The following is a 70,194-nucleotide window of genomic DNA, read 5'->3' as shown; positions in this document are numbered from 1 at the left end:
GGGCCCTCAGAGTCACCGAGGACCGCCCTGCGGGAAAATAGCACTGCCACGAGAAGGATACATCAACAGGGACGCCAAATAAGCAAAAAGCCCAAGTGTAACAAATCCCTCACGTATGTTTCCACTCCTGCGAAATAGTCAATATAATGGGCAAGCAACTAACTTGAGCACCGAAGGGTCCCTAGTCACCGGGGACCGCCTTGTAGGAAAAGAGCACTAGCCACAATAAGGACGCGTCGATAGAAACGTTGAATAACCAAAAAGTGTGAGTATAACAAATCCCTCTGGTATGTTTCCACTCTTGCGAAACACTCAATATAACAAGCAAGCAACTAACTTGAGCATTCGAGAGACCCCAGAGTCGCCGGGGATAGTCTTGAAGAAAAATAGCATTGGCCAAGAGAAGGACATGTCGACAAGGACATCAAATAAACAAAAAGCCCGAGTATAACAAACCCCTCATGTATGTTTCCACTCTTGCAAAACACTCAATATAATGGACAACGTACCCTAGCGACATCTCCAAGGGACTGAGAACCGAATCCACACGAGGTTCTCAGGCCCACCAAGCTGATGCATCACCAGGGGACGAACCTATAACTCCAATAGCATCCCAGCCCATTGCCGCAAAGGGCTCGACTTGACAGGCCCCCAATTGATTAGATTTGACACTGGCATTCGCCAAATCCCTTCAAGTCCTAGGCCCGTGTCAAGCTTGCATCTCGATCCTTTTACCAAAAGTCCCCTCTCCTACTGAAAAACCTTGATTTCATGCATGTGGCACATTGCCCCCTACAAGCCTCTCGTGGACATCCTAGGGTGTGTTGAATGGTAATAAAAAGTAATTAATGTGATGTAAAAAATAAAAATGCTAGGGTTGACTTTGAGAAGAATAGTTGGGTCTTTTTTTGGAGACCTTTGGCAAACACAGCCCTAAGGACTCTGTCGACATCTCCGCCAGTGTCACCAAAGCAGGCCTAAGGCACTTACGCTCCTCATCTCTACAGCGGCACGGGATGGAGTCATCGTGCAACTCCCTAGGGACCAATTCAAAAAAGCAGGTGCCAACTTATGCCACGACTACTCTCTACTCCTTGGCCAAGCTTTCCCTTCACAGTGGGTCCAAAGGCGGACAATTCACCATTGGCAAAAAAATCTCCCCCACGAAATTGCCCACTTCACCAGACAAAGAGCCGCCGCAGCTCGCATCCCCTCTACGTCTTCAACGAATACAAACGGCCCTCTTTTCCCTCAAAAAACTCCCCACCCTAACTCACAAAGAAAAATCTCCACAACCACTCCTTAATCTTCAACACTTTGCTACGAATCTCCACCACCGCACGATCAGGCCTTGAATGGAACTTCTAGGCACCGTCGTCCATCTACACTGGTCTCGCGACTCTATCAAACCAAAAGCGCAAGAGCAAGCGGTATCCGCCGACGAGACCACACAAATTACTATTGGCGGCAAGGGCAGGTCACCCCTTGATCACGATCCTGATGCACTCAATGGTAACCCCATGCCTTAGGAGGTCGAAGATGAAGACCACGCAAAAAGGTGATGAAGGGGGGCATATGATTCCTCTACATCCACACGAGGTTCTCATGCCCGCCAGGCCGATGCATCACCAGGGGACAAACCTACAACTCCAATCGCATCCCAACGCATTTGATTAGATTTGACGTTGGCATTAGCCAAATCCCTTCAAGTCCTAGGCTCGTGCTTGCATCTCGATCCTTTTACCAAAAGTCCCCTATCCTATTGAAACACCCTGATTTCATGCATGCGGCACACTACCCCTAGAAGCCACCCATGGACATCCAAAGGACTCCGTCAACATCTCTGTCGGTGTCACAAAAGCAGGCCCAAGGCCCTTACGCTCCTCATCTCTACAGCAGCATGAGATGGAGTCATCGGGCAACTCCCTAGGGACCAACTCCGAAGAGCAAGTGCCAACTTAAGCCCCGACTACTCTCTACTCCGTGGCCAAGCTTTCCCTTCTGAAAGGTTGTTGTTCCATAGAGACTTCTCCAAGTGCTTCGCCCTAAGGAGTCAATCACAATGGGTCCAAAGCCGACTCTAAGTGTCAGAACAACTCCCCCGTGAAATTGCCCAATTCACTAGACGAATGGCCGCCACCAAGACTTGCGGCGGTTGGAGTGCAAAGGCAAGCAACACCCCCTTTGCGTCTTCAACGGATACAAACGGTCCTCTTCTCCCTCAAAAAAGGCCCCACCCTAACTCACAAAGAAAAATCACCACTCTGCTACGAATCTCCACCATCGAATGGCCAGGCCTTGAATGGAACTTCTAGGCACCATTGTCCATCTCCACTGGTCCCACGACTCTATCAAACCAAAAGTGCAAGAGCAAGCGGTATCCACCGACGAGACCACACAAATCACTATTGGCGGCAAGGGCAGGTCATCCGTTGATCACGGTCCCGACGCACCCATAGGTACCCCCACGCCTTCGAAGGTCAAAGATGAAGACAATGCAGAAGGTGATGAATGGGGGCATAGGATTCCTCCGAATCCACACAAGGTTCTCAGGCCCCCCAAGCTGATGCATCACCAAGGGAAAAACCTACAACTCCAATCGCGTCCCAGCCCATTGCTGCAGAGGGCTCTACTTGACGGGCCCTCGGTTGATTAGATTTGACGTTGACATTTGCCAAATCCCTTCAAGTCCTAGGCCCGTGTTGAGCTTGCATCTCGATCCTTTTACCAAAAGTCCCCCCTCCTACTAAAACACCCTGATTTCATGCATGTGGCACACTGCTCCTAGAAGCCTCCCGAGGACATCACCGATGTCACCAAAGCAGGCCTAAGGCGCTTACGCTCCTCATCTCTACAATGGCACAGGATGGAGTCATCGCGCAACTCCCCAGGGACCAACTCCAAAAAGCATGTGCCAACTTAAGCCCCGACTACTCTCTACTCCCTGACCAAGCTTTCCCTTCTAAAAGGTTGTTGTTCCCTAGAGACTTCTCCAAGTGCTTCGCCATGTGGAGTCAATCACAATGGGTCCAAAGCCGGCTCTAAGTGTCAGAACACCTCCCCCGCGAAATTGCTTGATTCACCTTACGAAGCCCCCCCAACCACAAAGAGCTGTGGAGGCTAGAGCGCAATGACAGGCAGCACCACGATTGGTGTCCACAACAAATATAGACAGTCCACTTACCCCTGAAAAACTCCCAACCCTGAGTCGAACAAAATTCTCCACCACCAATCGTTGATCTTAGACGCCCAACTAGGAATCTCCACCACCGCACAACCAAGCCTCAAATGGAACTTCTAGGCACGACCATCCATCTCAACTAGTCCCACGAGCTACTACTAGGTTCCACGACTCTATTGAACCAAATACACGAGCGCTCGTAGAATCCGCCAACGAGTCCACACTAATCACTACTGGTGGCGAGGGCGCGTCACCTGTCAATCATAGTCCTGACACACCCAAACCCCCACACCTTCGGAGGTCAAAGATGAAGACCTAGCAGAAGGTGACGCACGAGAAGCAAACGACTCCTTCGAATCCAAACGATATTCTCGAGCCTGCAAGGCGGCTGCATCACCAACAAACAAACCTGCAACAGCTCCAATCGCGTCCCCCTGACTGCCACAAAGGGCTCATCTTGACGGGCCCCCCGATGATTGATATTCTCCGAATCCCCTCCGAGTTGTAGGCCTACATGAAGCAAGCGTCTCGACCTGTTTACCAAACGCCCCTTTTCTCGCCGAACCACAACGCCTTTGGAAGCCTCTCGTGGACATCCCAAGGACCCCCTTGATGCCTCCACCAGTGTTGCTAAAGCAAGCATACGGCGCATACGCTCCTCATCGCTGCGACGGCACGAGATGGAGCCATCAGGCAACTTCGAGTCGTAGCCCACATGGAGCAAGCGTCTCAACCTGTTTACCAAACGCCCCTTTTCTTGCCGAACCACCCCGATCTCACCTAGGGCACAACGCCTTCGGAAGCCTCCCGTGGAAATACCAAGGACTCCCTTGATGCCTTCGCTAGTGTCCCCATAAGCGCCATACGGCGCTTATGCCCCTCATCTTTGCGACAGCACGGGATGGAGCCATCGGGCAACTCCCCTGGGACCAACTCCAGAAAGAACGTGCCAACTAAAGCCTCGAATGCTCTCAGCTCCCTAGCCAAGTGTTCCCCTTTTAAAGGCCGCTTAGGACGCTGTACTCTAGCGACTTCTCCAAGGGTCCAAAGCCAACTCCCGAGTGTCAGAAAGCCTCGCCCACCAAATTGCCTAATTCACCTGACAAAGAGCCACCACCTAGAGCTGCGAAGGTTGGAGAGCAATGACAAGCAACACCTCCCTCTACACCTTAAACGGATACAAGTGGTCCTCCTCACCCCTCAAAAAACCCCAAACTCGTCTCACAAAGGAAAATCTCCACCACCACTCTTTAATCTTCGATACTCTACTAGGACTCTCCACCACCACATGGCCAAGCCTCAAATGGAACTTCAAGGCGCTGCCATCGATCTCCACTGGCTGATAAAGATACAAAAATTCTTGTGTCATCAATTGGAGGTGCCCATTGAAAATTTCAGGCCATAGGACACATGGCCATCAGTATGCACCACCCATTTGGAGACACCTAAGACAGCGCTAAGTTCAAAATCGACAACATCTCCCGTGCAGGCTTGGGAATCAAGAAGCAAAGACCCGCTCTAAGAATGTGGAGGAATCGATGCATACCATGGCGCCCGCAACTCCAATAGCGCCCTCCTTGGTGAAAGGTACCCACAATTGCATGCCCTCAGGGAGGGAAAAAGCTTGCTTTTCCTTAACCAAATCAGTAGCCTCCACCAGACTCCAAAGACACACCACAGAACACCATTGCAAGAACCATGGGAACAAAGACTATAGAATATGTACTCACAAAACTTCGGTTTCAAAAGATGGGGTGAACAGGTCCCTCAACAACTTAAAAAAAAAACAAAACCAATTTAAATGCATACGGACTACCCCAACATGCCATGCGCCAATAAAGGAAACATCGCTGGCATAGGTGCCTCAAAAGACGAGCCCACCAAAATAAACCTGCCATCCTAGGCGATCTGCAACCCACATGTCCACCAGAATCTAGAATAGGCAATACCCAACCACAAACTCGTTCCCCACAATAAAGGAAAATTGGGCCCAACCATTGCAAGCCCCATTTTGCGTTCCAAATAGGGTGGCCCTCTCACAGTCCCAAGGAACGAAAGGCTGGGTAAGGCAACAAAGGAAAGTGACACCACTTAATTCCCATTGGGCCACACTAGTAACCCAAGGGAATGATGCTAGAATGGAGACCCGCAAGCCACCAAGGCCTAGCGAACCCGCAGAGTGGAGCTCAAGCAAAAGCCATTATAACCAAGAAAAGACCACCCAAACACATCCCCGCCCATGTAGGGAAAGAAGCTAGCCAGACAAGAAAACAATCACAAGATACGAACTTGATATGGGAGGAGCAATGTGAGAAAAAGCCTCGAAAGGAAAGAATCGACCCAAAACAAGAAGCACCAAGAAAATCCTCCCTCTGTCCAATCACAGCCAAGGATCAGGTGTTGACTTATCGCCCATGAAACTCCAAGGAACGGAGGACGACCATAAAACCAAGATGCAAGCACAACTTGAGGTATCCAATCTTTCTCACTTCCTCTGTTGCTTACCTTGCTTTTCATACATGTCACTTTCTGACTTAAGCGTCGAAGGTGGTGTTGTCCCCATCCCCCACCTGTGTGGCACTCCACCACTAATCATTTGCCTGTTTTTGAGGGTTCCAAGCTGCCAACCGCTAGGTGTGACAATTGCATTAATAGTTAAAAACATGGAAGAAGCTATCTCCAATGATTCTGTTATGAATCACTCTTTTACTCCCCCATTATAAATGGCCCAGCCTAAGGTCCACACTAACGCCGTCAACAAGCTCATGTCTCTCACGCACAACAAGATGATCATTGAGTAGGGAGAGAGTCAAGCTTCTCAAGGAGGGCCCCTTTGCCAAGGCCCAAATCGCCACCACCACTGCTCTCTACAACATTGCCATCAATCGGGAGAGGGTACACTTCGTCAAGGAGTCAGTCAAAGTTCCTATGAGTGTTAAGGTGCTCAAGGACTTGACGGTGAGGGTTCAAGCCTCAATAGCGAGCCTCATGGCACAAATGGCCAAGCTAAACCCCGATATGCAGGAGTGTGCGAGGGAATGCAACAAGGCCGCTCGTGTTGATGCTAATCATGGACATGATTTTGGACCATCCAAAGCTTCAGTTGGATAAGACCAACATTCATTCCCTTAACAAAGAGCTAGCTAAGAACGACAAAGTTCCACAAAACTATCCTAACAATAGTGTGTCATTGGGTCATTTGCATTCCAATGGGAGTAGCAAAGGTAACGATGTGTGTGTGTGTGTGTGTGTGTGTGTGTGAGAGAGAGAGAGAGAGAGAGAGAGAGAGAGAAAGAGAGAACTGAAAGATTGGAAGTGGCAAGAATAAAGTGGTTTTAGAAAATGTGGCATTCAGGTTTTTAAGGCTAAAAGTGTAATTTAATTATATAGCTTATGCAAGTTAAGCGGGTTGACACGAATTTGACCCATTTATTAATCATGTCTAAACGAGTTGACCCATTTTGACCCAAACCCTATTACACTAATCCTTAACCCTCTAATTTCATGTCAGTTTCATATCGGGTACATGGGTAATGTCAAACATTATCAATCTTATTAGCACATTAACATACCTTTCTCCACATTTACATCTGGTTCTTCAGCAGAACCTAAATTTCCCTCTATAGATTCCAAGCAAAGCTCATGCAGGCTCTTGATGGCAGCATCCAAATCATTACCACATTCTTGTAGTGCTCTCTCAAGAATCTGAAAGGTAAAATCATCACATGATCAGAAATAGGGAAAAATAATTTGGCTAAGAATGTTATACTTTCAATCGTGCAATCACTTACTATATAATTTCAACACAAAGATTAGGTAAGGTAATATGTACCATTTAAAAATGAACTTTAACAAGGATGCAACCTTTAACATATAGGAAAATTGTAATACTTCAAATTGTATTGATTAAATTACATGAAAATATGTTTACTCTCATATCAGTCAAGAAAATATGTTAATTTTGCTATATAAACGATTATAAGGAACCTCAATTGTGATTAATTCCTTTAAGGTGATGTAAATATGTTGCTTTGCAGTGTGCACCGCAAAGCAATGCAGGGCGTAACGAAGACCTCAAAAGATTTGAATGAGGAAGATTGCAATATCATGAAGTATGGATTGGATTGCCTGGGGACATTACACAGGATATATTGGGTCCCACTTGGGGAATATACAAGATTAATCTACCCTATACAAGTGATTTCAGAGAGCCCAAATTGTAACAGACCTTTCAAGGTATCACAAAAAATTGTAAACGCATCCCCAGGCCGTGATAGAAATTGTAACAAAAACTATTCTCTCAAAAGAAACTAATTTCAATAAAGCACTACATCTTGCGCCCACCCAGGAGGGATTTCTTGCTGTAACAATAATATTATAAAGCTAACGTAAGGACAAGACAAGTATGTCTTTAGCATTACACAGAAACACCTTGATGACAATGCCGAGATACACACAGTCAAATCAAATACATTTATGCAAACATCCCCTCAAGCTTCTTGCCCAAAAAAATTCAAAACCGATCCTGCAAACTTGATGTGAAAAACAAACCTTGAATGGAGAAACATTTTACTATATTCATAGAGAGCGAGATAGAAGAAGAAGAACTCTGACATGGCATGGCCATAGAGGATCATAACTCCCAAGTCACAAATTCTTACCAAGGATAAAAAATAAAAAAATAAAAAAATAAAAAATAAAAAATAAAAATTGTTTTTTGATAGTTGACCATTCATTTCATTGAAAATCCTTTTAACATAAAATAAAGATATTGAAATTTAAATAATCCTATTCGACATTAGCTTAGCCTGCCAAAAAAATCCTAGACAAAATCAAGTAGACGCATTAGAACCAACATAACGAATTCTCTATTTGGCAAAATCCAATAGACAAAATTCAAAAAAAATCCCACCAAACTCTTTGCTTGGCGAAGAAGAATTAAAAAAAAAAAAAGTTCAAATTAAAGCAGAATAAAAATTTGACCTTTCAAGTTGGAAATTTCCCAGTAAATTAAATCATAATTCCCATTCCACAGCAAACAAATCATCACAATAAATTACACAAAACTTAAAAGTTTCACAGCAACCAAACACATCACCACCACAACCCAAAACCACATCAGTTCAACATCTACAAAGTAAAAAATCGATTCAAGAGACTAGAGAGAGGGCGCTTACATGAAGTTCCATGTGAGGAAAGACGGAGCGGAGCTGATCGAGGAGAGAGGGCGCAGACAACCGAATCGGCGAAGAAGAAGAGGCGCAACGGAGCCTTTTGGCGACCGGAGGCGATGACGGTAGCTCTTCGAAGAAGGATCTCTTGCTCCCACACACAGCAGCAGACATCGTCTTCTTCTTCTTCTTCAACAACAACGGCAACAATAACAACGGCAACAACAGCAACAAAACAAGAAAGAACTGAAACCCAGGCTTGAGATAATTAGGGTTAGCGCAAGGGCTAGAGAGAAAATTTGTTGGCTTTCTTGGGGCTTGGGTTTGGAATTCCGGAAAGAGAGTTTTTATAATGGTTTGAAGAAACGGTGGAGGACGAAAAGCGTCTTGTTTCCGAAATTGGGAGGCTCCACGTCGAAGGCAAAGGGGTCTCGCTGTTATACGAATCCGTAACGTTTAGAAATAAATACAACGGTTATATTTTTTTTTTAAATCAAATTTTAAATTTGGAAAAGGATTTATTTGCATCATCAACCATTCTCTTTTTTTCATTTTTCTTTTTTAATTGGGTAATCCATCCTCAACTTCTCATTTGGTAATGTATTTAAGAAATATTTCTATTTTTAAAAAGGGTTCCCGAAAAAAGTGAAAATTGTAAGTGCTTTACAAGTATACCACTTTCCAAAAGTTGACTCTTCCAAGAATTGGAACTCAATCAAGAGAAGCAACCCTTTTTAAGAAGTGTTCTCCACATTTAAAAATTGAGAAGAATTTTTCAAAATTTTGCCAAACAAGCAATAAATTGTTGTCATGTGTTGGGAGAAATTTTTCTTCACACTTATTTATAATATGCCATTATCCACTCACCACGTGACACGTGTGCATACTATTTTTTGCACCTAGGAATAAAAGGAGAAAGATGAACCTTTTTTTTCCGATCCTTCTTCCTCCCCATAGACTTGATTCTCCAAAGGTCACTCACGTCTCTCTCTCTCACATCTCTCTCTCCCTTGTATATCTCACTTGACACACTGATCCATGGATATCATAGGCAAATTACCATTATATTTTTTATCCATATATAAAATGCTAATTAAAGCATTGGAGAGTCTTCGACCTCAACCGGAGATCCTTCGACCATGTCCTTGTTTTGCAGGAACACTATTGCCGTATAGAACACCCAGTCCTCTCATAGCTCAATTATGAAGAAAAATCGCTGACTAGCAAATTCTTGGACCAAAAAACACATCAACATCATGAAAGCACAAAATTGTTCATTATCTATACAATTTTCACAAACAGGAGTTTGTAACAACATATTATCCTGCGCCACCATTTCTTTGTTCTCAACCATGCCCCAAGGCCTTGACGGATAAAGTGGCTGGACCCATTCGGAGCCTTTGGGTTGATGCAAACTGGTGGATCACATCTTGAATTCCCTCAAAAGCGACCAAGAATTCAGCTGCATCATTTTGGCTCAACACCTTCTTTACCACCAACTCCAATGCCTTGAACCTGAGATTTTGGGCCTTGGTGATGACAAGCTCAATCTTCCTGAACTCGGACTGAATACATCCCAAGCCAAACCCACCTGAGCGATTTTTGATTGGAGTGAAGGGAAGATGTAGGATGCATGTAGCTTGAATCTCAGCCATTTCCTCATCCAGTATTGCCTCCTCAATACGCGTATCATGTCTAAGCTGAGAGAGGAGGTCTTCATTGCCCCCGGCCATTGAGTCTGATAATGATGAGCCAGAGAGGCCACGGACAAGGTCGAGCATGGCGGACGGCCGCCAGTCGCCGAGCCAGGTGAGGGAAGCCAGCTGCTGCGGTGGAGCCCAGTTGGGCATGAGGAGTTGGACCACATCCTTGGGGCGGGTAGGGACCATGGCTCGGTTGTAATGGGCACGGAACCTGTTCAGTTGTTCTTCAATTAGATCCTCAAGTTCCCACCTTGTCTTCAGCTGCTTCTCTAGCCTTGCTGCTCTGTTCTTCTGCTCTTGCCTCCACAGAATCTCTCTCTCACAGAACAACTCTTCACCTCATAAACATATATTAACTGCTTATACAATAAATCCCTTTCCTTGTAACTTTCTCACAAAAGATGAGGTAATTGTAAACAAGTAATGTTATTAAGTAGACTATACGGCTCTCATATAATTGAGAGTGAAAATTAATTTACGTCTTACTAATTGTATAGCAATCTACTAAATAACATTTTTCAATTTCAAATACCAAATGAAGCTAGTCCAATTCCCAAGTGTGAAATCCAATTATCAAGTTGGTTTTCTAAAAAATTTAGTATATCTTGTAAGAAATGATAATGCACTCAATTCTCCTGCTGTCTGCAAACATAAATCCTATAAATGTTCCCAGAAAGGAAATGAAGGAAATTGTATAGATTTTTATTTGTTTCTTTAAAGTAATCTTCAATAATTCCATCTAAGGAAAACCCAAAAAGAAAAATGAAAAAAAAAAAAAAAAAAAAAAAGGTTCAGGGAAAATTTGGGACATACCTCGTTTGGGTGTTTCACGCTTGTGGAGGACCAAGCACGGGAATTTCTCTGCCATGTCATCACCACATTCTTCTTGGATGACTAATTTCCTCGCCATCCCCTCATTCTTTTCTCCTCTTTCATATTCACTCTCACTACAACTATTCCTGCAAAGATTTCCTTTTGATTAGAAAAGAAAACAAACAGAAACATTATAAAAGAAAATTGGGGTTCTAAAACCACCATTTTTCTTTTCATCAGGAAAAGAAAAAGAAAATATGGAACCCCACACCTTCTTTTGTTTACATTACTTTCTTGGCAACAAAGCAGAGGCAAGCTAAGTGATTGCATAAGTCAACAAGAAAAGAAAAGATAGTCCAAAAACTTCCCATATATTCTATTTCCGTTGTTTCCCGAGAACCATACAGAAAAAGTCAAGTGCAGGCGTTTGATGTTCATAACCAATACACAGTAGCAGAAGAAACATAACCCAAAAAAAAAAAACGGAAAGAAAAAGACAGAAGAGCAATGGAGCTTACAAGAGGAGTTGGGGTGGTGCTCTTTTCATTGATTTTCCTTCTTTTCTCTCCCCTCTGATGGCTATTTCTTTTAGTTTTCGCTCTCTTCTCTCTGAGCTAAGATTGTGAAAACCCTGAGAATGAGAACGTCTCCAAGTGAAAAGAACCGGGAATTTATAGTTAGGAGGGGCCAAGGCCGTTGCATCTTTAAGTGGGCCTTTGTGCCGGGCTTATTAGCACCGAGTGATAAGCACCGTTGGATCTGCCACGTCCATCGAATTCGTGATGTTGATAATGGGAGTGTCTTGCCAGCTCACATGGAAGCCTATTTCCACTTGGTTCCAATGGGAATTTTTTTTTTTTTTTTGTATAAGTAATGGAATAATCTTATTAGTGATATTTGTGGTAGATCATGTAGAGACTTTGAAATAATGTAAGTGGAAACGAAGTTCCAAGTCAACAATCATGCCTCGGCAAGAACTTAAAAAGAAAAGAGTACCAAAATTCATGAATGAATGGATTTCTACAACAGTGTGAAGCTAGCAACTAATTTCTCATGAACATTGAATAAATCATCAACTTAAAAGGCATACAATGATAGTTAAACAAGTTTTCCTGTATATACATACACAAATTATGAACAGACTTAATTTTCTTCCCTAACAACATTGCATTAAGAAGTTGTAGTCCCGGCCACATCAATCTACAAGCAAGTCTCTGCTGTCTATAGGCTTTTAATAAACTTGCTTGTGGCCACACATCAATAAATTACCTAGCAGCAGGAGCAGTAACACCTTCCTTAAATAGAATATTTGCAACTGGAGGTGGAAGCCAACCTGCATTTCCACCAGACTGGCCATCCTGGCAATTCCCATCATGCCGCTTCAAATTTCTCCGGCCTTTCTTCAGCCTAGCACCAATGTTTTGTCCAACAAATAAGCCAAGCTTCATAGCTGTGAATAAAGTACATGCAATTGCAAGTGGCCTCACGGCCCAGTGAAAATCCTCAACGTGTTGATACTTTTTCACAACTCCTGGACAAGTATCAAAAGACACTGCCTCCACTTCAGCTGGATCTGCCAAGATAATATTAGATTCATCTCCAAGCACCAACCTCCCAGGGAAAGAAACAACAAGGCAGCCATTTGGAAGGACTTGTGAGATCCTCCCAGAGGCCCATGCTGGTCCATTTTTATGAGGCCACTCAAACCGGGGAGCGAAAACATTTGCTTTCAGCCTCACAAACTGTCCAACATAATAAGCTTCAGTCTTTTGAAGATCAGAAGCGCTCCCTCTCCAGAGAGTCTCTAACCCTATAAATCCAACTGCTGCATTCCCATCACGCCGTATCGAGTGCAAAATTCCCACAGAGGAGTGCTTGTTGTTTTCCTCTTTCAAACACACCCAATCACCCATTGCCAAATTAGATGTCACCCTCTCAACTGTCGAAACCTGAACTCTCAGAGGGTTGTGTACTCCAGGTATCTTCACTAGAGCAAAACTGTCTCTATCATCGCCACTCTCCAAATCAACCACCGTTCCTTCAGAAAAATCTGTGGTTTTTGGTTTGTGTGCATTTATTGGCTTTCTTGAACGAACTATGTCACCCACTTCAAGATGATCTTTTGAAAGATACCATGCAGTATAACCAGCATCACTTGATCTATTTGTAAGTGCACTGCTTCCTACTTCAAGTGACCTTCCATCACTGTCAACAGCATTCTGAGAGCTGGAAATGCAAATAATCAGTACATAAAAAAAAAAAAAAATTAGACATATGAGTTATATGTGAGAATCAAAAGCGGATACATCAATACGGTTAAGCAATTCTCAATAGTTAGCCAATTATTAACATTCAAAGATAAAGGAATTCCTGGTTCAACTGCAGTCTGGTTGTAATTTCTTTTTTCTTTTTCCTCTCTTTTCTTCTTCACTACGACTATAACTTATACATTCTGCCAAAGACAGTTCTATTTTAGTTGTTTATTGGATTAATCAATATGATCCCTAAACCAATGTATTAACATAATTAAAGAATGAGGTTCAAATGTATATGAAACAAATCATGCACTCCTAAACGGGGAAACCCACCCATTTTGTCAACTGAAACTAGCTTCCCACTAATCAGAAAAATACTACCATACTGAGGAAAGTTAGACGTCATTCTGGAAATTCTTTAGCCATAAATGGGGGCAAAATACATTTGATACTAAATACAATGCACGAGAAAGATTACTTCTAGGGAAAAGAAAAAGAACCCTAAAATAATAACTTTCTGCAAAATTACCCTGTATTTTATTAAGATCTAAAACCTCTAATATTTAACCAGAAGTCTCTCTCAAATGGCCTGTCTCACACACTCAAGTGAAAAGAATCTTAGCTAGAAGTGAGGGTACAAATTCACTGATATGTGTGCACTAACCAGATATAGAATTAACAGAAAAAAAAAAAAGACCTTATTGACAGCATTTTTTTTGTGCTTTTATTACTCCCAAAAAAGGCTTTACATCAAGCACACAATTTCAGAGTGCACCGATTTTTAAGAGCCAATAGATCGACTGGAACTAGGAAAGAGAAAAATGAATACCCCTCAAACACATTAAGGCTATGAGAATAGATTGCGTGCTGCCCAAAGTCGGCCCCAGCAGTCTGCTAAAAACAACACCTTCAATGAACAACAACTATATTCTCCACAGTGAATACCTTTTAAATGCATGTAAAATATCGGTCATTAAAGGCCGATTCCGGAAATCATACTCGAAGCAACCATTGATAACATTTTCAACCGCAGGAGGCAAGCCACTTGGAATATGTGGTCTTTCTTGTTTGATAACAACTGAATGGTATATTTCTTCAGCTGATTTGCCAGACCAGGGCTGAACACCAGTTAGCATCTCGATTATGCTACATCCAAAACCCCATGAATCTGTCTCAAATGATATAGGACCTCTAACTTCTGGTTCCCACTGTTCTGGGGCCATGTAGTTTGGAGTTCCAAGTCTTAGTGTCATATCTGAATTAGACAATGCAATCCCAAGAAGTAGATATGGGATCCCAAAATCTCCCAGAACCACATGGCCACGTTCGTTAAGCAGAAAGTTAGAAGGCTTAAGGTTCAGCACCAGGGCCCCAATTGAATGCAACTCCAGAATTCCTTTTGCCAACTCGATCCCATACCTGTAAGCATCAGCATTCTGTAAGACTATATCTAACCATCAAAACCAATTGTATACTTCACTAAATTCTGGTGAGTTTTAGACCATTCATAAAGTCTAATAAAGTTTGGTTAAATCATATACTAGAGCATCATTTCTAATTGAAAATTTTCACATTTCACATGCTAAATGGGACCAGCTAAACAGCAGAGACCACTCTCTGATTTAATTGTTGACATAGGAGAACCCAACAAATCTAAATTTATGAAATTATACCCAAGTCTAACCCTATCTCATAAGGAAAATGACATTATTTCATAACGAAATAAATAAATAAATTAAAACCCAAAAAAAAAACACCTTAAAACATCAGACAATTGGAGCTTGCCACCCTTGAGCTGAGCCATTCGATCACCCACTGATCCCTCATGAAATTTCACAGCGATGCAGATCTGCCAAGACATCAAAAGTGAACTAATACGGTGAGACATATAAAGATCTTTCAAGAGTTAAAAAGTATCTAAATTCATTTTTTGAGGAAGCCACCTTTCCATTAACTATTGATATACCGTACAACCAACAAACACGTTGGAGTTGTCGGCACTTAAAAAATAAATCTTCAAACTTATCCAAAAACTTTTGGGTATGGCCCTCCTTCAATGGATGTAACATCTTGACAGCCACTTCATGATACTCCTCAAAGTCATGACCCAATTGGTGATGAGTTGCCAACCAAACATCACCAAAGAGGCCCCTCCCAATCCTGTGCTTAAGTTTCAAAGAGGAAGGATCAATCCATGGACCCGTCTGATTTGGTGTGGCTTTAACAGTCCTAAGGTGGTCAGGGTCTCCTTCAAAGAGTTCATACTCAAAAAAAACTGCTGGCTTTGCTGCTTCGATCTGTTCGGTCATATTTCCTTCCTGCAGAAACGATATGGGTAAAAGAAGAGCACGTCCAATAATGTATTAAGACTGAAAAAGTAGAAAATCACATCATAATAGAAGCTCTAAATGTTAGAATATATGATTGTAATCAGATTTGATTACAATCATATATTCCAACTAATCATATATTTTAATTACTGATGTCTGTCACTACGAATTCTTATTGAACAGAAAACATTTGGAGAAAAAGCCTCGAGGCATAAAACTAAACCATCTCAATGAGCTTCTCTCTTCTCCTTTAAAATTCTTCAGATTAAATCCCACCCCATTCAAGGCATGGGCAAAAGAAACCCCACCCATGCGTTAGCAACCGAGTAAGCAAGCAATTGACAGATGAGATGACACAGCTTTGCTTACAGAAAGTTAAAACTTTACACTTGAAAACCAACAATCAAATTAATTGCTTGTTTGTTTAGTTGTTGAGAGTTTAGTCTTGGTGGGATTTTGTACTTTGTTAGAAAGTTCAGGTTTCTGCTTATTTTCTGCAGAAGTTGTAATTGTTTGGTTGTTGATATAAAACAATCTCCTAGAATCATTTGTTCATAGCATTAAGACACACCAATTAAAGCACCACCCATGAACAATTTTCTGCGTATATTTCAGCACGATTTACCCAGAAAACTAGTAGATATCTACTTCGATCCATATAGACAAGTGGGTCTGAAAGTTTTTAAGCCAATAGAGCTCCATAAATATCCCTTTATTTCCACTTGTTCATATTCTTAATAGATCCAAACTTAAACATTCATGGGTATCTAACATACATGCGTACATAACAGTCAAATTTGCAGTTAAATTCCGTTTCTTTGCTGAGAAATAGATACAGAAAAATACATACTTACCAGTACAGAGAGAAAGAGAGAGAGGCGCTCTGTGATAAAGTGCAAATAAAGAAGGAACAAGAAGAAGCAGAGCAAAAGAAACCAAAAAAGATGGGATGGGTTACGGGTACGTACGGAGAGGGATACGGGGCTCCGGTGCGGCCTGTCTCAGCTGAATACCACGTCACCAGAAACTCCATCGCGGAAGCTGCTGGATCGAACACGTCACCGAGAAGGACGTTGGGTAAAGTGGACACGTGGCTGTGATATTTTACCGCGAGTTTTGGAGACATGGACCGCTTGCAGGTGGAGCCCTCAGATTCTCTAGCTGTGGATTTGATGCTAGTGGAACCCACATCACGTGCGATCTGTTTTGGTCATTTTGTGATGACGCACACGACTCCTCCGCAGGTAATTACAGGAACTGCATAGAATATGATTTTTTTTTTGTTTTTTATTTTTTTTTATTTTTGTCTTTTTTTAGTCACTGTCAAAGCACTACCGCATAATTTAATCACACAATTTAGTGATGAAACTCTATAAAGGATAATAATAATAATAATAATAAATAAACTCCACATAACCTTCAAATTATCATTCAATTAAAAAATATATTTTTTAAACTTTCAATTATGATAATATTATTTTAAACTACTAAAATATTGTCAATATCTCCTTAACGCTGAAAAAAAAAATGCATTTATAAATTTCTCAATAAGATAAAAATATTCCTATAAATTTGAAAAAAATATATATTATTTTTTTTTTAAAAAAAAGAAATTTTAATTAAAGAAACAATTTTTTAAAAAAAAACGATTTTTATCATTTTTTTAAAAGAAAAAAAATTAATTTTTTTTTATTTTAATTAAAAAAATTAAAAAAAACGAAAATTTTCAATTTTCATAAAAGAAATTGATTTTTTTTTCCCAATAAAAAGGATTTTTTATTTTTATTTTTAAATTTGGCCACCCTTGGATTTATTTATTTATTTTTTATTTTTAGTTTTAAGGTTTTTTTTAGTTTTAGTATTTTTTTGTTTTTATTTTACTAAGAGTAGTTTTGTCATTGAGAGGAGCATTGACAATGTTTTAGTAGCTTGAAGGGAACATTGTCACAATTGAAAGTTTTTGAAAAACATTATTAATTAGGTGGTAATTTAAAAGGTGTACGTCGACTTTTCCCTTTAAAAAAATATATTAATTTAATGATGAACTGTAAATATTGAGAAATGGATATATGAATTCTGTTAGTAGACTGAAATTCAGTTAATATAAAGATTAATAAAAACAGACACGAGTGACTCGTTAAGAGATACTGGTGAGGAATACTCTAATACCTAAATCAATGAAATAATTTTGTAAAAAATACAATGCTAAGAGAAAGAAGGGTAAACTTGGTTGAATTTCGGTAGGGCGGTTAACTGCATCAACAAAATAAAATTCAATTTTCATCTTCTAAGGGAAAAAGTAAATATGAAAAATGTCATCAAGTTTAAGCTATCATTTGCACTGCACATATGAGAATATAAAGATTCTCCCATTCAAAGAAGACGGAAAAGAGAGTACTAATTGGAAGTGGATAAAAATTAAAAGCTTTACAGGGAAAACACCTAATAACAGATGGACCCAACCATAAAATATTTACACTGAACTAGTCTTACTTCAAACTCAAAAAATAAAATAAAAAATTATGTTAGCCGAGCTTATAGAGCATGTTCAGAGGGATTGGAATCCATAATAATTAGTTAACAAAATTGCTAACAGTTAATGTGAAAAAGTACATATGGGATATACTTGTCCAAATAAATGTCGAGTTGTCCGACCACCTACCTAGACAAGTGAATCTCATATATATTCTCTCTTGCATTTTGAGAGCTAGTTGTCGTGAATCTCAATCCTGTAGACCACCTTCTGGAACAAAATGGCAGCCCATGGGCAAGCCTGGACAGGCTTTCACTTACATAGTAGCCTACTCGATTTTACATCCATTTCTAGTAAGCTTTAAACTTATATCATCATTCACCCTAGTTCCACCTCCGAAGCAGTGCAGACCCAATATTGAACTACTTGGATTCCAGCCTTCTGATCTCTTCCTTGAAATGCCCCACAAGCAGGAGTTTGAGAGCCACCCTCTCAAGACAGTAGCCAACTTCAACTCTGGTGTAGGAGCATCCTCCTGGTTGTCATCACCATGGCACTTGGAGCTCTCCTCCTGATTTTCATCATCATCAATATCATCTGAACCAGTCTCTTCTGTCTCTTCATGAAAATTTGACCCTGATGACAACCTTACATTAAAAAAAAGGTATTAGTTCCATTTCTCGGTAAGCACAGGGCAGAAACAAGAAGTTGAATTCTACCCAAGGTATGTATCTTCTGTTTAAGGTTTATGCATAAATTGCATATATTTGGGCCAAAATTGATGCTTAGAAAACATTTCTAATCTGCTTCCTGCACCTAAAGTCAGACTCAGATCTTGATAGGGCCTCTCAAATTTTTCAAATATTCTGATCGTTGTTTATTTTGTCTGGTCCTCAATCTGTTAATCGCATATGCATGTGCTTAATTACTTCCACCACAGTCCGCTTAAGTGATCTAAAGAAGATGTCTTTGCAAAAATCAAGGACACAGATGAACTGTCTAATACATCTTTGAGCCTCACTAACAATTCTGAGCAGAAGTTATAAAGATTCTTACAGTGAGTGCAGTTTGCAAGCAATGTTCTTGTTCTTGGCACTTTTGATCATAGGTGAATTTTGGATGGACAGATGTCGAATGAATTGCAGCTGCATATACCACAAACAAACACTAGAAACTTATAAGCAGCACCTTCAAATTGTAAGGTGCAAAAATAAATGAATCCAAGAAGTCAAAACAAAACTTAGAAAAAGCAAAAGCCAAGCAATGGAATAGATATAGATCTCTCTCTTTATTTCTTTTCTTTTCTTTTTTCTAGACTGGGAATTAGTTAAGTAGAAGTTATATAATCTGACAATTGCATTAAAAAAAAATAAGAAAGCAAATGATGGTCTATTGTAAGAGATATACCCTTCAATAAAAAAGATCAAAAAAACACCCTGAAATCCAATAGCTATAAGACTTACGACAACACCAAAAAAAGAGAAGTTAATCTGAAGAGCATAAATCAAAACCAAGCCATTTGGGATTGCTCGTGATTTGTCTAAGTAATACTCATCAATAAATTGCAAAAGCACTTATGAACTATACATAAGGAAATTATGCCAAAGTTTTGGTTGAGCAATGAAAGAAGTGATCAAATATTATCTATTTTGTTTTAGTACCTTTTTTTCTCCTTTTTCATCTATTGGTACTTTGAGTATAAGTTGCGAAATATACACATTATTATCTAAAATATTAACAGAAATTTCCTCATTGCAAATGCAAATACCAAAGAGTAACTAATTCACATATGTTTCAAGACACTTAAGAAAAGAAAAAGAAAAACAAACAAACAAAACAAAAAATTCAGTGACACGGACCTGATCACCATCCTTGATCCTAAAATTTCGAAGCAACGCTTTATCATTAATTAACTGTTGATCAGCATAAGACAAGCAAAAGTGCCCCCATACATGCGACCTAACCACATGGAATCCAAAGCAGGTAAGCCATAAAATTAATCGAACTATATGGTTCTAAAGCACTATCATCTGATTACCATGAAATTTCCTTTTGACACGAAACAAAAACATCCTCTACAGCTTGCTTGAGCTCTGCCACCGTGGCATTCTTGGCGACACAAACATCTGTGAAATCAAAACCAAAAATAAGGATTTGTTTTTGAATGTCACTACAAATTGTTGTGCTAATGCCATATATATACCATTGGGGGAATTGGAGGCCACATCTAATCCCTATTAAAGCACAAATTGATTAAAAGCAAAAGACAAGAACAATAAAACCAACAACAACAAAAAAAGACAAGAACATTCACATCCCGCGTAGTAAATGTTTAGCTAAAATTAGTTACAATTTTTCTATTTTAGTTACCCATTTTTTCAAAACACTTGCATCGGACTCAGCATTTTAACTATATTTAAATATTTTTTCTCTATTCTTTTTCCAACAACCATATTTTTTAAAAATTTGTCATTTCATAACAGTCATATTTTTCAAAAATCGTCTTTTCCTAAGAGTCATATTTTCAAAATTCGCCTTTTTCTAACTTCTACGCGTAAATTCTTAGCTTCATATCTTTCATTTATAAGAGAAGTTCATGACAACACATGTTATAATCGATGTTTACCTCTAAGATCTGTAAATTTGACATTCTAATCAATTCAACATTCTATTCGCCAATCCAATTACAACGCATCATCATCATGGCGTATTAATCCTACTGTGAATGATAGTAAGGTCCGAAATTCGTGGCTGTAAGAATGAGAAAGAGACGGTACCAAAGAGAGAGCCATCGAGCTTGAGAACGGAGAGGTTGAGGTGGAGCGGCTGAGGCTGAGGCAACAGGCGGTAGGGATGATGGTTCAGGGCACAAATCTGGACGTCGTCGTTTAGCGTTATCGGGGCCAGGCACCGCCTCTCAAAGAAATCCCTTAGATTTCTACCGCCACTACTACTACTACTCCTCTGTTCCTGAACAGTCAGGCTTCTGCTTCTCATGATTGACAGTAATATAGAGTTTGCTGGTTAGGGCTTTCTCATATCCGGTTTTCTATTGAGAGTGTGGGAGAGAGAGAGAGAGGAGTGTAACCGAACGGAGGGGGTTTAGGGAGTTTGTTTGTCTATTTGATTTTGGAGAGAGAGAGTAAGGTTGATTATTATTATTTTTGCCAGATTTTAATAAATTAAAACAGATCAAGCGAACCTACGTGAAGAGCCATAGTATTTACGTGATGGATTAACTGATCTCAAAGACCCTTCATGCAGTAAGGTTTATTTTTTTAGAAAAAAATAAAAAATAAATAAATAAAAGGAATAAATGTAAAATTAGTTCATGTAGTTAGCTTAAATTACAAATCGCTCTTTGAGGTATAAAAAATAATTCAAAAATTCTCGGAGTAAGCTTAAATAACAATTTAATCTCTACTGTCAAATTCTATCGAAACAATTATTAGATTCCATTAACGCGCTACATCAACACTAATGATGAAATGATGACATGATAAATAAACATCAATGCAAACATAATTGACCTCAAAGACCCTTCATGCAATAAGTTTTATTTTTTAGGAAAAATAAATAAATAATAGTAAGGGAAAAATGCAAAATAATCCATGTGATTTCATTGACTTGCAAATAGTTTCTTGAAGTGTAAATAGTGACTAAAAATTTCTTATGGTAAGCAAAATACATAAATAGCCAGGCTAAGCCCCAAACCATGGTTGAACTGCTTGAACTCCACAAAATCCAGCATACCTCAAAAGCTACAACCCTCTTCAAGCCTAAAGGGTTGTAGTCTAAGTGATCATAGGGTGCAAATTTTTAGAGTAACTCTACATGGCCATCCAGCGTCCCTCCAGAGTCCATTCATGCTGATGTGGTGTGGTCCATGTGATTTCATTGACTTGCAAATAGTTTCTTGAAGTGTAAATAGTGACTAAAAATTTCTTATGGTAAGCAAAATACATAAATAGCCAGGCTAAGCCCCAAACCATGGTTGAACTGCTTGAACTCCACAAAATCCAGCATACCTCAAAAGCTACAACCCTCTTCAAGCCTAAAGGGTTGTAGTCTAAGTGATCATAGGGTGCAAATTGTTAGAGTAACTCTACATGGCCATCCAGCGTCCCTCCAGAGTCCATTCATGCTGATGTGGTGTGGTCCAATCAGCCACGCCACATCAGGCCTTTTTTTTAAAAAAAAAAAATCTGAAAACCAGCGTGCAGTATACCTATAATTTTTCACCAAAATTTCAAAATTCCTTATCCCTCAAATCCCTTCCCTCTTGTCTCCATCTTTTCCCTCCCCCATAGGCAAACAGAAGCACCGCCGCAAGCCATCCACTGGCTCCCACGAGCTCGTCCCTCTCCCACCGTTGTCGAGTCATCCCCGAGCAATCCATGAGCTCCTCCCTCTCCCACTGTGGTCCTCCCTCCCTCTCCTCCCTTCAACACACTCTTGCTTCCTACCGAAAACCCGAGGCACCACCACTGACGAGTCTAGCCACCAAAAGAAGTAAGTTTTTTTTCTCTATTATTTTCGTTTTTTTATTTCGATTCCATCTGGTAGAAGATTTTTGATTTTAGACTTTTTGTTTGGCTATTGTTTCCTCCGTTGGGATTTTGGATTTGTGGTTGTTGTTTTACATATTTGTTTGTGTAGTTGATGTGTTTGATGATTTGCTTGTATTTTTTACTTTAAGGTTTCTGGTTTTTTCTACAGATGGTGGTTTGGGTTTGTTGGTTTCCTTTAATTTGGAGTACATATTGTTGCTAGGATGGTATAGGAGACTATCTGATTTTCTGTTTGGTTTATTTCTGTTTTGAATTTTGGATTTTTTTTATTGTTATCTTACTTACATGTGTCCTGTGTAGCTGATGTATTTGATGATTTTGCTTGTATTTTTTAGTTTTAGTTTTAGTTTTTTTTTTTTGGGTCAATCTGGATGAAGTTTCGTGCTTGCATATATGTGTGTCTGCATATTTGATTTTTAGTTTTTCTTTATTCTTTAGTCTTTGTATTGGATTGCTGGCATTGAACTTCCATATTGTTGCTGATAAATAGGCAAAACCTGTTGTAGATGCTTAGAAAACGTCCCAACAGACACAGTCATCCAATCCCGATGAGTTGTGAGCTATTCACATTAGTCTTTTTGCTTGTGAATTCCTTGATGATGTCTGTCTCCTATTGTGGATCTAACATGTTATATGTATTGTTTTTAACAAGTTCATTTTGCTGCTACCAAGTGGTTATAGTTATTGATGCGGCAACAGAGCTAAAAGTGGTTATGTTCTTATGGAAGACATGAAAATTACTGAAAGAATTGCTCTACAAACAAATTATGTAATTTATGTAAACAAATTATGTAATTTAATGCAAAAAATTGAGTTTGAACACTGGCAAGAGGACTTAATGTATGTGCTGCCCACAATCATGGATAATAAGAGTTAATTGCAATGAAATTTTGTGCAATCAAATTGTCAAAATATTTACCAGCATATCAATTGCCATTTCCCTGCATATTTCCATGCACATCAATTGCTAGACAAAAGCAAAATATTTCCCTTCTATTCAACAAGGTCGCAAAAAATGAGATTCCATAACTTCGACAAAAACTGAAATTCCATAATGATACAAACCTTGGGTAGAACTCACCTTTGAAAACCAACTTGCAAGGCAAGGGTGCCCAAGAACTTATATATACATGGTCAATATAAGACTTAACCCATGTGGGACATTAGGATCGTAACATACCACCAGGCTTCCGTGGCCGACGTTCACGACGGCTCACTATATCGACACTGACCTAATGGTAGCACTTTATCTTTTGATGACTCTACTTACCTATCAGTATTTTAATCTAGCCCATAGGTCGCCCCCTTCGTGACTCGAACCCCTCCCCCTTCGTGACTCGAACCCCTCGACATGATGGCTAGCTTTGATACCAAATGATACAAACTTTGGGTAGAACTCACCATTGAAAACCGGCTTGGAAGGGAATGGTGCCAAAAGCTTATATATACATGGTCAATATTAGACTTAACCCATGTGGGACATTATGATCGTAACATACCACCAGGCTTCTATGTGATAGGAGTCCTATTCCAATCCGGATTAGTGTTGTGCCAAATACTACCTAAATTAATAGATAATATTTAGTACGTTTTACTCGCAAGTACACAAGATCAAAAGATAATATAGTGTAGCAAGTACGTAATCGATCCCACGAGGATTGTTGATTTTGTTTTAGAATTGATAAAAATATCAAATTGTCACTAAATTGATATTGTGAAAAGAAATAAAAATATATAAAGATAAATGAAAAGGTAAAGATAGGACTTTGATATCCACCATTAATCATACTTAGATAATATAACAATATGCCAATGATCCAATCATATTATGAATACTTAATGTTTGCCAACCTAAGGGTATGGGTGTCTACTCTTTAAGCTATTGATTTTCCTAAGCGACGAATTAGGCATGGATGTCTACTTTAATTCTTTTCTTTCTTAAAGGATTTAACATGGATGTCTACTAAGTTGTTCTTTAAGAAAGCATAAATTTGTGAAAATCGACAAACACATGAGGCTTAGAGCATGGGTGTCTACTCCCGATTCCCCATATTGATTAACCCAAGAACCCGGTGTGGATTTCTTTTGTTACTCTTATTAAACCCAGGACTCGATCATCCAAATTGATTTAATTAACTAGTCCATATCTCATGCATATAATGGCCAATCACATACATATGAGGAATTCAAGAAAACATGAATTAATCAAGTTAAGCAACATAATATGATTATCACAAAGGCGCCAATATTTTTTATATTAAATAAACATAATTAGGACCTCAATCTAGCCCTCCTTAAGAGTTAGTTATACATAATTAAAAGAAAAGGAAAAGAAAATGGAAGAAAGAACCGAAAACCGCTCATAGAAGTAGTCTCCAATTCCTCTCCCCAAAATTGTGTTTCTTCCAAGATGATTATTCTAAAGGTTTAAAGGTCTTATTCATAGGCTTAGGAATACTCTAGAAAACCTAGAAACCCTAGTAAAAATCGTAGGGTTTAGTCCTAGTGCAACTAGGACTAGAAAAACCCTAATATGGAAAGCAAAGAGAGTCTAGCCGCAGCTTCTGGAATTCTCCAACGCATGGGTGCACTCGATCGTAGCCTGTGTGCGCTCAATCGCACCTCTGCGATCAATCGTATGTCTCCTATGCTCGATCGTAGTGCGATTGAGTCTTTTCTTGTGTGCACGAGCGCACGCCTTCCTTTTCACATCTAGACCTCTCTAGAAGTGCGCTCGATCGCAAGGGACTTGCGATCGATCGCACTACCAGAATGCTTTTGCTTGCTTCAAGTCTTCTAGCGTTTTCCCAATTTTATCCTTTAAGTCCGATACTTCCAGGAATGCTTTCTTTTCTTCCAAAAACCTATAAAACAAAGAAAATATAAAAATAAAGTAAAATTGCACAAACTAACAACACTAAAGAATTAACACATATATGTTTAAGGATTAAAATATGAATATTTTGGCACTTAAATTAGCTCAAAGACGTTGATAGAAGGAAGAGACGAGAGTATCTCTAGGAGTAACTATGTTATCATTATCTGTTATGTTCATCTTTAATGTTATCATTATTCGAATGTTATCATTATCTAGCTATAGAGTTAGCAATAAGGTAAGAGTGTTAGTGTTAGCTTATTTAAAGAGGCAGAAGGTTAGGAGATTGTTATCTGATTATTCAAACCAAACCACGTATGTGTAAGGTGTTTTCTACCTCAAGTGAAGAATCTATCTATTCATATTTCATTCCATTATTACATTCAACCCCCAATTCATCTATCCTTGAGTTTGTAACCTATCAATTGGTATAAGAGCAATGACGACCTAAAAGGAACGCATTGAGAAACTGGAAAGCGACATGCTGAATCACATGGAGTCTATTCAGAAGTTAACAAAAACTACTGAGTCCATCGAGCATACCTTGCAGGAGTTGTCGACGAGCTTTGCCAAATTCAGTGGCAAATCCTCACGACCACCAGAGATGGAGATGCCAGGGTCCAACCCATCTCGAAATAGTCACAATCATGATCCTGACCACCGCACGGAGGTCCCCTATACCAAACCCATGAAAATGGATTTTCCTCGATTCTTAGGGGACAATCCAATTGTTTGGCTTGATCGGGCTATGCAATTCTTTAAGAATAAAAAAATCGAGGACGACAAGAAGGTCATGTTTGCTACCTCTTACCTGAAAGGGGAGGCAAATCAGTGGTGGCAATGGTTAAAAAAGGGTTACCACGTCGACAATGTAGCTGTTACCTGGATCATCTTTGAGAAGGAGCTGTTGGCTCGGTTTGGCCCAACAGAATTTGAAGATTACGATGAATTCCTTTCACGCGTGCAACAATGGGGCACCTTGAGGGATTATTTGAAGGAGTTTGAGAGACTCGCCAATAGGGTGGTTGGATGGCCGCAAAAGGCCTTGATCGACACCTTTTTGGGAGGTTTAAAGGTTGACATCTCTACTGATGTGCAGAAGTTCAAGCCTCAGACATTGCGAGAGGCCGAGGAATTTGCACGCTTGAAGGAGAATGAACTGCAACACACAAAAACGACTCCACGGCCAGCCAATCCACTAAAATTCACCCCGCAACCCAATGGCTCACAGACCCAAATGAAGAAGCTCTCGTGGGAGGAAATACAACAAAGGTGAGAAACATAGGCTTTTGTTTCAGTTGTAATGAACGGTTTATTCCTGGGCATCGATGCACTGCAAAACAATTATTCATAATTGGAGCAGAACCAACCAGTGGAGAGGGACGTGTTGTGGATAATCTTTTGGACGTAGACAATGAAAATGAAGACATGAGAGATGATCATCAGCGTTCTCTACATGCACTCACAAGGTATATGACTTTGTACCTTCGACCTTGACCTTGAGGACAAGGGTCGTGTTCAAGGGGGCGGAATTGATAGGAGTCATATTCTAATCCTATCACTTGGATTAACTCAAAGACATGGATAGAAGGAAGAGAAGAGAAAGATAAGGAAGAGAGTATCTTTAGGAGTAACTATGTTATCATTATCTGTTATGTTTATCTTTTATGTTATCATTATTCGAATGTTATCATTATCTAGCTATAGAGTTAGCAATAAGGTAGGAGTGTTAGTGTTAGCTTATTTAAAGAGGCAGAAGGTTAGGAGATTGTTATCTAATTATTCAAACCAAAACATGTATGTGTAAGGTGTTTTCTACCTCAAGTGAAGAATCTATATATTCATATTTCATTCCATTACTACATTTAGCCCCCAATTCATCTATCCCAAAGTTCGTAACCTATCACATAACTTCCACAAAAAATGAGATTCCACAAGCTCTAAAATCTCAAACTGAATAAGAGATGACAGTACATCATTTGTCTTCTTATGTTCCTTCTTCCACAAAAAATGAGATTCCACAAGTTCTTAAATCTCAAACTGAATAAGAGGTGACAATACATCATTTGTGTCTTCTTGTGGTCATTCTTCTTGTGTTCCTTGGCAAAGCTTCAATTAGAAAATCATATAAATTTAAATAAAAATGTTAGAAAAAGCATTTACAATATTCAAATAACAAGTAGTATTAAACAACTTGGCAAAAATAACCTTTTTTTTAATTATTTTTTGTCTCTTTTCTTTCGGATTTATGTCATTCGGTTGATTCTTTCTTGTGATTTCTTCACCACTATTTTTTTCTACTGCAGACACTAACCTTCTTGATGGTGGTTTCCCTATAGTTCTCTTCACGAGAGGACTATGCACCTTATTACTTTCCATCATCTTACCATCAACGAATAAATTATAAGTAGTAGATCCACCTTGAAGTGCTTGGGAAGTGGGATTATGTTAACAACTTAAACCATTTAATTGCTTCGTTAACATATGAATATAATTTTTCATTTTCATGTAATGCTCCATGGTAGTTGATGTAAGTTCTGCTAATACATGCATATTTTTGCACAAGTCAAAATATCTTTTTGCACTATGGTTGCCACTCGAAGAATCATAACTACTGTTGATAAATTTATATTTTGCTTCAAGTCTTTCCTCTACCAATTAAGGAAATATTTATTTGACAACGATATAACATCAAGTCTAGTTAGTACAGATATAACATGTCTGCACAAAATTCCTCATAATTCAAACTAACAACAACTGCAATTCACTTCACACGATTCATTATAGTAAACAGTAAGAAATTCTTTTTTCATGTAAACATCAATAACTTCTACCCGTTCAATCACTTGATAAGTACAAATAGCACATTCTTTTTTGATAAGAGAGATACTACAATACATCACCTCTCTAATCTCCCCTTGTACTTCTTTGAACTTTACAATGCTGAAAATGCAGTTTACTCCCCTAAAGTTTCAGGGGTTTTTCAATTTTAACCCCAAAGTTCAAAAATTGGCAATCTACCCCCCTGAAGTTTCAAAAATTTGCAATTTAAACCTTCCGTTTAATTTTTCCGTCAAAATAGATGGAAATCTATGAAATTACATCATTGCCCTTAGGCTTTTTTTAAAAAAATTAACGGAAAAATTAAATGGAAGGTTTAAATTGCCAATTTTTGAAACTTCAGGGGGGTAGATTGCCAATTTTTGAACTTTGGGGTTAAAATTGAAAAACTCCTGAAACTTCAGGGGTGTAAACTGCATTTTTCCCTTAGCTTTTTCTTGACTTAATCCATGATTATGGTTAGTAGATCTACGAGTCATATATCACTTTGTGTCAATTAACCTTGCATTCAACTTGGCCTTACATCATGTTCTTATTGTTTGAATATGATTACAAACACTACAAAAAATAGGATGATTACTGACGTGGCAAATAGTAACCAAATTTTGCCGCATCAGTAATTATTGACTAGTCAAAAGTGGCACGTCAACAATTTTTTTTTTTAACGTGTTGAAAATGACACGTCAACATTTATTGACGTGTCACATTCAACACGTCAGGATTTTCTGACGTGTTAAATTTGACACGTCAGGAAATTTAAATACAATTTAATTTTTAAAAATTTTATTTAAATAAATTAATATTTAAATATTTATATTATATATTTCTGACGTGCTAAAACCAGCACGTCAGTATTTCTTAATTTTTTTTTTAATTTTTTTTATATCATGTTTATATATATATATTTTAGGTTTAGCCGTTTAGTATACTCCCTCAGCCTCTTTTTTTCATCCTCATTTTCTCACACATTGCACCGTCGCCCATTCCACCTCTCTCTTTCAACACCCAGCCTCTTTCTCTCTCTGACTCTCTTTCTCAAGTGACCTCCATGCTCCACTGCTCCGTCAGGTCGTCTCCCTCTCTCGCTCCCCTCCGTCAGACCGTTTCTCTCTCTTTCTCCAACCGAGCAATGAGCACTAGTAGCCAGGTATGGATTCTCTCTTTCTAGGGTTACAAAATGGTTCTTTCATCTTTGTAAAAATTTAAAATTTGTTGGATTGTTTTGCTGGGTTTTTACTGTTTTAGTGTTTGCCTCTGTTTGGTTGCCGAGAAAATGTGTTTGGCTCTGTTTGTTTCTCTCTTTCTGTAGCTTCATTCTTTTTACCCTTTCTTATGTGGGTTTCATAATCTAATTTATGTTAACCTATGGAAAAGGTCACGTTAATGATTCATAGTTTCATACCTTGGATTAGCTTAAAGCTAAATGTATGTAATTCATTTGTATTTTATGCCCAGTTTTTGCAATTTTAAGCATTAACTATATTGTTGGTATTTTCACTATATTAATTGAGCTCCATCGAATGCCGTATGTGATCAAGGATACTTTTGAGATTGCCTTGACTTCTTAGGCACAACATAATCGGTCTAACATTTTTTCAATTGAAATCCAAATCAAAGACAAGTTCTACAAAGGACATGATCTTAAAGAGAAAAATTAAGTGGTAATCCTTTCAGCTCTTCATCCCTAAAGCCCTTCATATTCTATATTCACACAAATGGACTGATTGATTTTGGGTATTTTGGCAACCATTTTCTTCCTAAAACATGAGGTAGAAGCAGATGTATGAAAAGAAGAGCTTAATGGTTCACTGCATTATATGGTCTTCCATCAAAATGCTTAACTATATGTTGTCCTCAATTTCAAATTCCCATGACTGTGTGTGGAGATCATAAACCAAATTGTTTTGTCCTGTTTAGAATAATCTTGCACCCTTGTGGTACCCAGAATAACATGGCTTTCAATTTGTTAAGCTATCTATAGTTAAACTTTAATGCATTATATTTGCTAGTATAATACCTTTGGGAAATTTATGTTCTTCTTTGGAGGATTGTTGCTCATTTCCTTATTTATTGCCTTTGATTGTTTGAATATATATATATTGTTCATTTTAGTGTATAACATCTAAACACTCTTAATAGATGGAGGAAACAAATAGTTCTAGTATGCAATTACAAGGTGACAACTCTGGAACTAATACAGCTTCCTCTACAAATACATTGTAATCACAAATGAACCTATCCAAAAAACCATCGGCGAATCAGTCTATTGTATGGGATCACTTCCAAAAAATAGAACCAGTTGATAAGAACAACCCTAGGGCAATGTGTAATTATTGCAATAGGGTGTTAGGGTGTCACTGGAAAAATGGTACTTCAGGCATGATGAGCCACTTTACCAGTAGATGTCCAACCTTTCCACTTAGAAAATCGAATATACCCAAAGGTCAAACTTTGTTGTAAATGCCAGTTAAGACTACAAAGAAGGCAATCAAAGAGTAGGATTTGTGAAGTATGATCTGATTAATGTAAGAAATTTGGTTGTGCGGTATTTCATCAAAGAGGAGTTGCCTTTTAGGCATGTGGAAAGTGATAGGTTTAGAGAAATGATGAATGGAGTTGAACCAAGGTTCAATGTACCAAGTCGCAATACTCTACAAAAAGATTGCATGAAACTATATGAGGAAGAAAAACTTAAGTTAAAAAATGTTTTGAGCGGTAAAAGGGTTTGCATAACTACTGATACATGAATATCTCTTCAAAATTTAAACTACATGGTTGTTACCACTAGCTTCATAGATTATGATTGGATAATGCATAAGAAAATAATCAAATTTGCCATGATTTCTAGTCATATAGGTGATGATCTTGGAAGATTGTTGGAGAGTACAATGATGGAGTGGGGGATTGATAATTTGTTCACTATTACAGTTGATAATGCTACAAACAATGATGTGATGATCAATTTTTTGAAAATGAGGTTGAAGGCCAAGCCTTATTCTATTTTGGAATGTGAATTTCTTCACGTGCAGTGTGCCGCTCATATTTTAAATCTTGTTGTAACTGAAGGGTTGAAAGGATTCGGTACTTCTATTTCTATTATAAAGAATATAGTGAAATTTGTGAGGTCCTTACCAGCGAGGATGACAAAGTTTAAATCATGTATAGAGCTAGAAAAGATTACATATACGAAGATGGTATGTCTAGATGTTCAAACAAGATGGAATTATGTGTACTTAATGTTGAGCTCCGCTGAGAAATATGAAGCTTTTGCCCTACTTGAGGAGGATGAGAGTGATCATTTTGTTGCTCCTAGTTCTATTGAGTGGGAAAATGCTAAGCTATTTGTGAGGTTTTTGAAATTTTTTTATGATGCCACATTGAAGTTCTCTAGTTTAAAAAATGTCACCTCTAACTCATATTTCATTCAACTTAGTATTATTCAAAATACTTTGAATGATGGTATTTGTAATGATAATCATATCCTTAGTTTTGTGAGTTTTTATATGAAAACAACGTATGATAAGTATTGAGAGACAGTGGAGAAGATTAACTTATTGTTGTATGTGGCTTTTGTTCTTGACCCACATTTCAAGATGAAGGGGTTGGTATTTTGGTTGAGAAGATACAATGATGTTGATTGGGCGAAATATATCAAGGATAGTGTGGACTCCCTCTTGAACCGTTTGTAGGATCAATTCAATTTGTTTCATGGGGAGGATGGGTTATCTAACACTGATGTAGGTATAAAAAGTTCAACTGCTACTTTTGAAATGTTGATGATGAAGACTTGGAGGATCAAGATGTGAAATTTTTGAAGGTGTTCTCCTAACACCAAGAAGAGAATGACTTGAAGTGTAAATCGGAGGTGGATCGATATTTGTCTGATCGGTGTGAAGCAACAACCCAAGATTTTAATATCTTACTTTGGCGGAAGGTTAATAATGCACCCAAATATCCTATTCTTGCAGAGGTAGCCCGTGATGTATTAGCCATTCATATTTCTACTGTTGCATCTGAGTTTGCCTTTAGCAATGGAGGACGTATATTAGATTCATTTAGGAGTTCATTATCCCCATTTACAGTTGAGACCTTGATTTGCAAATAAGATTGGTTAAAGAGCTGCCCAAATAACATTGAGGAGATGCCGAAGTTTATGGGAATGAAAAGTTATGATGAACATGGTAACTAAATGATTATAAATTCATTACTTTTAATTATTTACTATGTTTTCACTGTTTGACATTTTATATTTTATGATATTAAAATGCCATGATTTTAATATTAATCATTCTTAACTTTATTTGTTGTTTTATTCACAGGATATAAGCTAGATGATTTCCATGATTTTAAGTTGTTTTATTCACAGGATATAAGCTAGATGATTTCTAAAGCTTATGTGACATGATAAATGATTTGATAATTTTTGAAACTTGCGTAATATTGTATTTATAATATGTTTATGAACTACTTTTATTGTAAGGGGTATTTCTTTTGGTTGGTGGATTATTTAAATACTTGTTTTATTTTTTATTTTTTTGGGTTTTAAATTGTTGTAGTAAGGGGGTATTTCTTGTGCATGTTGGTTTGTTTACATAGTTGTTTTTATTGTTTTAATGTTTTCTTTATGTGTCTAATTTAAAATGATTTTTAGGACATTTGTAAAAATTGAATTTTTATTTATAAGGCCCATATAGGCAAAAACATTGATTTTTTTAGAATTTTTGGGTTTTTTTAGGTTTATTTTTTTAATTATTTCCAACAATCACAATAAAGCCTATTTAATTTGAATAAAAAGATTAATAGATTTTTTTTTAAATGAGCCAACTTATGAAAAAAAAAAAAGAAAAAAAAAAAGGCTTATTTTAGGCCCAATACCTAAAATAAGCTCAAAAAACAATTTTCTTAAAAAATCGGTTACTGGACCGGGTACAAACTGGAACCGGCCGATAACCGAGACCTAGTTCCCGGTTCCGGTTGTCCAAAACCAAGAACCGAGGTACCCTAGTTCTGGTCTCCAGTTTTGGCCAAAAACCGGGAAACTGGACCGGGTTGACACCCCTACCCTGTAGGGAGTGTATGAAAGAGATGAACTAACACAAATTCGATTACAAAAAGTCTCTGCTAAAAGATCAAAACTCTTAAGAGCTGGAAGACAGCAACCCACAAAATAAACAAGCAGCAAAATACAAAAAGAGTTATAAATCTGTGACGACCAGCTTGATAAAAGCATGATTAAAAATTTTTCTTTTAAAAAACATTACCCACAATAAAGCGGATTGTCACAGTGGCATGTCAATACCGCAGTATGCCATGAACTCATGCATTAACATGATTGATAGTATAATATGCCACACAGAGCTATATGCATCATAAATGATTTATCAGAGTTCATATCTTTGCAGCAGAATATAAATAACATTAGATCTACATAACACATTTGAGCTGACTAATACATCTATGTGAATAAAGTTTTACATACAAAATAATGGCTATGCAAAAGTATCACATGCGACACGAGCCATATATCGGATGCAAACATCTAAGCATATCAATGAATGCTCTAACAAAAAGGACTAACAACTAGTCCAACAAAGTAGACCTCCAACGCATCTAAACCTCCGACATCGCCCAAATACAAGGCTACAAGATCCTTATCTACTATCTCTGTTCCTGCATCCACAACATCATCTGCACCACGGGAATCACCACCACCCGTGATACAGGCGAAATTATGAGCCCGCCATCTCCATAAAATAGAGACGCTCAGCAGTATAGAACTCACTGGGCTTTCCAAAAGAGTTATAATTTGAAAACATACTTACAAATTATATAGCTTAACAATGAATCATATTGAAAGTCATCATGCAACATCTAGCAATAATGGTATACATATGTCATCTTGCATCTTCTAGCGATAACAGTATACATATGTCATCATGCATCATCTAGCCATAAAAGTACACATATGCGTCCGTCCCATACCAGTCACATATGCATACTGATACGTCTAGCATAAAAATCAACCATTCATATCGGTATACATTATGCGCAGTTGCGCCTCTTGCACATAGGCATACTGATACGCCTAGTATAAAAATCACACAAAATTAATCATCATCATCATACAATCATATGCTATGCGTGCGCATGCTCATGCTCATCATATTGTGCCAGTTCTATTGTGAGGGCAGCTCTCGGTAGTGAGACAATACTCAATCACCACCCGAGTTATTCATGAGGCTCGTTCAACCGTAGTGAGACCATACTCAATCACCACCGGAATCATACATGTGGCCAGCTCAACGGTAGTGAGACCACACTCAATCACCACCGAAGTTGTCACCCCGTTTTCCATTATGCATTGGGCCAACTCCACGGCAGTGAGACCATACTCAATCACACTGGAGTTGTCACCCCGTTTTTCATTAAGCATTGGGCCAACTCCACAGTAGTGAGACTATACTCAATCACCCTCGGAGTTGAACCCCGCTTCCATTATGCATGGGTCAACTCTACGGTAGTGAGACCATACTCAATCAACACCGGAGTTAAACCCCGTTTCCGTTTCATTGCTCATGCCATGTTCATGCTTATGTCAATGAATCCTTGAACTCATGTGTTATCATAACTCATATCATAAAATCATATAATCATGTCATAAACCATTTAAACCAACCAATGCTTATAACAGCATAATCATCTCATTATCTTACAAACCCATAAAGTTCATAGAAACATTTCATCAAACATTCATCCAACACATCTCATGAAGCATCATCACTAGTCATAGTATCTCAAAACATCATACATTAATCGTTCAACAAAACATCTTTTATCTTTAAAAATTGTATCTTTTTTTGCCCAGTAAGTAAAATACTTACCTTGATTTGCTTGGGTTCTCTTAGCAACCTTGACCCACTTGCGAGTACTTATATATTTACATGATAAACACATAGTTAAACTCTATTATAGGCTCTAACAACACAAACTTCACCAAGATACTTGCATCCCACAAGCATCTCTCACTACATCGCTTACTCCCCTAGACATTAACTAAGCACTAAAGACCCTCCAAATAAGCCAACACAACTAAGGCCTTATTCTAATTAATTGCTTTACACTAAGACACCCAAAGTTACCATATTCTTACACCATGTATTAACTTGATTACTAAATACACATTTAATGAATTCCATCTTTACATTAGCAATTTATTACTTTTTTAATTCATGATGAAAGTATATTTGATACTTATATAATTTAAACGCATATTAAGTTAATCCAATTTCAATAATGCGTTTATGTCACTTTTATTGTACATATATATTTAATTGCAATACTAAGTGAATCCAAAGTCTAGTTATGCATTTTTACAACATAACCAATTTATACATATAATACTCTAATGCCTTAAGGTTATATTTGGACAACCAATAATATACAATCATCTCATCTTAACCTTATTACATAACCTTATTATACTCTATGTTTATCAACATGTTTACCATTATACCCATCTACTTATCTATTTACTACTCATTACATTAAATACTCATTTACTCTCTTATTATACGTAACATGTATATATCCATTCTCATTGTCGTTTACCCTAATTTATAATATTTATAAACACTTACAATAATTACTATGATTCTAATATAACATTAGAACCTAAACCCGTATTCATCAATTTCTATTAAACCCATGAAAGCCTAGGGTTAATTAACACTTCAAATGCAATTAACCCATCCAATTAGCCATCCTAGTGTTTACATACCAAAAGCCCCAATTTAATTCAAACTATATAAAATTAGGATTTATGCCCATGCTTTACTAATAGGTAAAATTAGAGTATCAACCCATTAATTCCATAAGTCGAAACTTGTATAATGCATAACAATTTAATAAGCATAAATGCCCGACATTAATTTTAGGCATTTAGCTTCATATTACAATCCCCCCCAACTTTCGGACCTAAATAGAAATTTTCCAAATTATTATGATTTCAAACTTCCAATCCAATGGGTAGAACAGAAAATCATGAAAGAAAGCTTAGAGATTTACCCAACAACAATCCATGGTTGGAAATCCCATTTTTGTTCCTCACTTTCTTCTTCTTCTTCTTCTTCTACTTCTTCTCCACAGTCAGCAGCTCCTCTCCCTCAATCTCACCATCGTTCTCTCTCTCTCTCGGCTATGTGTGCGTGTGTGTGTAAAGAAGAGAAGGGAGAAGGAGATGAGAAGGAAATAAACAAAGGAAAGAAAGAAGGGGGAGAGAGAGTGTGCGTGAGATGAGAGTAGGGGAAAGAGATGAGATAAAGGGATAAGGGATATCTCACATAACCAATGGTAGCCCGACACGTGGCATTAGTTAGATCTCCTTTTTATTTTAAGCCCCATCTTTTTAAAATTGCAAGATTACCCCACTACATATTGGTTCTATCTTTATTGTCCTCTTTTATTCCTCACACTACTTTTATTTATTTTAACTACAACTTACCATTAATCTATTTTATTTATTAATCATTTGTCCACTAACATTATTATTAGTTAATCTCATTATCACTTAAAACTTACATTACATAATATATCATCATTAAATAATATTGTTATTATATTATTATCACATAAATATTATTATTATTAATTAATCTTGTTTATATTTCAATTATGATAAAATCATCATCATTATTATTATTATAAATCATCCCATGTGCAATTTATCTCATTAATTAATTCAGATTACTATGAGGTTATTAATAATAAACTTAATTATTTTCTCGGGTCTTATAAAATCAAAAGAAAATTAAAAATACATGGCAAAATAAAGAAAGCAATAAAAAAACTCACTAAGCAGCAGCTTGAACAGAGGATAGGGCGGATGGAGGTAGGTGGAAGAGCTTTTGGCAATAACTTGAAGGATACGAGATGGCACGTGAAAACCATGCACAGATGCGTGAGGACCACACGGTGGCGTGTGGTGGTTGGAACATGGCGGGGATGGCATCGACGGAAGGCTGGGAGGTTGGGTAAGTCTCTGGTGTGGCACGTCGAAGCTGAGGAGGAACGGAGACTGACATATTTGGCTTTGAAAGTTTTGAAGTTGAGAACTACCGAAGAATTGAGAATGACGCAGCTGCAGAATGTGGAAAGCGACCAGAGGAGGCCGACCAAGCGGGTTGACATGGACTGAGGAAGAAGGAATGGCGGCGCCGCTGCTCAGAGGAAAAAAAGAAAGAAACAAAATGAGAACTGGCGACGAAGAGGGGAAGGGAAACAGCCGCACTAGGTGGAGGGGAAGAGGGGAGGGGGGAGAAAACAATGTCTCTCCCTCCTCCTTCGATAAGAGCCACACAGAGGCAATGGAAAAACCTCACTGAGGAGGTGGAGAAAGTGCAAGGAAAAAATAACTATCTTTCAAGAGATAGAAGAGAATGTTTGGGAAGCCTCTAACAGTTCAACTCAAACACTTGAGTCATGCAAATTTTTATGCTCATTATTTAGCTAGATGACAACTCTCTTCCCTTTGTTAGACTTTCCCCTTGATAGTGGGAAGGATCTTGCTTTGTCTTTGTTTGTTATCTTGTATTTGTCTTTCTTTCTCTTGTACATGTTTTTGGGTTCCTCTTCTACTCATTTCTCACCTATAAAATGGAAAAAAAATCTCAGCTTTGATGTCATCATCCAAGACAATTTAGCAATCATAGCAATATTTTTATAGGACTATCAAGGTCCCCACGCATAATTTGACAAAAAAGTCTCTATAACTGAGGAGATGAAAGCAATTCTAGTTGTATCTCAAATGCTAATAACTTGGAGGATATCGTCTCCAAATGAGACTTCATATAATTATACAAGACATCCAAAATTACATCCAATAGGTGTATTGCATTATTGAGATAGAAATTGATGTATTGCATTATTGCTCTATAATTTGAGGGAGAAGAAAACAAAATCCATACGAGATGCGTAATAAGGATTTAACTTAGGTGCTGTAAAAACAAAGTTTCAAAACATGTGTTGTAATTTTTTTCAATTGTCTAAATTTAATTTCACTATATCTCTCTTTTTCATGAAAATTTGAAATTAAATATGGATCATTGAAAAAATTACAACACGTGTTGTAATAAGAGCACTAGCAACATGCTCCATAAATTCCACTCAATTCTTAAATGTAGGAAAAACTCTCAAAAAGCCTCATGCAAGTATGCATCGTTTGGCAGGTAGAATAGACCATTGAAATATCTACTTTTGATTGGTTGCTCACCATTTCTTGGAATAGCTACTCCCCTATGAAGATGAATATTCATCCCTCTCATTTATTGAGGAATAACTATTCCTTAATAAATGGAATGAGTTTTTTCAAAAAACCCATTATTATTATTATTTTTTGCAAGCCAAAAAACAAAAAACCTGAAAAATAAATTATTTTTAATTTCTAATACATAGTAAACAAAATAAATCATTCAAGAACCAATTAAACTAATACATTCAAGCAATAACTATTTTAATTTATAGGTTAAAACTAGAAATAGAAGAACCCAAATTTACACTAAAACGTATTGCTTTTACTTAAAGGAACATGGTCCCTCACATTCATTCGCAAATACTCTGCTGATTAGCCCAATCACATAACAAATATCAAACAAAAAAAAAAACATTTTAATTTATAGTCCAAAACTAGAATTAGAAGAGTCCAAATCTACGCTAAAATGTATTGTTCTTTAAAATAAACAAACATTGTCACTCACGTCCATTCGCAAAGGCTCCACTAATTAACTTAAAGAAATAACACCAAAAATAAAGGTATACAATCATGTCAAAGCAAATTTTCAGTTTTTTTTTTTTTTTAAATATATTTATTACTTCTTTATATATATTTAGGGTATTTTAGTAATTTTAGTACAATTCCAACAAAAGCAAATGTGTAATCACCAAACCAAGAAATATGATTAGCTATTTCATTCCACATTTTCTTATTCCCAATAATAGCTATTCATATTTCTAATGAAATTGTTATTTCGCATACCAAACAAGGTCTTAATGTTCTCTAAACAAAAAGAAATAACACAAGGGAAGGAAAATTACTAACCTACATCTAGAGTAGCACTTTTGGTCCCCTTGCCATTATTTTATTCAAAAAAAAGGTTTTCTCTTTTCTTTATTTCATATTTCTTTCCCTTAGTATTTATTTAAAATAATTTCTCTTTATTCTCTCTTTCTTTTATTATTTATTTAAAAGAATGTTTAAATAGTATAAGAAAATGATATGAAAGTAATTTAATTCTTTAAATTTAAAAAAAAAAAATATAAAGCAAGCTGCTAAATAGCCCACTCCAACATTGGGATTTGTAAGGCCCAATGATACCACCCAACCCAAAGCTCACATCTAAAGACCAAAAAGGAAAAGCCCACATCCAAGTCGGTACCCAATACCACAGTCACGTGCGCCACCATATCCAACTCCATTGTCCCACGAAATATAAGCCAATCTCCACCCTCATTTTCTCTTTAGTTTCTCAGTACCTCTTTTCTCACTGAGAGAGAGGGAGACAAACCCACAAAACCCTAGAAACTGCCATTGAATCTCCTCAAAAAGAAAAAAAAAAAAAAGCTCTCGTACAGAGAAATCTCAAATCTACCAACGCTATAACTCATTTTGCTTATCAGAGTTTTTTAGGGTTGAGATTCGAACATTTCCACCATGTGGAACAGCGGCCAGATTGCGCCGCCGGGGACCACTGGCTCGTCGATACCGCCTCCTCCAGCGGCGCAGCCCTCGTACACGGTGCTGCCGTCGCCGGCCGAGGCCGAGGCGCGGCTCGAGGAGAAGGCCAGAAAATGGCAGCAGCTCAATTCGAAGCGCTACAGCGACAAGCGCAAGTTCGGGTTCGTCGAGACGCAGAAGGAGGACATGCCGCCCGAGCACGTCAGGAAGATCATTAGGTGAGCACTCTTTTCGCGTCTTCTTCGTGCTCAGTTTGGAGGATTTGTTACGTATTATAGTTTATCTGATATGTATATATGTTTTTGTTTCTGTTGGTATTTCTATTGATGTAATTATGCGTTTTTTGGGCATCGAATAGTAGCATTTTTTAGGTGGTTACTTCAACTTTCCTTTTTATTGTTTGTTTGTTCGAGGTATTGTAATAATTTGTTTTGATTTCGTAAGTTTGTATTTGATGATGGGGAAGTAAGTTTAGTTGAAATAAAAGTGAAGTGAGTTACTACTTACTATGACCCTTCACCTTGCCGGACCCGTGTATATAGGACATGACTTGGGTTGATATGATTACCAGAAACTCCACAATGGGGCATAGCTTTTGGGGAAATTAGCGTGACAAATAACCTGTAATTTAGAGTGTGAAGTTACTGTTCACTGCTGGTGGGTTAATTGTTGTTACTGAGCGAAGTTTTTGGCATTAAGCACTGCAAGGGTTGGCCTTGGTTTTTTAGTTGTCCTTTTTCAAATTATTTTTTTTAATGATACGCTTGAGTTTTCTGATGGGTTCAATGCCTTAAAAAAACTTCACCAAGTTATAGATTTTGCATTTAGGCACTTTTATGTATTTAAGGAGCTACGTGTTTCATTATTCATTGCTTGTTTCATGCATAAATTTCATTATTTATTTATTTATTTTTTTCATAAAGTATGTCTGTATAGCTGTGACATAAATATAGTTGGTTGTTCTGGGTGTATAACTGTTTTCATTTTGGTATTTGTTTTGACAGAGACCATGGGGACATGTCCTCCAAGAAGTATCGTCATGATAAACGTGTCTATCTTGGGGCCCTTAAATTCATTCCACATGCAGTTTACAAGCTCCTGGAGAATATGCCTATGCCATGGGAGCAGGTACTCATTCTTTGCTTCTTTTGACGATTTTATTTTGGTTTTAATACTTAGAGTGTTTCTTTTCTGTCCTTGATTGTTTCTTGCATGTTATTGTCAGTTGCCTTACTATGTCTTTTTGGTTTTAGGTCCGTGATGTGAAGATTTTGTATCATATTTCTGGGGCAATTACATTTGTGAATGAAATACCATGGGTTGTTGAACCTATATATCTGGCTCAGGTTTGTTTCTCTCTTTTCTAGTACAACCCCCCTGAAATAAAATTATATGGGTACTGTGCAGTGCGTGTTCTGTTATGTCTTATCATCTTGTCAATGCTCTTTTTATTGATGATAACTGACTGAATCATAAAAATTTTCAGTGGGGTACAATGTGGATCATGATGCGAAGGGAGAAGAGAGATCGTCGGCATTTCAAGAGAATGCGGTTTCCACCATTTGATGACGAGGAACCACCATTAGACTATGCTGATAATCTTTTAGATGTTGATCCTCTGGAGCCTATCCAATTAGAGATGGATGAAGAAGAGGATTCTGCTGTATATACTTGGTTTTATGACCATAAGCCTCTTGTGAGAACAAAACTCATAAATGGTCCAAGTTACCGTAAATGGCATCTCTCCCTTCCTATCATGGCGACTCTTCATCGGCTTGCAGGACAGCTGCTTTCTGATTTAATTGACAGAAATTACTTCTACTTGTTTGACATGGAGTCATTTTTTACAGCCAAAGCATTGAACATGTGTATACCTGGTATGTCTCTTTATTTCTTCTCTTTCACGTTATTTTATTTCTTTATTTCTTTCCTTTTCAATCTTGAGATCTCTGGTGCTCTGAAACATTTTTGGACATTCTAGTGGTGCAGATTTTATTGTAGATTATTGGCTTACGGTGTTCCCTTTGATTTGATACGTGTCATTCTTAAATCTCTGGCTGGATCTTTTAGGGAAACACATTGGTGCCATTTTTTTTATCCTTTTGCATGATGGGGGTGTGTTTGAAATATATGTGATGTGATGTCAAGTAACAACACAGGCGCATCATCATCCAATGTCAAATTGGGCTTCTTTAACGTGTTTTTGTGCTTTAGAGGCACTTCAATTTGAAGAGATCTGGTGTAAGTGTTGCTTGGTTGTTCAGTTTATATTACTTAAGTGGGATGTCAGTGGTACGATTGTTATGCTGGTATATAGGTGTGTTGGCAGTTGGTTGTATGCTGTGCTGTCAGTCCTATTATTACTGAGTTTTAGTAGTTGGTAATAATTTAATATGTTTGCCTTGAAGGTCTCAAAAGTTTTATTTGCTTTCTGTTGGCCTCTAACTAGCTAGTTACTCTTAAACTTCCGAATCTGTTCATTAGTGTAGTTCATGTATGTACTTACTTTGTAGCACTCATGCAGGTGGCCCTAAATTTGAGCCTTTGTACCGTGACATGGAGAAAGGGGATGAGGATTGGAATGAGTTCAATGATATCAACAAGCTAATTATTCGGTCACCTCTCAGGACAGAATATAGAATTGCATTCCCTCATCTCTATAACAATAGGCCTAGGAAAGTTAAGCTTTGCGTGTATCACACTCCCATGATCATGTACATAAAAACGGAGGATCCCGATTTACCTGCATTTTATTATGATCCCTTGATACATCCAATAACTAGTACTAACAAGGAGCGGCCTGAAAAGAAAAATCGTGATGATGAGGATGATGATGATGATTTCATCTTGCCAGAGGGGGTGGAACCTTTTCTGAGAGACACTCAACTTTATACTGATACTACAGCTGCTGGTATTTCCTTATTGTTTGCCCCACGTCCTTTTAACATGAGATCTGGTCGGATGAGAAGGGCAGAAGATATACCCCTTGTGTCGGAGTGGTATAAGGAGCATTGGTGAGTTCTCTCTTTTTTCTTTCCTTTCCTTTTCCTTCTTTTTTTTAATGCTGCTCAGATGTATATATCGCATATAAAGTATCTAATATATATTGAATATCATCTGATTTTTCTCTGTTTCTGCAATTTTGCAGTCCTCCGTCCTATCCAGTTAAAGTTCGAGTCAGCTATCAAAAATTGCTAAAATGCTTTGTGTTGAATGAACTGCATCACAGACCTCCCAAGGCTCAAAAAAAGAAGCACTTGTTCCGATCTCTGCAAGCAACAAAGTTTTTCCAAACCACAGAACTTGATTGGGCTGAAGCAGGTCTTCAAGTTTGTAAGCAGGGATATAACATGCTAAATCTGCTGATACATAGGAAAAATTTGAATTACCTCCACCTTGATTATAATTTCAATCTGAAGCCTGTCAAGACCCTCACTACAAAGGAGCGTAAGAAGTCACGATTTGGTAATGCTTTCCATCTCTGTCGTGAAATTCTGCGTTTGACAAAGCTTGTAGTTGATGCCAATATCCAGTTTCGCTTGGGTAATGTGGATGCCTTCCAACTGGCCGATGGTTTGCAATATACATTTTCTCATGTTGGTCAACTGACTGGCATGTACCGTTACAAGTATAGGCTTATGCGTCAGATCAGAATGTGTAAAGACTTGAAACACTTGATTTACTATCGGTTCAATACTGGTCCTGTTGGGAAAGGACCTGGATGTGGGTTTTGGGCACCAATGTGGAGGGTGTGGTTGTTCTTTCTTCGTGGTATAGTGCCTCTCCTGGAACGATGGTTAGGGAATTTACTTGCACGTCAATTTGAGGGACGCCATTCAAAAGGAGTGGCAAAGACCGTTACTAAACAACGTGTTGAAAGCCACTTCGATTTGGAGCTTAGAGCAGCTGTTATGCATGACGTTCTTGATGCGATGCCAGGTAATCTATGGTCCAACTTTTTCATTTCCTTTTGGCTTTTTGTTTTACTGTAAGATCTTTTGGCTGTTATAGTCCAAGTGATTTGTGGCTCTAACATTCTGTTATCGAATTGCAGAGGGCATTAAGCAGAATAAAGCTAGAACTATATTGCAGCATCTTAGTGAGGCGTGGCGATGTTGGAAAGCAAATATTCCTTGGAAGGTTCCTGGTTTGCCGGTTCCCATTGAGAACATGATTCTTCGTTATGTCAAGTCAAAAGCAGACTGGTGGACAAATGTTGCTCACTATAACCGGGAGCGTATAAAAAGAGGAGCGACAGTTGATAAAACAGTTTGTCGGAAGAATCTTGGAAGACTGACTCGCCTTTGGTTGAAGGCAGAACAGGTGCATTTACTAACTTCATCATTCTTTTTGTTTAAATTTCCACTCCATAACATATGCATATGTTTGTACGAATGTATGTATGTGTGTGTATATGTATACACACAATTGTAGATATTTACAGAGGCAAACACATACGTATGTGTATCTATATTTTTCTGAAGGAGTTATTTGCAGCCCTTTTATTTATCAACTTCTGATAAATGCTGTATTCTCTGTCTTGATTGTTTTTCAATTTTTCATTATCCCTTGTAGGAACGACAACACAACTATTTGAAAGATGGTCCATATGTCACACCAGAAGAAGCGGTTGCCATTTACACGACGACAGTACATTGGTTGGAGTCAAGAAAGTTCTCTCCCATTCCGTTCCCTCCATTGTCTTATAAGCATGACACAAAACTACTTATCCTTGCTCTGGAGAGATTGAAGGAATCTTACAGTGTGGCTGTGAGATTAAACCAGCTTCAAAGAGAGGAGTTGGGTCTCATTGAGCAAGCTTATGATAACCCGCATGAAGCACTGTCACGAATTAAGCGACACCTACTCACTCAGCGTGCTTTCAAAGAAGTAAGTTTGTCAATGGTTAAGAGTGATTTGATTTTGAGCCTTGATTCACAACCTAATGGAATGAGTTTGAACTGATTTTTTTTCTTTTTCTTTTTTTAAGGTTGGCATAGAGTTTATGGATTTGTACAGCTATCTCATTCCAGTTTATGAGATTGAGCCTCTCGAGAAGATTACAGATGCATATCTTGACCAATATTTATGGTATGAAGGTGACAAGCGTCATCTCTTTCCGAACTGGATCAAGCCTGCAGATTCAGAGCCTCCCCCACTTTTGGTTTATAAATGGTGTCAGGGTATAAACAATTTACAAGGTATATGGGACACAAGTGAGGGGCAATGTGTAGTGATGCTTCAAACAAAGTTTGAGAAGTTCTTTGAGAAGATTGACTTGACAATGTTAAACAGGTGAGTACATTGTTGGTGCTAGTGTAGTTAGGTAGTTAGTTAATTTTTTGAATTATTGAATTGATATTTTTTTACTTTGCTGTTGCAGGCTCTTGCGATTGGTTCTTGACCACAACATTGCTGATTATGTCACTGCAAAGAACAATGTTGTGTTGTCGTATAAGGATATGAGTCACACAAATTCGTATGGTCTTATACGTGGACTCCAGTTTGCTTCTTTTGTTGTACAGTATTATGGGCTTGTGCTGGATCTCTTGCTTCTTGGATTGACTCGAGCTACTGAAATTGCTGGTCCTCCACAGATGCCTAATGAGTTCATCACTTATTGGGACACAAAAGTTGAGACCCGGCACCCTATTCGGCTGTATTCTCGATACATAGACAGGGTCCATATATTGTTCCGCTTCACCCACGAAGAGGCTCGTGACCTTATCCAGCGGTATCTTACGGAGCATCCTGATCCTAACAATGAAAATATGGTTGGATATAACAATAAGAAGTGCTGGCCAAGGGATGCTAGAATGAGGCTCATGAAACATGATGGTATATATCTTATTCTTTTTTTTTCTTCCTTTGGTCTGGAGTTGCTTATGACCAACCCCTTTTACATAGAAAGCATGGCTTTCTTGAGATTTAAAAGAAAAAAAAACTTGTCTCATGTTTCTTTTTCTCTAAATTCTCCTTTCAGTAAATCTTGGGAGGAGTGTTTTCTGGGATATGAAGAACCGTCTTCCTCGAAGCATCACAACATTGGAGTGGGAGAACAGCTTTGTTTCTGTTTACAGCAAGGATAATCCGAACTTGCTTTTCAGCATGTATGTATATCTAGCTATCTAGTTTTTGCATATATTTTTGTATGTGTTTCTTGCTTTGGACCTATGCTTTCTATCAAGATTATATATATACTCAATGTTGCTTTGAATTTGTTTTTTTTTTCATTGATATGCACTGGTCTGGCTGCTTTTTATCTCTCAAGTTGTCAGATTTTCCATAGATTTTTCCAAAATATGAACTAAAGCAAAAAGAATTGGTGGATAGTGTCAATCCAAATCTTATTCAACTATGAGACATCGTTTTGCACCCAGATTTTTTAATTTATTTGTTCTTTGTGTTTATGGTTGGCATATGTCATATTGTGCGTATGAGTGTGTTATAGAGGTTTCTTATTAGTAAGACCTATTTGTTTGGGTTTAATTACTTGTTTCTTTTTCTTCTTTTATTTATTTTTTATTTTATTTTTTTATTAAAACAAAAAGTTCTGTACACCTTTGAGAAGTCTCGTATCTTAGTACCATTTTGCTTTGGAAGATGTTTTTTCTTTGCCTCACTAGGCCTTTCCTTAAAAAGCTGTCAGGTTATGATTGTGATGTTTGTTTAATGATGAATGGAATTGTTTTCTTAAAAATCTCTCCTCTTTGTCTTGTAGGTGTGGGTTTGAAGTTCGGATACTTCCTAAAATAAGAATGAGCCAGGAAGCATTCAGTAATACAAGAGACGGCGTCTGGAATCTGCAGAATGAACAGACCAAAGAACGGACTGCTGTTGCTTTCTTGCGGGTTGATGATGAACACATGAAGGTGTTTGAGAATCGTGTGAGGCAGATTCTTATGTCTTCAGGATCTACAACATTTACAAAAATTGTCAATAAATGGAATACAGCCCTGATAGGTACTTGTTTTGAAATTTGTATTCTACCTTGTAATAATTCTTTTGACATCGTGTGGGTATTTATTAATGGTTCTTGTTTTTGCTAGGTCTCATGACTTATTTCCGTGAAGCCACGGTACATACTCAAGAGCTGTTAGATTTGCTGGTCAAATGTGAAAATAAGATTCAAACCCGTATTAAGATTGGGTTGAACTCAAAGATGCCTAGCAGGTAAATATATTGGTCATATGAAATACTATATTCTGGTTGAAGGTTTTTAATCTTGTTATTGTTGAATTTCAACCTGCCATTCTGAAGCTCAATCTGCTTTCAGGTTCCCTCCTGTCATTTTCTACACTCCAAAGGAAATTGGAGGACTTGGCATGCTCTCCATGGGTCACATATTGATTCCACAAAGTGATCTCCGCTATAGCCAGCAGACAGATGTCGGTGTAACTCACTTTAGGAGTGGAATGAGTCATGAAGAGGACCAGCTGATTCCCAATCTTTATCGATATATACAGGTAAATTGAGATTCATTTTTCATGTGTATATGGTGTGCCTATGTATTTACTTTGCTTGTTTGACCATCGTGCTTGTTTCTTGACAGCCATGGGAGAGTGAGTTCATAGATTCACAGCGTGTTTGGGCAGAATATGCACTGAAAAGGCAGGAAGCTCAGGCACAAAATAGGCGTTTGACCCTTGAAGATTTGGAAGTGAGTGGGCTTTATTTTTCTGATGTTTTTAGGACTCGTACGAAAATTCAACCATCCTAATGGCTTTGCTCTCTCCATTCTTTTGGCAGGATTCATGGGACAGGGGAATTCCCCGTATAAATACTTTGTTTCAGAAGGATCGACACACACTGGCATATGACAAAGGATGGAGGGTGCGCACAGACTTTAAACAGTACCAAGTTTTAAAACAGAATCCTTTCTGGTGGACACACCAGAGGCATGATGGTAAACTTTGGAACTTGAACAACTATCGAACTGATGTCATCCAAGCTTTGGGAGGTGTTGAGGGAATCCTTGAGCATACCCTATTCAAAGGAACATAGTAAGTATACTTTCTTTTGATTTTGTTTAGATTAGTTGTCATTGTAATAATTTCTTTGAGGATTGCATAATAATCTTTAGGGGCTTGTGAAAGAGACAAGTGGGCATATAGAATCTGGGTAGTTAATACGTCTAGTAGAGTAAGTTTTTGTCCTTTATAATGTAGGATAGAGTTTGTTGCACTCTTTTTCATGCTCGTAACAGAGTTGAATTCTTGATCTTCCATTTTAGAAGGTTCACTGTAATGCTACAATTTTATTGATAGATAATTACGACACTCGCCTACAGAAGGCTGAACCCATGACCCCTCCACCCCTTATTTATGGGGCGGATATGTCATTTCCAAAGGACCAATGACATCTATGTTGGAGTGCATGCTCTGTACACTGAACCAATTCTGAAGGAAGTGGGTCATATGGTAGAGAACAGCAATACTGTTTCTTTTAAATTGTTACTGTAGCTATGTGGATAGTTTATATGTTGATGGTCGTCTTTCTCCCTAAGAGATTAATATATTTATAAAGAAAAAGAAACACGTCGTGATTGACTATGCTTATTTTGAATTTTCAGCTTTCCAACTTGGGAAGGTCTCTTTTGGGAAAAGGCATCTGGCTTTGAGGAATCAATGAAGTATAAGAAGCTGACAAATGCTCAGAGATCTGGTCTCAACCAAATCCCTAACCGTAGGTTCACTCTTTGGTGGTCACCTACTATAAATAGAGCAAATGTTTACGTGGGTTTCCAGGTCCAGTTGGATCTAACTGGAATCTTCATGCATGGGAAGATCCCTACCTTGAAGATATCGCTGATTCAGATATTCCGTGCTCATTTGTGGCAAAAGATTCATGAGAGTGTTGTTATGGATCTTTGTCAAGTTTTGGATCAGGAGTTGGATGCTTTGGAAATTGAGACTGTGCAGAAGGAAACAATCCATCCACGGAAGAGTTACAAAATGAACAGCTCTTGTGCGGACATTCTTCTCTTTGCTGCTCATAGATGGCCAATGTCAAAACCTAGTCTTGTGGCTGAGCCAAAGGATGTGTTTGATCAGAAAGCAAGCAATAAGTATTGGATAGATGTGCAGCTCCGCTGGGGAGATTATGACTCTCACGATATTGAGCGCTACACGAGGGCCAAATTTATGGATTATACAACAGACAATATGTCTATATATCCATCTCCTACTGGTATGCTTTTATTTCTTTTTTGCTTTACTCCATTAGATGCTTCAGGTCTTTCATTTGAATTGATAATTATTGGATTTTCCGTGCAGGGGTGATGATTGGGCTTGATTTGGCCTATAACTTGCATTCTGCATTCGGTAATTGGTTTCCTGGGTCAAAGCCTCTGCTCCAGCAGGCGATGAATAAGATCATGAAGGTACTCATCTTCATTTTAGGTTGATGTATTTGTTGATTATGTTATAAATTAGTGATATAGTGCTGAATAATGGTTCTTTGTGCGTATGCAGTCAAATCCAGCCTTGTACGTCTTGAGGGAACGTATAAGAAAAGGTTTACAGTTGTATTCTTCTGAGCCCACTGAGCCGTATTTGTCATCTCAGAACTATGGAGAGATCTTCAGCAATCAAATAATATGGTTTGTAGATGACACAAATGTGTATCGTGTTACTATTCATAAGACATTTGAAGGAAATCTTACGACAAAACCCATCAATGGTGCCATCTTTATATTCAATCCAAGGACTGGGCAGCTGTTTCTGAAGGTCTGTTTCTTTCTTTCTTTTGCTCTTTTTTCCAATGGTATTTTGGAAGTAGCCTGTCTCTTTAGGTGGGATTCTGAACTTTTAGTTCATGATATGATTTCTTGCAGGTCATCCATACAAGTGTGTGGGCAGGACAGAAGCGGCTTGGTCAGTTGGCTAAGTGGAAAACAGCAGAAGAAGTTGCTGCCCTTGTGCGGTCTTTGCCAGTTGAAGAACAACCAAAGCAAATTATTGTGACTCGTAAAGGTATGCTGGATCCATTGGAGGTCCATTTGCTGGATTTCCCCAACATAGTTATAAAAGGTAGTGAGCTGCAGCTTCCGTTCCAGGCATGCTTAAAGATTGAGAAATTTGGTGATCTGATTTTGAAGGCTACAGAGCCACAAATGGTTCTTTTTAACATTTATGATGATTGGTTGAAAAGTATTTCATCATACACTGCATTCTCCCGGCTCATTCTGATCCTGCGTGCACTTCATGTCAACAATGAGAAGGCAAAGATGTTACTAAAGCCTGACAAAACAATCATCACTGAGCCACACCACATCTGGCCGTCTCTCACTGATGATCAATGGATGAAGGTAGGTAACCCCATAGTTGTTGTTTTTGTTTTTTTCTTGATGAGTAATGTAAATAGGTAAAGAAAGGTAGGTAACCCCATTGTTGTGATAATGCATTTCTTTTTCTTGGATTTGTAGCTTTTCAAAAAAAAAAAAAAGATTTGTCACCTTGTTTATCTTTCAAAATACTGCATCCAAGTTTTGTGATTGAAATTGATGGTTAGGATTTAAATTTAATATTTTCAGGAAGTGGCCTTGATTAATAAATGAATTATTCTTATACTTTGTACTGCTTGTGCCATATGTTTGCTCAGATTTTCGTCCAACTGTCTTTATCTATTAATAGATTTAATGTATCCCTTTGATTTTAAGAGTTATGCCATTGTTTTTCATGGTACAGGTTGAGGTTGCTCTAAGAGATCTCATACTCTCAGACTATGCAAAGAAGAACAATGTGAATACATCAGCTCTGACACAGTCTGAGATCCGTGATATCATACTTGGAGCCGAGATTACTCCACCTTCTCAACAGAGACAGCAGATTGCTGAGATCGAGAAACAGGTGATGTTTCTTTTTCTGTTTCTTGGTTTTAACTCTGTTTCTTCATTCTCAATATAAACTGATATTCTTTCTGCTGCTTATTAACTTAATCATCTTCTGTTAACAATATCAGGCGAAAGAAGCAAGTCAGCTGACGGCTGTGACAACAAGGACTACAAATGTGCATGGTGATGAACTGATTGTCACGACCACAAGTCCATATGAGCAAGCTGCATTTGGATCTAAAACTGATTGGCGTGTGAGAGCAATATCAGCGACAAATCTCTATCTTCGTGTCAATCATATTTATGTGAATTCAGAGGATATAAAGGTACACAACTACTTTCTCATATTTTTTGCATTCAGATGCTCGTACATTTATTTAATATTTTTTCTTTCCTTACCAAAAAAATATGAAAATCTGATAATTGTAGTTGTTTATATTTGTTGACATGGTCACTTGATAATGCAGGAAACTGGATATACTTATATCATGCCAAAGAACATTTTGAAGAAGTTTATCTGCATAGCAGATCTGCGGACACAAATTGCTGGTTACTTATATGGAATAAGCCCCCCTGACAACCCACAGGTGAAGGAAATCCGCTGCATTGGCATGCCCCCACAATGGGGAACCCATCAGCAAGTTAATCTCCCAGCAGCTCTCCCAGAGCATGATTTCCTGAATGATTTGGAGCCTTTGGGATGGATGCATACTCAACCTAATGAACTTCCCCAGTTATCACCCCAGGTTTTTATCTAATCCAGTACTCTGATTTCTTTTTTCAAAGAAAAAAAAAAAGATGCAAAGGAATGTAGTAAATCCATGATTTGTTATCTAACCGGAGATATTACTTGCAGGATCTCACAACTCATGCTAAGATCTTAGAGAGCAACAAACAATGGGATGGGGAGAAGTGCATTATTTTGACTTGCAGTTTCACTCCCGGGTCGTGCTCCTTAACTGCGTACAAGCTGACACCATCGGGGTATGAGTGGGGACGCGTGAACAAGGACACTGGAAGCAATCCTCATGGCTACCTTCCCACTCATTACGAGAAGGTCCAAATGCTCCTCAGTGACCGCTTCTTCGGTTTCTATATGGTAAGAGCATTCTCTACCTGTCTTTCAAATATATACCGCTTCTTTGAGTGGATATTATTGCATGTAGTTATTTGTATTGGATTGGTGAATGGGTTTTTGTTGCTTGTAGATTCCGGATAATGGTCCATGGAATTACAACTTCATGGGGGTGAAACACGCACCAAGTATGAGGTATGGGGTGAAGCTGGGGACACCTCGAGAATACTACCATGAGGACCACAGGCCAACTCATTTCCTGGAGTTCAGCAACTTGGAGGAGGGAGAGACGTTTGCTGAAGGAGATCGCGAAGATACCTTCACTTAAAAGTTGAGATCATACAATGCGGAGGAATTGTAGAACCTTTCTTCCTTTTTTTTTCTTTTTGTTGTAAAAATCATGTGTAATCTTGAGATCCAAATTGTTGTTGCCAGCTTTTTGTAGCGGTTGTATTTTACTAGTATTTGTACATATTATATGATTTTGCCAGTTGAAGTATATACATTTATAATGAAGCTAAAGCCTCGAATTCCTACTTGGCCACAATTTAAGCAACAATGTGAGTATTTTTGTTATCTTTGCATGCTGTAAACAAAGATTGTGTTGCTTGTGGTGGTGCGCGAGTACCCCTCTTGTATTGATTTATTAAAATTACGTTTCCTAAAGAAAAATATAAATGAGATGACATTACTTCGGACTTTTGAATTACTACGCGTTTTGAGAAGACTTTTTCAAATTTCAAAAACTTTCAATTTTATCATTTGAATTTTCAACTTGATGCAACTGACTCTTCTGTCAATTTTTTACGTTAAACCATACTAAAAACCTTTAAAAAGACTAAATTATTCTTAATTTTTTTTAAAATTTAAAATTAAAATTTTATAAAAATTTAAGAGGTATAAAGGTTATTTTATTACTTTTAACGTTTAGAAATTGACGGAGGGAGTACATTGAAAGTTTTTAAAATTTAGGAGGTATTCTCAAAACGAGTGATAGTTCAATGGTTTTAAGTAAAGTTTCCTCATGATAAATATTGTATGCAATATTTTACCAGAAAATCAACATGATAATGGCAACTATGGTTAATTTGTGTTTATAAAATTCCTTAAATTTTGAATGCCCATTGGAAAGTTCAAAACTTTCAATTTTTTGGACTAGAGTTTAATTGTTGGAATGAGTGGCTTCCTGGACTCAAAATGAGGTTTGCTAGTGTACAATATGGTTGGATACTTGGATTAAGATTTATTATAATTATTTGCCTGAATTGCTAGCAATTTAGACAGGTAATGTGAGAGACTCTATATGAGACTCACTTATTTTAGTAAGTGATCAGACAACTCAAAATTTATTTGAATCTATCAATTTGAACAAATAGATTCTTTTACATTAACTGCTTATCCTTAAAAAAATGTCGCAGACATGCGATTCGCCTTTGAAAAGAGACCCGAGAAAGAAAGAAGTTCGCTATTGACATACCCTTTTGTAGTGACTTCTAATCAATAGGCCTCTCCTTTTTTTCTCATTAATTATCGTTGTTCACCTTTACCCGCACCAGTTGCAAACTTGCAATAGGGGCTGTACTGGGATGCATGCTTTCTACTAGAATGTTGAAAGCCAAACCCACCACATCATTCAATAAAATAGAGATGGAGCCAAAAATCCGAGCACCATCCAAAAAAAAAAAAAATCTCACTTTTCAGTAACTGTATAGTAGAGATAGAACCAAAAATCCGAGCACCACCCGAAAAAAGTATCACACTTTTCATGTCATTCTTCCAGAATAAAGGAACAAAAGTTGATGAGCAACACAAATACATCTCACAGCACTCACAAAACCAAGCTTTCTTGACAGTAGCCATGGTTCCAGGCAACACTAATAAAACGAAGGCCAGTGACACATTGCCCTGATAAACCCAAATACTGTAACTAAATACATATTTCACATTGAATCTATACTGCAGTTAGGCTTTTCAGTGATTAAATTCATTTCTTAGCTCGATCTCCTCTTTCAATTCCTGTTTTGAATCCTTCTCCTCTGAGATGAAGTCTGAGCTGTCTTCCGCAGCTGATGCCCCATCATTATAATCTGCAGCTTGAGGAGCCTTGAACATTTCATCATTTTCCAGTTCAGCTAATTTCACTTTCGAATCTCCCTTCAGAAGCTCCACCACCTCGAGCATTGTGGGTCTTTTCTCGGGCTGACTCTGAGCACATATGAGTGCAACCAAGACAACTCTTTTCAGCTCTTCCTCTACATACTTACCATTAAGCTTTGGATCTGCTACCTCATCATACTTTCTCTCGCAAACCAATGGCAGTGCCCAATCAGTAATTGAGCGTTTAATTGTTGAACTCAGTTTTTCAATCGGTTTCCTGCCACTGGCAATCTCTATCAGTAGTATCCCAAAGCTGTAAACATCACAACTCTCATTTGCTTTCCCCAACATAGCATATTCAGGTGCAAGGTAGCCAAGGGTACCCTTAACTCTTGTAGTTACATGTGTTACGCCATCAGGGATTAACTTTGCAAATCCAAAATCAGCAACTCGAGCCTGAAAATCTGAATCTAGTAACACATTACTTGCTTTAATGTCTCTATGGATTATATGTGGGGTCGCGTGATGGTGGAGATAGCTGAATCAAACAAATTTAGGAGGTTTAAGTATGAGCTGCAAGAAAAGATGAACAGAAAAGTTGGGTTCAGTACTTACGCAATTCCATCAGCAGCTCCAACTGCAATATTCATCCGCCGGTTCCAATCAAGAAGGCATTCCGCTGAATGCTGCCCATGAAGATGAGATAGTAGGCTTAAATTTGGCATGTAGTCATATACAATCAAACGCTCTTGCCCCTCTGCGCAATAGCCACGTAAACTTAGCAGATTCTTATGCCGTACTCGTGCCAGTATCTCAACCTCAACAGCAAATTCCATATCTGCTTTGTTGCTCCAAGCCTTCAACCTTTTGACTGCAAGCTGCATGTTTATCACCTTTCAGAATGGTATCCAGTACAAGGAATTAATTAAAGCAAACACCCAAAAGTCTATGGGAGAAAAGAAGCATTACAACAATACGCAGTTGCTCAGATTACCATCAGGAGAGGAATATTGAGGAAATGCTGCAACTTAGTAACAAATCAAGATCCTTATGGAGGCCATAAGTAAAAAATAAAAATAAAAATAAAAACCTTGCTTCTAATGGCAATAAAAATTACAGATGCTAACTTTTGGTATCGTGATGCTTGTCAACTTACAAATACTTTACTATCAGTCTATCACAATTAAAGTGATTTCTTGAAAGAGCAGTGACAAGAGAATATAAGGAAGTTTAACTGAACTTTGTAATCTACATTTCATGCAGTTTCATTACCAAAGCACTTTGAGCCCTCTTTAACTAATTTTCTTGTTATTCTAAAGAAAACGAGCCACCACAGGGTTAATATCCACACAAGCAGTTCCATTTGCACCCTTGCAATTAAGAATTATAATTTGACAACATATATATATATATATATGAAAAAAATGCATACTTAGAAAAAAAGAAAAAGAAAAAAGGAATTCCTAATCAATGTGCATGACAGGGGCAGCAAAATGAAAGACCACACTTATTTATCTTCGGTAGTTAGTGCAACAAATATATCAAGAAGAAATCAATCAATGAAATTAGCAGTAAATTTCTCCAACCGTCTTCCTACCATGTCACTTACGATGCAAGTTTTCTGTATCCCAATACGGGCTATAAACCTATTAATATTAGTTGGTAACAGAAATTAGAAGGGTGCACTATTGGCAATTGGCTAAAGAAGAGCGCTTCAAGATAGAATAACGATGGCAAAAGCTCTTCCAAATATTAGGCAGGAACTTAAAATTAAGTAGGCAAATAAACCATGTTGGCTTAGGCAGTGATTGAGCAACTTTGATACCCACAACTTTGCGTGGCTACGGGAAAAGTCTAGTGAAACAGGGCTGGCAATTTGCCATTTACAAGAAACACTGTAAGGTTATATGATTGATACTCACCTCCGTCCCAATCACCTTACACCCTACAGCATTACTTCAATAATAAGTTTAAAACTAACCAGCAAGGCTGAATCACCTGTCTAGTGCAACTGTACCACGACTTCCCAATGCTATGTCCTTGCTTGACTTGCGAAGTCTTCCATGCCTTATCATTACATTTTACAATGCCAAGCTACAAAGATTTGGTGCTAAGTTGGGCACTAGATTTTTGTGGTATGCACAGCAAGGATAGGTACATAGGAGACCATTTAGCATCGAACATAGCACAAACTAGAAGCTTTAAATTAATATTGTTTTGCTATGTGCAAGTTAAAAAAATTGCCTCGGAGAAAGGGAATATTGTGGAAAGTATGTAGAGCTCAAGCAATCTAAATTGAAATTGCTAGTATGGGAAGCAATGCTGACACTAGGGAAACCCAATCACTAGATTAGACCACATCATCTGTCATTCCATATAACACGATGAGACATATCCACAACATGTGCTGAGACTGAGGCCCCATCCCACCTCTTCCCTAGTGGGGTTCCTCATGCAGGTTCTAAACAAGGTTGGGGTGGGTTCAGGTGAACTACAATGACCCAAGCAGTGCAGTGGCAGCTTTTTGGTTGCCCCACACATAACTAAATGCATATTAACACATGTATTTTATCCTAACTCTAGAAGTTTCCTTAATACACATTTCGTTAAGAACTTTAATTTATTGGAATCATTACAAAGTCTGTTATCATTGGTACTCAACTCAACTTAACCAAGCCCTGATCCTGATTAATTAGGGTTGATACACGAATCTTACTTCAACTAAAAGGAGTCAGTTACATGTACCTTTCTTGGCATGTCTAGCTTGCAACCATATTCCCTATTGTGTTTTGTTTATCATATCCTTCACTACTTAGACCTTTCTCTAACCCTTTTCATTCCTTCAAGTTAAATCAAATCTCTCTTTCCCATTGATGCATTAATTGATCTTTGTTGCACATGGTATTAAACCAGTTTAGGCGACTCTTTCTCATTTCTTAAAAGATGCTATCCCACTTTTGAACAGATATCTCTATTCCCCATTCTATTAACACTCTGAATCTTCAATCTTAAACATTCTCTTTCTAGATTGATGCTAAAAGAAATTGAAATTAAGGTTAAAAAAACTGTTCTTGTAGCTTGACTCCCGCCTTGCCTTTATTTCTTGTTCTGCCAACTCAAGTATGAAGCAGGCTTAGGGATAGATACTCCCTTCCCAATCTTACTTCTATACCATTACTGTCATCCAAAAACTTATTTCTTCACCATATTCCAATGGGTGACGCCATTCTCAGAACTTTTTTTTTTCTTTATTTACAACTTCTGGCTACACCTAACTCCACACCATCATTAGTAGTACCTTGCTATACCTAAGTTTGTCACCAAGTTGTGGTATCTTTACTTATCATATCAAGCATGGCTTCCTAGACTATCCAATGTTTAATATCCATTGCTGATGTAAGCTATGGAGTCTTCATGCCAATGCTTAATTATCCAAATCGTGCATTTGGGTGCATTTCTTTCAATGCAATCTTTCACTTGTTATGCTTGATTATCTTATCATTTAAGCATGGATTTCAATTAAAATTTGGAACATTAGAAAGATATCGCTTGTAAATATTCTTTCTAAAATAAAAGAAAGCTAAAGACCCTTTTGACAAAACAGAGAAACTAGACACAGGTCACACGACTGTTTAGATTTGTTGACATTGTCTAGTAATCACAAGAAGGGGGTGGGAGACTACCAAAAAGTGGAATGAAGCAGTGTGAGATTATACAGTTCCTAAAAATATAAACAGATCCAAAACCTAAAGTTGAATTAACAAAAAAGCCAACACTTAAAGATATTCATTTTTCTATATTCATTTTAGATTATATCGACAATCATAGCCATTCAATGTTGTTTTGAAAAAAAAAAAAAAAAAAAAACCTCTTTTGCACAATTAACAAATGATAGAGGGGTAAAAGTAATTATATACTAAGCATAATTCACATTAGAGAACATAAGTGGAAAGCTTGAACAGTTTTCAGTACTTGTGATCCATCCCAAAGCTGACCCCAGTAAACGCTGCCAAATCCCCCTTCTCCAAGCTTGTTATCATAATTAAAATTGTTCGTGGCTGCGTGCAGCTCCTTCAAAGAAAAGACTCTCCATGTTTGCTGCTTCTTCCCTCGTTCTTTCCTGTACAATTAAGCACTCCACTAATTAAACTTATATCACAACATTGTAATAAAAATAGAAATTCAATTATGTCTAATGAAATTGAGTGTGTGAGTCTTCGTTTGGTTGCCAACAAAACTGTGGTAGAACACATTATTCTGCTAAAATTAATCATATACTACAGTCCACAGATGCCTCTGTACAATGTTTCATTTACTCCTCAAGATTCCATTTTTATTTCCTTTCTCATACTTCCCTTTTTTCTTTTCCCACCATTTCTCAACGACCAAACCGACCACTGAGAAATTCCTCTCACCCACACCCGACTGCTTGTCCCCCAAATCTAAACTGAACTCAGAATTCAAAATCACCTTAGCTTTCTCTCATCTCGCCAAAATACAGCACATCATAAACAATTTCTCAAACTCAAATTACACCAACAATCCAATAACATTAAGGAAAAAAAACCCACAAAAGAAATCAACAAAAAGAGTAATAACATACCGATCCGAACCCTTCCAGCAAACAAACATTGAGCAAAAAGCCATATTCCTCCACTCCTAGCAAACCCAATAAAAAAAAAAAAAATCAAAGAACCGATTCTGGGTTTTCAAAATCAGCTCCTTCTTCAAGCTTTTGACCCTTTAAAACTTCCAACTCTTGCGCTTCTTGTCCTTCCTCTTTTGCTATGCTGTTCCAGAGTGAAAGTAAGAGTAAAGCTGAAGCTGAGGAAGATTAGATGCGAAACGTAACGCTTTGGAAGAAGGCACACACATTTCTCTTTCTTTGTTTTTTTTTTTTTGTATAAATATATATTTTTAACAGTCTCGAGGAAAAGCAAATATTTAGGGAAAATGTTGCGCTACGAGGAAGACGTCGGAACAAAACACTTGGGGGTTGTACTTTTTAGCTTTTCTTGCAGATGGAAGCGTGTAGTGGGCTAGCACTTGAATCTATTCCTTCTCCATCAAGTCTTTTTCTGTTTTTTTTTTTCTTGTCCTCGCTGTTTTCAATTTTCAAAACACAAGGATGGGGACCATTTTCATTTTTGTATTTTAACATTTGATATTTCTCCATCTTTTCTTTTGAAAATTCGCCATTGAATTTTCTAAGAGCTACCACTGAAAAAAATAATGCTATAAGTTCTCATTAAAATTGACGAGGCTTGGTCCTTAAGGGGTAGCTCAATTGGCTGTGAATCACGTCTCATGAAGCATATGTCACTAGTTTGAATCTTCCTCTCCCTTTCCTTATGTAGACATGTAAGAAAAAAAAAAAATTGATGTGGCTTTAAAGTTACAATTAAATTTTGATTTAATAAAGATTTTAAATGTTACATTAGTTTTGGAATGACACAAGAAATATACGTAAAAGACATTTAGCATTACTTAATGAAAAAAGAGAAATAATATGGTTTATCCTGTGTTTTCTGAGTGTTCTCCTAATTCTACATAGATATTGCTTCATTTTTTTTTTTTTTTTTTTTTTTTTTAGAAAACAATATTCATAGCATTTCTCATTAGTAGGAAAAACCTTAGTATTTCTCATGAAAAAAAAAAAAAAGAAAAAAAAAAGAAGCAATTCTCAATTCATCTCCTGTCCATCATCTTTACCCATTTTCTTAAAAACAACCATTAAATATATAAGACTCATATGTAAGGAAACAAATTCAATGATTAGATTTAAAAAAAAAAAAATGGATGAGAGATCAACAGAAGATCAAGTCTAAAGAATATAATTATATATGAATCCAATCAAATATGTTGTTATCCTTAGATCGATCGAGTGGTTTGTTTAGAATATATTTGTTATAGGAGGAGACCTTGTAACTATTTTTATTTATTGAGTAAATATGAAGGAGTTTTCGAGTTGGACTGAGCATCATTAATTTTGTATTTCATTGCCAACAACTTGTTAATTAATAATAATAAAGTTTAAAGGTAAAAATATTAGTGGTGATGGACCACGTACGTTTTAACGGCGATGGTAGGGACCTTTTTTAATTATGTATTAAGGGGCTACAAAAGATCCTTTTTGTGTCATTTTCCTCCTCAATCATAGACTCCCCCTATCTATCTATTAATCCTCTTCCTCTTCCTCTTCCTCTTTTGTTTTTAAATAAAAACTAGCTAGTTGCATATATATATATATATATATATCCTCAATTGTTGTCACATTTTATTCGCAAAATGAAGTACCTGAAGTAATTTTAAAAGTTCTTCTTATATCAAAAATGAAATGACTTTTAAAATCATATTTTGATCAAAATCTAATAGTGATTAATTAAAAGTTTAATGATGATTTTAAAAGTCACATTATTCTTAAAGTGACACATAAAAGGCTTTAGCTGAGATTGTTCATGTGCTTAGCGGGATTTTGGCATGTTATTTTGATGAATCTGTTTTACTACAATATTTTAGAGAGAGAAGTTATTTCTCCATCTATACCAATGAGAATATGAGATGGCTTTATGGGTGAAAAATATATGATTTAAAACCGATGAGTTGGTTGGATTTGAAGTCAAAGTACGAGTAGAAATAAAACATTTAATCTAAATAAATGGAGAATGTTAGGTACTTTCTTGGTGTTCTTCTGATGTTCTATTGATTTTAGGTAGATATAATTTTTATTTTTTTTTAAAAAAAAACAATTAATCCTTATTTTTCTCACATGATTTTTAGAAAATAATATCCACCTTATATCAGAATGACATAGAAAAACACTATGAGAATACTTAGTATTTTTTTCAAATAAATAAAGAAAAAATTAGGTGTGTTTTCTTAATGTTCTTCTAATCATAGGTGTATATTATTCATTTATTTTTTAAACAAATGACCATTATTTTTCACTTGATTTTAAAAAAATAATACTCATTTAGACCGAAATAACTAAAAAAAAAAACAAAAAAAAACACCTAGGACGAAAAGGATAGTCAATTAATTAAAACTCAAAAGGCATCTCCATGGGTGGTACGTATGGCATTGTACCCGTCAACCTCAGCGGGTCATTTTCCATTATTACATGTAGGTGACAAGATTGTTAAAAGTCCAAGTTCATTGCCCCCACAATGTTTATAAATTATATTATTCCCCACAACTTTCAATTGGCCTTAAAATAAGACCTCAAATCTATCCTTTTTCTATCTTCAACCTCGTTAATCTTGCGACCCAATTTTCCAAATTTGAAGATTTTGAATTTGGTTGGTTTCTGAACCTTTTTTATTTATTTTTAATTTTTTTTTATCATTGAGTAGGAGAAATGTATAGCATCAAGTGTGAAAGAGAAGTGCTAAGAAGTCAAACAAATAAATTCAAAAAAAATTTTAAATTGACGTGACAGGCTGTGAGTGACAGACAAGGAAGAGAGAATTGTATTTTTTTAATTTAAAAGCCTTTGTCATGTTAGTTTGAAAATTTTTCTGGGTTCATTTGTTTGGCTCCCTACGACTTCTCAATGTAAAACGTCATGTTTTGAAAATTCAAAAATAAATTATCACTTGTACCTTTTTCTTGGATGCTCATTAGATGAAATAAATAAATAAATAAATAAAAACTAGAACATGCCAAGTTGTTAGGATTATCACTTTAGTGGGTATTATTATATGGGACTCAAGTTTGGCATCTTCAGGCCTGGCTGATTCTGTGCACAAAACACAAAACAATTGTGGGAATATGACTCCAATGAATGAACCACCCAAATAATCGACAATAAATAATCAATATTCATAAATAAATAAATAAAAATAAAAAATAAAATAAAACTTTGGAGACAGTTACTGAAAATTATTATCCAAAATTTCGAGTAGGTAAACCTAACTAACCAATCATTGATGTCAGAGCAGTTGCCTTGGTTGGGGGAGCCTTATACGACAAAACAGTAAGTTCTCCAAGCAATGTTGCTTAATTTTGTAATATTTGGATTTACTATTATTTTTAATGTTTTTCTTTAATTTCCTCTTAATTGACAAGATTATTTAGAGAAGTCAAGATTCAATGTGTTAGGTAAAAAATAATGAACAAACAACTATTACCATTCACATATAATTAACCATTACGTACAATGCCTTACATTTCACTATTTTCCTAAAAAAACACACTTTTCCATTATTTTATTGTCAAAGTCACTACTATAAATAATTTCAAGAGGTTGACTTAAGTGATAAGGACTTTGGTATAGGTGGCATATTCATTAGATATAAAGTTCAAATCCTCTTAAGTGTAAACAATTCTTTGGAATCATCCTCGTTAGCAAAGTCAGAGTCTAACTTGATCCATTTAGAGAGGGCGTTTTTCACGGGTCTGAAGTTTGCCTGACAGAAGTGAATACACAAAATGACCTATTTTTGAAGGAGTTTTCTGTCATCTAAAAAAAATAAGTTACTACTTTTTTTTTTATTATTATTTTTTTATGACGGGAAACCACGACAAGATAAGGCCCTTCGAACTTATCCTTGTATAGTAAACCTTAGACTCGTACACTGCATTCACAAAAGTTTTCCTACACGGATCAGAGTAAATCATTGGCTTTTTATAGGGGGTGTGGCAATAAATTATTACTTTAATATTTCTTTTATTTATTTATTTATGGTAAATTATAGGAGTTGAATCTACATAAAAAACATCCATCCTAATGATTAAAGTATTGTGATGAGATTGAGACATGCATGTGTGAGACACATAGGTGTATGAAGCAAGATTGTCGAGTTTCTGGATAAAACAAGAGATGGTATCTCTCACCCCAATTATGTCCAGTTTTTGATACTCCTTAATCACACAAATTAAGTCTTAATGAAGATGTTTACTTTTTTGTAAGTTGAATTAATGTTGTATCCAACTAACACAAGCACGTGCGTGTTACACTCTCGAATTTGTCGGCAAAGTGTGCAAGTGGTGGTTACAAACATGTTATATCTTGTTTGTAACTAAAGATTTGTATTATTAATTATGAGATTCACTTAAAAATGTTATACATTCTCCTTTTCTTTGAGGGTAACATTAAAGATTGAACTTATTATTATTGTTGTTTGCTAATTTGACTTGTGCTAATTAGATGGAAAAAGGTGATGGTTGTGCGACCACCAATTAAACATGATAACCCTACTATCGTATTAAATACACATGTAAATTTTTTTGTGGGAAGTTAAATTGATCCATCCGACGACCACATTGGTTAATGGAGCCATAGATTTAAATTAAATAATATAAGGATTAAGTTATTTAAAAAGGGTTGTTGCGTGAGTGATATAAATAGAAGATTTGCTAGTTCAATGAAATATTTTGGAGAAAATTTCACTTAAAATTTCTGAACTATCATGGGTTTTGAGATGATTGCCCTAAATTTTAAAAGATTTTAAACTTTAAAAAATGATAAAGTAACCTTTATACCCCTGAATTTTTTATAAAATTCAAAACTTACCCTTGATTTCAAATTAAAAATAAATTAAAAACAAAATCGATGGGTAATTTGACATTTTTAGTCATTTACGTCAGGGGTTAATGGTTGAATTTGATAGAAGGAGGTCAATTGAATCAAACTGAAAGTTTATGAGGTTAAATTGAGAGTTTTTAAAATTTGGAGGTTTTATCAAAACGCATAGTAGTTCAGAGGTCTAAAGTGAAGTTTTCTCAATATTTTAATAAACTCGTCAATTGTGAAAATTTTAAATTTGTGCAATATTTCTCGGAAAACTTGTGTATGTATGACCATAGTCATGTTGTTTTAAGGAAAATTGTTAGGGCTTGAACTTCTTTGAGTGAAGATTTATTTAATGAGGAAAAATAGGCTTCAATGGTGTTAAGATCATAGCCAAATGAGCCCCCATATGACCCACATTTGCGACAAGCTCAATTCATATTGATTACCCACGCAGGGTGCCCACACATTTATTCTTATCTCCACTCACATACCCAACTCAGAAATCTGAATGAGGAGAAGACATCATGGGCCGCAGGCGGGCTACACTAATATATTCAACGAGTTTATAATCTTGGCCGACAGACTTTATGTCAGTTACAACTTTAACATGAAATTAAGATAAACTAATAACTCTATTAATCATTTTTCATTCAGACATATTGTGAGGATTCTAAGATGCTATAAATTCAGAAATGTTTAATCTAATTATTCAATTAAAGTAATTGAATAACAATGGCTGGAGATCAGTGTTTCTATGAGTTTTTTTATTTTTTATTTTTTTATTATTTGGTTTTTAAGTTGCTATATGGCATGAAAGAGCTAGACGACAAGGTAAGTACTTGATGACTGGGGTTAAATATAAGAGAAATGCTAAAATTTAATAAAAACTTCACATTTTGCTTATAAAAATTTACGTGGCAAGATGCCGCATCATATTTTTTGTAAAAGGAAAAAGACAAAACAAAAAGAAGATGATGTGGTATCTTGTCACATAAACTTTTATAGGCAAAATATGAAGTTTTTATTAGATTCTAGCATATCTCTAAATATAATTTTTAATTTTTTTTTTTTAAAAAATTAATTATATGACACGTGGTGACATCTGATTAATGCTGACATGGCTTTCCATTAAGTTTTGGACGAAAATTTAACAAAGGTACTATCTTGATATTTATGAAAATCATAGATATCTCTTGTGATAAAAATAAAATCCTAAGAGAGAAAAAATGAAACCCTAAGAAAGAAAAAAATAAAGTCTTGAAATCTTAGGAAGGTAAAAAAAGTATTTAATCCTATAATTTTATACTTATATTTTAACACGATACAAATCCAACACGTGAATATGGATTGCCACCCGTATAGCAGCATAGCAAAGTGAGGCTGTTGTACAATTGGCCCAGCCGCCCAGGGAGATGAGATGCACACACGTCCGAATCTTTTCAATCCTTAAGATAAGTCCAAAGCCTATATTTCACATCACATAGTCAAGGGTCCAAAACGAGGTTTCACCAAAGATAGGCGAAGACCCGCTGCAGACAAACATAACCTGAGTTGCAGTGTTTGAATTTTGAAAACGGCTCAACTCTCGTTGGTGTTGCTATACGAATCGGGTCTTCAAAATAGATCTAGATAATATGGACTTGGGTTAAGTTGGAAAAATTAGAATTGGACTTAGCCCAATAGAGTTGGATTTAATGGGCTTCCAAACAAGCCTACAAAATTCTTTTTTTAAGCCCAAATGTGAGATGCAGTGAACATGGTGTAAATACTTATTTATATTACAGGCAAAACTAAATATTATATATATATATATATATGACATGGGTTTTATTTCTACATTACATTAAAGCCACAAAGTAGAAATTACAAAAGTAGCAAGTTGAAGCAAACTAACATGAACTGAAAATTTCAAAAAAGCAGCAGAGGATACAACAGATTTTCTTGGCATGTATGTTTCAATGGTAGAAAGATGCTCTACTGGTGTTGCTGGCCGTGGCATGTCACATAAACCAATGCCCGGATGAAGCCATGCATCCAAATCTTCTATGCCACTATTGGCATTGTAGCATAGCCCGGAATTGTTATAGAGCCTTAATTTCCTTCTCATCCTCCATACCATTTCTTTCCCGAAAGGAATCGGCCCCGTTAGTTGATTGTCGTCTAATCTTAACTCGTTTAGATTCTTCAAGTCTCGAAAGTTTGCCGGAATTGACCCATTGAAGTGATTCCCATCGAGATGAAGGACTCGAAGGTTTGCTAACCGGCCAAGCGATCCCGGGATTGGACCGTTTAAGTTCGTATTTGATAAGATTAAAATCATTAAGCCTTTCATGCCATCAAACCCATTGCTAGAAATTGCATTAGGCCCCATTGGATTTCCTTTCATAATCAATGCTTGGAGAGAAATTAAGCTTCCAAGTTTTGATATGGGAAGTGGGCCCGTGAGAAGATTGTAGCTTAAATCCATAAGCATAAGGTCTTTTAAACCGTCGATTGAGTCGGGGATTGGACCGATCAGACGGTTACGGCTAAAATCTATTTTGATTAAGGAATGACAGGTTCCAAGAGTAGATGGGATCGAACCCATTAGAAGATTTTGGCTAAGGTCCAAAATGTTCAGATTCGGGAACGTTAAACTGGGTATTGAACCGGTTAGTTTGTTCCCACTCAAGTCTAACGACCTTAGACCGGTCACTCGGCCCAGTGAGACCGGGATTGTACCGTTGAGATTGTTTTTGTGAAGATCAAGAACCCTTAAACGGGTGAGATTGCCTAGTTGGCTTGGGATGGGACCCACATGGCCGTTTTCCCTAAGCACCAAAGTTTGTAGTGTGGCACCTAACTGACCCAAAAATGCTGGAATTGGCTGAAGGTTTTGACTAAAACAACGGTAAAAAAATAAGGTCCTAATGTGTGGAAGCTTAGTGACCGATGGTGAAATATAGGAGCGGGTCGGGTCGCATGTTGGGAATGCAGTGTCGTCGGATAATGCCCCGAAGGAGAGCGAGATGATGTGGTAGACATTGTCCTTGTCGGGCATGCACTCAATGCCGTGCCACCGGCCACGGCACACGTCGGGGATGTCGGTGGCCCAGTCGTTCCCGGTGGCCCTCATGATGTCGTAGACTGCTTCTTGCTCGTGGACGTCGGTTCGGAACCCTTTCTTGTTCATGGAGAACCCAGTTTGTGGCCCGTCAACTAGAGCAGAGGAGTCGGACATTATAACAGTATAAGGCCTAGCAAGTTGGCATAGACGGAAGAAAATTAGTAGTAGAAGTAGAAGACTTTGAAGTGAGAAAAAGAGTGCCATTTTGTGTGTGGGATAATGTGGGATGAGGGCATGGGCTTTGCTTTTTATAGGCGCCGACCGAGAGGCAAGTTAATGAGGTGGGTTGGGTCGGCGGATGAACCAACCTGACAACTTTTTGGTTGGTGCATGGATTGAAGTGGGCTCATTATGAATTCACGGGGATGGGAGGGATAGAAATAAATACGCAGAATTTTATTTAATGTGTTTCACGGGAATTTCATCATCTTCGGCTGGGGACCAAATCCTCTTGTAACGGAGACAATGATCTTAAATATTTTGGGAGATGACCTCATTCTAAGAGGATACGGTGTAAAACCGTCTAACGCATATGGACTTTTTTTTATTCGTTCTAACCCAACATCTACTATCCATCACCGAACCCCCTACGGTCCTACCTACTTTCGAGCCCTTACACTAGAGTCTCTAAAATTAGCCAAAACGCTGGTTTCTATGGTTTTATCACTAGATATTTTGTCAAGAGAAGAAAAATTATTTGGTGTGAAAGGTTATATCATTTTTTTGTGTTTTAAGTTGATGTGTCTGTTTCCTATTATAATGGAGGGTACAAAATACCCAGTTTAGTCCACGTCCTAATTTAAGTTATTCTCTTTTGAAAGTCAAGATTTTATTTTGTTGTTTTTAATTGTGTATATAATGTTATGGCATTTAATTTTTTTAAAATAATATGACAACATATTCATCATTCATGTGGTATCATAGACGCTATGAAAAATGTTAAGGCTGCTAAATTTTTTACCAAGAGATTGATACTAAAATGATGTAAAACTTATTTATTGATACCAGTAACTTTACATTATTTTGATACTCATTTATTGATAAAATATTTCATACTCATAGCCTTTCTCTTACATGGTTATATATAATAAAATAGCTCAGTTCTATTTCATTTTAATTTTTTTACTATCCTATTCGGTCCCGTCCTTCATTAATCATATTGAAAGTACAAATTTTCCCGTTGGTAGCTCGAAATCGTTCTCTCCCATGGTTGTCATAGGTTAAAATGAAATATAGTCATTTGAAAAGTGAGTATTTTACTTCGAGTTCATGATATTTAGAAGTTTGACTATTGGTAATTACAAATTCAAAACTTGAATAATCTTATATGTACAAATTCTCTTTTTCTTTTTTTGCTTTTTTGTAATTTTTTTAGAAATGAGATTAAATTATTGGTGAACTAAAGGTAGTGGCTAGATTGACATATAATGAGAAGGACTGTAATCTTGATAGAAGAGACTTGTTCATAAAGTAATATTATTTAATGGATTGTTATACGACTGTTACACAACTAGAATAACGTATTTATGTAAAATAACTTTTTTTTTTTTTTTTTCAAATGTTGATTTATGAGCTAATTTTTACTGTCGCATCATCAAATTGTATGATAATTGTATAACAATATACTAACTAACATTACTCTTGTTCATACTAAAAAATGAAAAACAAATAGTGTTAATAGAAGGAGTGGATCCAATGGTAGATACATGGTGAAATTGGTGGCATTGAGAAGGAATTGGTGATGGCAACAAAGTTCGTTACAAGTGGATCATGTTACAAGTGGATCATGGTCCTTTCCATTTTACTGATCTGTTCACTTTCAAGTCATTTTATGATTAAATTTTATAAATTTATTGGTGTATATGTTGACACATAGGTATATGATACAATCTCATTTTAAAAAAATTAAAATAACGTGGTACTATATATACCGTTAAATACAAAAAAAAAAAAAAAATCTTATTTATAAAATGGATCCTCCACGTTTTACCTATCAGGGTAATAGGTGTGGTTTGACAAAAGAGTATTGTTATATACTACTTTTTTTTTTTCACAACTATTTTCGAATGCTGGTGTGGTACTAAAAATTGTTAGTGAAATTGGAGATAATGGGTTTGGTAATTGTAGATGAGAGCAATTTCTATGTGGTCTTGGCACAAACCAAGGCTTTTGTGCCCACCAATGAGAGGTTGACACATTAGCGTGAAACATGAAAAATATATGTTAATAAAACATAGGATCTAACCTTCTTTCACTTAAAAATAAAAAATAAAAAACTTCTGCCATTACAGCCACCACCCACTGCCCGCTGCCGCCCACAGTCCATGCTAGATGTCGCCGCCCAGGCCCAGATCTCTGTGTGTGTAGATCCATAGATCTAAAATCATCCTAGCAACCGCCCATTGCCCATGCTCACCGCCCATGCTAGATGTCTCGGCCTACACCAAACCCGCCACCTAGGTCGTGATCTCTCTCTCTCTCTCTGTGTGTAGATCTAGAATCGTTGTGGCCACCGCCCACAACCACTGCTCACTACCCACACCAAAGACATCGTGGCCCAAGCCAAACATCACTAACCACACCACAACCACAGTTGATCAAATCAATTGAAACCATGGAGAGAGACAGATGATTCTTAAAGCTACGATGAGAGAGAGAGAGAGAGAGATCCGACCTAGGCGGCAATGGCGTGGCTGGCGGCGGTTAGTGGGTGGTGGTTGTGCTGGGAGGTTTTTTTTTTTTTTTAAGAATGAAAGAAGGGTGAGATCCTGTGTTTTGCTAACATATGTTTTTTTTATTCCAAGTCGATGCGTCGACCTTTCAATGGTAGGCACAAAAGCCTTAGTTTGTGCCAATACCACATTGAAGTTATTCTCATTGTGGATAGTAACAATAACATCCGTAATATGAAGAGAAGCAAGAAAATCGATGTAGATGCTTGCATGATCTATGTAGATGGTTGGGGCTGGATGCTTGCATGGTCTATGTAGAAGGTGAATTAGATCGTTTTCATGATGAACATGTTAAGGAGCGCTAAGGAGTTTAGGGCTATGCATGAAGATCTAACGTATGAGAACTTTTCTAATAATGTTTGAGAACTTGTTTGTTAACAATGGGTTGATGAAATTTTTGTAGGAAAATATATGTATGATCTTTGTATGTAGGAAGTCTCTTGTTGTTTGGTGCCTTGAATTTCATCAAGTCATGTGGGGCTAGTTTTGTCTTATTCCAAATTGGTTTTGGAATTCTCTCACGTTTTGGACTTCTCTCTTTGAGCACCGGGCTTGAGTCCCTTCCAAATCAGATTTGGAAGTCCTTGGTTTACTTGGAACACAATTCGGTTCCTTTTGGTTTAGCACCTCTTGGCCACCAACTTCATAAGAGTATGATTCACAATTTGAGGAGGGGAGAAAAATTTAGAAGCAGCATCTCATTAGGGTTTTCTCACTTTGTTGTGCCTTATGGCACTTAGAGAACAAGAGAGTTTTCTTTGTCAATTTTTTCTCTTTTGTGTGAGAGTGAGATTTGGGTATATTGGGGCTTTGGGTTTTGAGTGATTTTCCCTCCTTTATCTTTATACTCCATCTTTTGTTAGTGAATTTCCTCCAGATCGTCTCCGCTAGTGGA

The 70,194-nt window shown here is 37.2% G+C and overlaps 7 protein-coding genes across 10 annotated transcripts; 2 read left to right on the top strand and 5 right to left on the bottom strand.

The window, feature by feature from the left end:
- Positions 1-9,609: 9,609 nt before the first annotated feature.
- LOC132188489 (uncharacterized) lies at positions 9,610-11,660 on the bottom strand. The gene is made up of 3 exons (XM_059602965.1): positions 11,387-11,660; positions 10,869-11,014; positions 9,610-10,387 (listed from the first exon to the last, which is right to left on the bottom strand). Exons 1-3 carry the CDS (start codon positions 11,413-11,415, stop codon positions 9,699-9,701), a joined length of 864 nt encoding a protein of 287 aa, XP_059458948.1. The 5' UTR covers positions 11,416-11,660; the 3' UTR covers positions 9,610-9,698.
- A 245-nt stretch (positions 11,661-11,905) lies between these two features.
- LOC132187280 (E3 ubiquitin-protein ligase KEG-like) lies at positions 11,906-16,443 on the bottom strand. Of its 2 annotated transcripts, none has more exons than XM_059601544.1 (5): positions 16,422-16,443; positions 15,067-15,441; positions 14,881-14,972; positions 14,069-14,542; positions 11,906-13,094 (listed from the first exon to the last, which is right to left on the bottom strand). In XM_059601544.1, the coding sequence occupies exons 2-5, from the start codon at positions 15,430-15,432 to the stop codon at positions 12,134-12,136; spliced, it is 1,893 nt and encodes a 630-aa protein (XP_059457527.1). In that variant the 5' UTR covers positions 15,433-15,441; positions 16,422-16,443; the 3' UTR covers positions 11,906-12,133. The 2 variants fall into 2 exon arrangements, with proteins under 2 accessions (XP_059457527.1, XP_059457526.1); XM_059601543.1 differs by lacking the exon at positions 16,422-16,443 and adding an exon at positions 16,308-16,407.
- A 1,400-nt stretch (positions 16,444-17,843) lies between these two features.
- Positions 17,844-21,065, bottom strand: LOC132187519 (uncharacterized). Its single transcript, XM_059601858.1, has 5 exons — positions 20,704-21,065; positions 19,965-20,052; positions 19,786-19,885; positions 18,983-19,071; positions 17,844-18,573 (listed from the first exon to the last, which is right to left on the bottom strand). Exons 1-5 carry the CDS (start codon positions 20,921-20,923, stop codon positions 18,255-18,257), a joined length of 816 nt encoding a protein of 271 aa, XP_059457841.1. The 5' UTR covers positions 20,924-21,065; the 3' UTR covers positions 17,844-18,254.
- A 995-nt stretch (positions 21,066-22,060) lies between these two features.
- LOC132186109 (zinc finger BED domain-containing protein RICESLEEPER 2-like) lies at positions 22,061-32,521 on the top strand. 3 transcript variants are annotated; one of them, XR_009440710.1, is made up of 3 exons: positions 22,075-22,438; positions 29,282-29,360; positions 31,142-32,521. XR_009440710.1 is itself a non-coding variant. In XM_059599923.1 (2 exons), the coding sequence occupies exons 1-2, from the start codon at positions 22,324-22,326 to the stop codon at positions 31,741-31,743; spliced, it is 717 nt and encodes a 238-aa protein (XP_059455906.1). In that variant the 5' UTR covers positions 22,061-22,323; the 3' UTR covers positions 31,744-32,521. The 3 variants fall into 3 exon arrangements, 1 of the variants encoding a protein (XP_059455906.1); XM_059599923.1 differs by lacking the exon at positions 29,282-29,360 and having other exon boundaries at positions 22,061-22,438; XR_009440709.1 differs by lacking the exon at positions 22,075-22,438 and having other exon boundaries at positions 29,127-29,360.
- A 7,224-nt stretch (positions 32,522-39,745) lies between these two features.
- On the top strand, positions 39,746-52,389 carry LOC132188258 (pre-mRNA-processing-splicing factor 8A). Its single transcript, XM_059602677.1, has 25 exons — positions 39,746-40,159; positions 40,946-41,069; positions 41,195-41,287; positions 41,428-41,818; positions 42,466-42,955; positions 43,090-43,880; positions 43,996-44,264; positions 44,517-44,831; positions 44,932-45,236; positions 45,325-45,779; positions 45,925-46,051; positions 46,663-46,904; positions 46,991-47,114; positions 47,218-47,407; positions 47,494-47,601; positions 47,691-47,944; positions 48,514-49,130; positions 49,217-49,323; positions 49,415-49,669; positions 49,777-50,250; positions 50,630-50,791; positions 50,904-51,101; positions 51,243-51,521; positions 51,632-51,874; positions 51,984-52,389. Exons 1-25 carry the CDS (start codon positions 39,918-39,920, stop codon positions 52,176-52,178), a joined length of 7,050 nt encoding a protein of 2,349 aa, XP_059458660.1. The 5' UTR covers positions 39,746-39,917; the 3' UTR covers positions 52,179-52,389.
- Positions 52,390-53,528: 1,139 nt separating this feature from the next.
- On the bottom strand, positions 53,529-58,985 carry LOC132188407 (PTI1-like tyrosine-protein kinase At3g15890). Its single transcript, XM_059602849.1, has 4 exons — positions 58,551-58,985; positions 57,920-58,067; positions 54,563-54,825; positions 53,529-54,485 (listed from the first exon to the last, which is right to left on the bottom strand). Exons 1-4 carry the CDS (start codon positions 58,592-58,594, stop codon positions 53,822-53,824), a joined length of 1,119 nt encoding a protein of 372 aa, XP_059458832.1. The 5' UTR covers positions 58,595-58,985; the 3' UTR covers positions 53,529-53,821.
- Positions 58,986-65,232: 6,247 nt separating this feature from the next.
- LOC132187623 (protein TOO MANY MOUTHS) lies at positions 65,233-66,771 on the bottom strand. Its single transcript, XM_059601993.1, has one exon. It carries the CDS (start codon positions 66,769-66,771, stop codon positions 65,305-65,307), a length of 1,467 nt encoding a protein of 488 aa, XP_059457976.1. The 3' UTR covers positions 65,233-65,304.
- Positions 66,772-70,194: the final 3,423 nt, after the last annotated feature.

Source organism: Corylus avellana, chromosome ca7 (assembly GCF_901000735.1).
Source record: "Corylus avellana chromosome ca7, CavTom2PMs-1.0".
Classification (NCBI taxonomy): domain Eukaryota; kingdom Viridiplantae; phylum Streptophyta; class Magnoliopsida; order Fagales; family Betulaceae; genus Corylus; species Corylus avellana.
This window is presented reverse-complemented; position numbering and strand designations above follow the sequence as displayed.

What these genes read in the sequence shown, in the direction of transcription:
- LOC132188258 (XM_059602677.1), top strand. Translation starts at nt 39,918, where the DNA reads ATGTGGAACAGCGGCCAGATTGCGCCGCCGGGGACCACTGGCTCGTCG. An exon ending in ATTGAACATGTGTATACCTG is followed by an intron (nt 41,819 to 42,465) that starts GTATGTCTCTTT and finishes GCACTCATGCAG; the next exon opens with GTGGCCCTAAATTTGAGCCT. An exon ending in GAGGCTCATGAAACATGATG is followed by an intron (nt 45,780 to 45,924) that starts GTATATATCTTA and finishes TTCTCCTTTCAG; the next exon opens with TAAATCTTGGGAGGAGTGTT.
- LOC132187623 (XM_059601993.1), bottom strand. Translation starts at nt 66,771, where the DNA reads ATGGCACTCTTTTTCTCACTTCAAAGTCTTCTACTTCTACTACTAATT.
- LOC132186109 (XM_059599923.1), top strand. Translation starts at nt 22,324, where the DNA reads ATGAGCTCCTCCCTCTCCCACTGTGGTCCTCCCTCCCTCTCCTCCCTT. An exon ending in GAGTCTAGCCACCAAAAGAA is followed by an intron (nt 22,439 to 31,141) that starts GTAAGTTTTTTT and finishes TCACTATTACAG; the next exon opens with TTGATAATGCTACAAACAAT.
- LOC132188407 (XM_059602849.1), bottom strand. Translation starts at nt 58,594, where the DNA reads ATGGCTTTTTGCTCAATGTTTGTTTGCTGGAAGGGTTCGGATCG. An exon ending in TGCTGGAAGGGTTCGGATCG is followed by an intron (nt 58,068 to 58,550) that starts GTATGTTATTAC and finishes TTAATTGTACAG; the next exon opens with GAAAGAACGAGGGAAGAAGC. An exon ending in AGCTTTGGGATGGATCACAA is followed by an intron (nt 54,826 to 57,919) that starts GTACTGAAAACT and finishes ATAAACATGCAG; the next exon opens with CTTGCAGTCAAAAGGTTGAA.
- LOC132187280 (XM_059601544.1), bottom strand. Translation starts at nt 15,432, where the DNA reads ATGACCGAACAGATCGAAGCAGCAAAGCCAGCAGTTTTTTTTGAGTAT. An exon ending in TATCAATAGTTAATGGAAAG is followed by an intron (nt 14,973 to 15,066) that starts GTGGCTTCCTCA and finishes ATGTCTTGGCAG; the next exon opens with ATCTGCATCGCTGTGAAATT. An exon ending in ATTTTACATGCATTTAAAAG is followed by an intron (nt 13,095 to 14,068) that starts GTATTCACTGTG and finishes TTGCATTTCCAG; the next exon opens with CTCTCAGAATGCTGTTGACA.
- LOC132188489 (XM_059602965.1), bottom strand. Translation starts at nt 11,415, where the DNA reads ATGAAAAGAGCACCACCCCAACTCCTCTT. An exon ending in GCACCACCCCAACTCCTCTT is followed by an intron (nt 11,015 to 11,386) that starts GTAAGCTCCATT and finishes AAATCTTTGCAG; the next exon opens with GAATAGTTGTAGTGAGAGTG. An exon ending in GCGTGAAACACCCAAACGAG is followed by an intron (nt 10,388 to 10,868) that starts GTATGTCCCAAA and finishes TATGAGGTGAAG; the next exon opens with AGTTGTTCTGTGAGAGAGAG.
- LOC132187519 (XM_059601858.1), bottom strand. Translation starts at nt 20,923, where the DNA reads ATGAGAAGCAGAAGCCTGACTGTTCAGGAACAGAGGAGTAGTAGTAGT. An exon ending in GCTCGATGGCTCTCTCTTTG is followed by an intron (nt 20,053 to 20,703) that starts GTACCGTCTCTT and finishes TTGATTTCACAG; the next exon opens with ATGTTTGTGTCGCCAAGAAT. An exon ending in GGATCAAGGATGGTGATCAG is followed by an intron (nt 19,072 to 19,785) that starts GTCCGTGTCACT and finishes TGGTATATGCAG; the next exon opens with CTGCAATTCATTCGACATCT.